The sequence below is a fragment of the Erpetoichthys calabaricus genome, chromosome 2 (genome assembly GCF_900747795.2).
Source record: "Erpetoichthys calabaricus chromosome 2, fErpCal1.3, whole genome shotgun sequence".
NCBI classification, from domain to species: domain Eukaryota; kingdom Metazoa; phylum Chordata; class Cladistia; order Polypteriformes; family Polypteridae; genus Erpetoichthys; species Erpetoichthys calabaricus.
This window is the reverse complement of record NC_041395.2, coordinates 327,745,433-327,817,521: the sequence shown is the minus strand read 5'-3', so window position 1 is coordinate 327,817,521 and position 72,089 is coordinate 327,745,433. Positions and strand designations below refer to the sequence as shown.

The 72,089-nt window shown below is 43.2% G+C and overlaps 1 protein-coding gene across 1 annotated transcript; it reads left to right on the top strand.

Moving 5' to 3' along the window:
* The first annotated feature begins 16,907 nt into the window (after positions 1–16,907).
* Positions 16,908–60,833, top strand: kcnk18 (potassium channel, subfamily K, member 18). The gene is made up of 3 exons (XM_028796016.2): positions 16,908–17,384; positions 20,762–20,908; positions 58,517–60,833. The coding sequence occupies exons 1-3, from the start codon at positions 17,159–17,161 to the stop codon at positions 59,317–59,319; spliced, it is 1,176 nt and encodes a 391-aa protein (XP_028651849.2). The 5' UTR covers positions 16,908–17,158; the 3' UTR covers positions 59,320–60,833.
* The last annotated feature ends 11,256 nt before the right edge of the window (positions 60,834–72,089 follow it).

The window sequence follows — 72,089 nt, the reverse complement described above, 5'->3', positions numbered from 1 at the left end:
GTTTATCTATTTACTTATTTTTACCAGTTTAAACTTATAATCTGCCTGGCCTTGCTCTCTTTCTCATGGGTGAAAGTTGATTTGCTTTGAACTAGGGAATCCATTCGTAATCGGGAGCCCGGGATTCCCAGACATTTTTTAATTCCCGCATTCCCGAATGCATCAGTAAAAGCTGAAATGGCGGTGTTTCAGAGCAACGGCAAGCGTGGACGTTGTTTAGAACAAGTGTATCAGTATCTGATGATTGTGCCACCTACTTCAGTGGAGGCAGAGCGTGCTTTCTCAGTGGCTGGCGTACTTCTGTACAAAGATGCGCTTTTTGCCTGGACAACCGCACGCTGAACACGTTCTGCTTTCTATGCTCTTATTACTGCGACTAAAGATACATGTACTTATATGACAGCATGAACTGCTTGTAGATATGGTTAGTCTTTTATTTGTGTCAACATATTGCAGTAGTTTTATTAAAAATAAGTGTCGGTCGTTCTAAAACCGTTCACATGTGAGATGCCCGTGCATTGTGTCATCCCCTGGAGCCCAGGATTCCCGGGAATGAAATGAGGGATTCCCGAATTCTCGGAAATGGATAAACCCGTCCGGGAATGGATTCCCTACTTTGAACCTAGTTATGTAAAATTTGACTTGCTTGTATGGAATATTATTTGATTTAATAAAATCAATAAAATACAAAAAAAAATGCACGGACTGATTAAATTGGGGGCGGGTGTTTTAGGAAGACTTCCTGTGGGTGGAGCCTTTTCAGTGTTCACTACACACTTTTTAAATGGGGCGTCCCCAGACGTGTGTTCTCGTTTGAGATTCACGTCTGTTCCATGGCAATGACCAGCCTGGCAAGATTAAACACAATGGGGTTATAGATGAGAGATGGGGCATCCTGTTCAGCTTGATGTACTAAAGTGTCTGAAAGGGAGAGAAGTGTCACTCTAGGACCCTATTATGACAAAACAGCCACAGACCCTCCACACCCCACACCTAACAACAGCACAGGAATCTGTTGACCACTTAAGTTGGAATCTGCTGTCTATGAAAGCAATTGTAACTGCATGATATTGTAAATCGTATTAAAAAACATACTTTATGTAGACTACAAACTAGTGGCTTCTGTTATAACTGTTATTTTTGAGTAAGGCTCAATGTTACAATAAAAGGCAATACACAAAATTGATGAAGTGACTTGAAAATTTTAAAATGCTCCAACTCTCCAAGTAGCTAAGCAAGTCTCCAAGCCCACCTGAATATTGTACCAGGTGGGCCTTTTTTATTTTGTCTTTAGGCTTTAAAGTTTTCACACGTGTGGTTAGCTTAAGATTGCCTTTTTATTTGTCTGTTTGTTACTTTATTTGTCTCATACTGTCATAAGTAAATTTTCTAAAAGGAAAAAAAAATGTAAATGCCTGTCAGACAGCCTTGGTGTCACAATCTCTCCTAACCCATTAACAGCGGTGTTTGGTGGGCTCTCAGATGGGCTCTCAAACTGTTGTGGGGAACAGCCCGGACACAGACAGGTAGACACGATGGTTTCACCCAACACACGTTTATTAATCATATTTACAGTGCACAGACCCAGTACCGCAGCACCAATCACCCCTCAAGGCCACATGCACAATGCCTTCTCTGTCTCTGGTCCGCCTCCACTCCTCTCTACCAAGCTTCATCCTTCTTCCTCCCGACTCTTTCCAACGACTGGAGGGAGGCGGCCCCTTTTATCCACCCCGGGTGGACTCCAGGTGTTTCCGGAGGAGCTTCTATAGCCACACCCCTGTGTGGCGGAAGCTCTGGCGGCGTATCCGGAAGTCCCCCGGGTGTCCCCAATCCTCTTCCCCCCAGCACTTCCGGGTGTGGTGGAAGTGCTGATGTCCAGGGCTCCCAAGGCATCGGGGCGCCCCCTGGCGGTGACCACGGGCCCCTACAGGGTAGAGCTTCAAAGCTCTGTACCCGTGGCCCCCAAAGCAACCAGGGTGGACGCCCCCTCATGTTCTAAAGGAGGCATGAGCCCTCCTCCGGTCCTCCTGGGCATCCCGGCCGGGCATGAACCCCAGCCGGGTGCCACACTGTAATGGTCTTTACTTCACTATTGGCGCGTAGACTTATCTTGTTCAACTGGAAGAATCCTCGCCACCTCTGTTAAGTCAGTGGGTAACTGATGTTATATAATATTTGAAAAAATCTAATTCTCTCTTAGGGGCAGCACAGTGGCGCAGTGGTAGCACTGCTGCCTCGCAGTTAGGAGACCCGGGTTCTGCGTGGGTTTCCTCCGGGTATTCTGGTTTCCTCCCACAGTCCAAAGACATGCAGGTTAGGTGCATTGGCAATCCTAAATTGTCCCTACTGTGTGAGTGTGTGTTTGTTTCCTGCCTTGCGCCCTGTGTTGGCTGGGATTGGCTCCAGCAGACCCCCCGTGACCCTGTAGTTAGGATATAGCGGGTTGGATAATGGATGGATGGATGAATAATTCTCTCTTAGAGGATCTTAAAACCTGGCAGGATCTAATTAATAACATTTTAGAATAAGCATTTATATTGGGGAGAAAGACTCCTTTCTCTCTTTACTACTCTCAAAAAGTTTTACTGTGGCTGTTGGCCTTCCTCTCTTTCTCATGGGTTGGGGTTGAATTGAATTTAGTTTTATTAAGTTTGACTTGATTTGATTGTATGGAATGTTACAGTACATGCTTTTAACAAATTCAATAAAAGATTGAAATAAAAAACAAACAAAAGGGAAAAAAAGTGAGTCCATCTGTCAATACACATCTGTTTTAGAACTGGTGTGGGCCAGCAGTAGAAAGCCCTTCGGATTTCTCTGGAGTGCAGCATTAGAGCTACATTGGAAAAAGTTCATGATAAACACTTTGGCATGTTTACGTGAGAGAGTGATGGAAAAACTCTTTCTGGAAGTGAGCCGGGGTTACTCTTAAGTATTCAGTCATGCCACCTGGTTTAAAACCTTTCATATCCTCTGGCATAGATGAACACTTTGGAAAGTCTGAATTAAAGCCCATTTTAGCTGCTGTTAAAACATCTCTTTACTATGAAACAACATACTTCATTTCAGATGCATAAAGAGTCCCTGCCAGGACTTCAATACCCATCACTTAAAGTGAATTACAGTCGCTCTCCCTTCAATGAACTCACATTCTCAGAATGTTGCTGACACATACCAGACACCATTGGAAAACCTGAGTCAGCCCTGACCCCGCCCATTCTGCAATAGGCTCCACCCACTGACTCTTATTATTAGAAATTCTTCATTTGACTTGCTTGTTATCCATCATCTCTGCAATCGGTCATTTGGAATGCACTTCATTCCTTTACAGTTTTATTTTACAGGGAGTCCTCGGGTTACGACGTCTCAACATACGACATTTTGAGTTTACGACGCTCACTCCCATTAAAATTGAGACATGTTTCGGTTTACGGCGTTAGCGTTGTACTTACAGACTACATGGGTGAACTGGTTTGGTTGCGCGTGGTGGAAATACGCGGCGCATGAGTGAGGGAGTGGGGGAACTGGTTTGGTTGCTTTGTTTGGCCCTTATCATGGCTCCTAAACAAAGTCCGAGTCTTCAGATGGTAGTGCTTTGAAGAAGAGGAAAGCCATCACAATGGAAGTGAAGTTAAACATTGTAAAGAGATTAGAAGGAATAAAGGTAAGGAATTTTTATTTACACTCTTTTTTTGTCATTTTTTCTGTTACTACAGTACAGTGTACAGTACAGTTTATTTATATCCTTTTCCTTTTTCTGTGGCTTAGTTGTGTTTTTATGTCCTAGATTATGATTTTACAAATGTCTTGGGATAGGTAAGTGACTTAGGCTAGGGTGTGTTTCGACTTACACCAAAATTCGGGTTACATCACTGTCATAGGAACGGAACTGTGTCGTAACCCGAGGACCCCCTGTATTTCATTCTGCTCTTGTCATTTGTGTGTGAATACCTTAGTAGTTTTGTGAACTGTTCATTTTCCAGATGGGGATTGCTGTGAAAGGCATTTCAAAAAGATTTGAATTACTGATATTTAGTTAAAATATGGTGTCAAAGACGAGACAAAGAGCCAAAATTAAGATTTTGTACAGCCACCCGTATCATTTTTCCTGGCTGCAAAAATGACTATTTGTGTACAGGTTTGAGTTTTAAGGGAGAGTACAGGAAGTGAGGTCTTCTGGGCCGGAACTGGAAATGATGTCATTGGCCCAGAGTCGGAAATGATGTCATTGGGCCGAGAACTGGAAATGACATCATCGGGACCAGGCAAAATGTCCCGTAATTGGTCTGCAGTGGAAAGAGAGAAAGGATCAGTACGCTCCGACTGGTCTGGCGTGGAATTAGCCTCATTCAGGACCTTTAGCTGCCTCCCATGTGCACGTGTGTGACAACGGCTACATACAGTGACTTCTAGTCAGAGGGGATGTCAGACTTGATGACTGCTGATCTCACCGCCTGAGTATATCTGAAGTACGACTTTGACAATAACACACTGTATAATGGCAAGAAAATGGCAATTAACAAATGAAATAAGACAGAGCATTATTACCCTAAGAAGTGTAGGCCTTTTACTTAGAGAAATTGCAAAAATACGCAATCCAATGGCAACTGGAAACTCAAAGAAACTCTGATAGGAGGAGATCTGGCTGAGCCAAAGTCACTAGCCATTTGTGTGTGAATACCTTAGTAGTATTGTGAACTGTTCATTTTCCAGATGGGGATTGCTGTGAAAGGCATTTCAAAAAGACTGGAATTACTGATACTTAGTTAAAATACGGTGTCAAAGACGAGACAAAGAGCCAAAATAAAGATTTTGTACAGCCACCCATATCATTTTTCCTGGCTGCAAAAATGACTATTTGTATACAGGTTTGAGTTTTAAGGGAGAGTAGAGGAAGTGAGGTCTTCAGGGCCGGAACTGGAAGTGATGTCATCGGGCCCAAAGTTGGAAATGATGTAATTGGCCCAGAGTCGGAAATGATGTCATTGGGCCGAGAACTGGAAATGACATCATCGGGACCAGGCAAAATATCCCGTAACTGGTCTGCAGTGGAAAGAGAGAAAGGATCAGTACACTCCGCCTGGTCTGCCATGGAATTAACCTCATTCAGGACCTTTAGCTGCCTCCCATGCACATGTGTGACAACAGCTACATACGGTGACTTCTAGTCAGAGGGGATGTCAGACTTGACGACTGCTGATCTCACCACTTGAGTATATCTGAAGTACGACTTTGATAATAACACACTGTATAATGGCAAGAAAATGGCAATTCCATCCATCCATTACCCAACCCGATATATCCTAACTACAGGGTCACGGGGGTCTGCTGGAGCCAATCCCAGCCAACACAGTCCACCGCAGAAAATGGCAATTAACAAATGAAATAAGACAGAGCATTATTACCCTTAGACGTGTAGGCCTTTTACTTAGAGAAATTGCAAAAAGGCAATCGAAAGGCAACTGGAAACTGGAAGAAACTCTGATAGGAGGAGATCTGGCTGAGCCAAAGTCACTAGCCATTTGTGTGTGAATACCTTAGTAGTTTTGTGAACTGTTCATTTTCCAGATGGGGATTGCTGTGAAAGGCATTTCAAAAAGATTTGAATTACTGATGCTTAGTTAAAATACCCTGTCAAAGACGAGACAAAGATCCAAAATAAAGATTTTGTACAGCCATCCATATCATTTTTCCTGGCTGCAAAAATGATTATTTGTGTACAGGTCTGAGTCCAAAACAGAACTGACTTGATCAGGCAAAGATGGTGGTTTTAAGGGCGAGTAGAGGAAGTGAGGTCATCAGGGCCAGAACCGGAAGTGAGGTCTTTGGAACCAGGCAGAATCTCCCATAATTGGTCTACAGTGGAAAGAGAGAAAGGATCAGTACACTCCGCCAGCCCCTGGTCTGGCATGTAATTACTGTCATTCAGGACCTTTAGCTGCCTCCCATGTGCACGTGTGTGACAACGGCTACACCCAGTGACTTCTAGTCAGGGGGGATGTCAGACTTGACGACTGTTATCTCACCGCCCGAGTATTTCTGATCACACAACTAGAAAGCACAGGATATGACAACTTTCATTACATCTCTGTCAACTTTCCAGCACAGTTTCCCAATTCCAAATGTCGCCATAGGTTTGAAGTGTACCACCGTGATCTGTGAGCTTTATTCCATTTTACAATATTTTACTCAAAACTGAAGCCATGAATAGACACAGCTGATGTGTTTAAGCCGTGCAAACCACCTGACAGGGAGAAAGCAAAACTAAGATGGGAAGAGACAAGTGGAGACACCTCAGCAGGCCAGGAATTGAGAGTACTGTAGGTGTACCCTGTGGTTTGATGGTCAGTTTATGGTCAACTGTGTACTATTTCAATTTAAACTGTGATAGCAAAAGATTGTTTCCCACGTTTGAAAGCTGCATGCTCTTATTTTGGTACCAAAAACTGTGAGAAAATTATAAAAGTAATTGCACTGAACATGGAAGCTCATCTGCGGTCGGATGGATGACATCGTTTCTACCTGTGCCTAGAAAAACAAAATGCCTCCTGCACTTCTGAAGTGGACAGAGCCAGGGCCGGATTTAGACTTGATAAGGCCCTAAGCTATTTGAGACATGGGGCCCTTTATAAGTCCAGATATTCTATGTAAGTGCCAAATATGATTTTCCGATACCTAGAGGTTTAAACTGAAATACAATTAAGAAGTATATAGACAGTGAAATAATAAATGCTTAACTTAAAATAATTTTTATTCATAATAAACTTAAAAATGCAAACTCTGGTAAAAAGAAACAAAAGTTCTTTTAAAAGGCACAATGTACAAAGGTTTATTATCTAATATCTTGAAACATGGTATAAGGATTAAGGAATTAATATTAAACTAAAATATTTTCTTTCTTGCCTTTGCCAGAGCAAAGTCACTGATGACATCATCAAATGATAAACTGCATAGTTTGTCACTTTCTATGCACATGAGACTGAGGGAACATAATTTATCTTGTGTCATTGTTGTTCTAAATTCATTTTTTATTCTCTTCAGCTGAGAAAAAGATCTTTCTCCAGAGCAATTTGCAACCATCATACATAGAAACAATCTCAAAATTGCTTCTACATTAGGGAATGCTGTTTGGACATGATCGTTAAATATTACCCTATACAGATCCTGATGTGTCAGACTATCATGTTCCGCTGAACCATGGGCTTGACTATGTCTAACATATTGGTGAAAATGCTTGACTTCTCCTACAAGATTCATGTCCACATCTTCAGGATATGTTTGGCATAAAGCACTAACTCCTTCACGAATCTCTTCTTCTGTAGCTTCTAATATTGTTAGGAATTAAAAAAATTTTTGCAGCATCATTGTATATTGAGGCCCTCTGTGCCAGACTTGACTCTAATGCATCCATCACAGGTATAAATGTTTTAATTCTGAACTTGTCTCTTGGCCCAAGGTTCTCTAAAGCATCATCTTCATCATTATTGATATGCCTTCTTCTATAACTGCTTTTCTTGTAATCAACATCAGGCAATTTTTACTTTGCTTTTTCTTCAAAATGATCGAACATATCCCTGGAACCTTTAACAACATCCGAAAGTGAAGCATACAATTTCCTATATACATCTAGACTAATTTGGGGGTCTTGCCGGACTGTGCGGCATTGGGACAAATAATGCTGTAGTTTATCTAAGTATATATGACAATTGCTCACTCTGACAATTTGTTTTGGGGGCCCCCAAGAAGGCGGGGGCCCTAAGCTATAGCTTGTGTAGCTTATACGTAAATCCTGCACTGGACAGAGCCAATTTCCAGGGACCCCACAGCAGTATTGTGCTTTGCCAAGAGCTTCCTTTGGGCTTTAATCAGCAGTGTAAGCCAACATTAAAAAAAGCTAAGTGTATCCTTTCTTTAGCGTTATTTTCCTTCATTTTAAAATTACTGCAGTATCAATAGGGAAGGATATAGCATTTTATTTTATATTTATACACAACCTTTCAAACGTTTTTCCAGTTTTTCTTCAAATTTAATCAGTTGAAATGCAATGAATGACCTAAAATGGTGAAAAGATAAGCAGAAAACTGCCAGAGCTTTCAATTTAAATTTTAGGTTAGCAAAAAGTATAAAAAAGGAAAATATCAGAGTATTACAAATAGGTCTTCTTCAGGAAGCAACTAATACGTTACAACCTACAGATGTTCTGCAATAATTAAAGTAACTGAAGCCTTGTAAGTTGAGGCAAACAATTTGCACAGGTGTCCCAATTTCTGTTGATTACTTAAAAACCAATCTGCCTGTCTTAAAGCAGAGCAGGAACAGACGGTGTTACTGCACCCTCCAATGTACGACTTTGACAATAACACACTGTATAATGGCAAGAAAATGGCAATTAACAAATGAAATAAGACATCAAGAGCATTATTACCCTTAGACGTGTAGGCCTTTCACTTAGAGAAATTGCAAAAAGGCAATCCAAAGGCAACTGGAAACTGGAAGAAACTCTGATAGGAGGAGATCTGGCAGAGCCAAAGTCACCAGCCAATCAGAGGTTTCTGAGGGTTACCAGCTTGCGTGATCACAGGCGCCTCACAACACAACAGCTTCAAGCACAGCTTAACAGTGCAGGTCAAAAAAAGCAAGTGGTAGTGTGGACTGTGAAGAGGAGACTTTGTGCTGCAGGTATGACAGGGCGAGTGGCAAGAAGAAAGCCATTCCTTAAAGGACAGAATAGGGCTTTGAAAACTCAGGTGTGGACTACTGAAGACTGGAAGAAAGTCTTATGGACTGAGGAATCAAAATTTGAAAACTTGGGTTCATCATCTATCTAGTGTGTGTGTGTGCCCTGCAGTGGACTAGCGCCCTGCCCGGGGTTTGTTTCCTGCCTTGCGCCCTGTGTTGGCTGGGATTGGCTCCAGCAGACCCCGTAGTTAGGATACAGCGGGTTGGATAATGGATGGATGGATGGGTTCATCATGCAGGGTGTTTGTACGCCGTCAAGTTAGTGAAAGGACGGTTCCTCAGTGTGTAACAACAACTGTCAAATATGGAGGAGGAAGTGTGACGCTCTAGGATTCTTTCTCTGTTGGTGACTTGCACAGAGTGACTGGCATTCTGAATCAAAAGGGTTACCACAAGGTTTGGCTGTCATATACCTCTGTTAAGTCAGTGGGTATCTGATGTTATATACTATTTGAAACTGGAAAAAAATCTAATTCTTTCTTAGAGGATCTGTTCAAAACAATAACATTTTAGAATAAGCATTTAAATTGAGCATTTCTATATATAAGCATCTCTCTCTTTACTACTCTTAAAGTTTCACTCTGTCTATTGGCCTTCTTCTCTTTCTCATGGGTGAAGGTTGATTTGAACTTAGTTTTGCCACATTTGACTTGTTTGTATAGAATGTTACTTGCTTTTAATAAATTTAACAAAATGTTAAAAATATAAATTAAATAGCCATGTGTGCCCAACTACGTTGCGCGTGTTAAAGTTGCCTGTGAAGGGCTCCCTGTTTAAACCCGGCTGCCAGTCATGAACTGGGCCCTTCGTCACACAGCATTATGATTTTTTATAAGGGAAACAAAATTACAAAACAAAACCCTTGGACATTGATTCGATAGGAACGGCCTACTCGGAATCACTGTCCGAATAGTAATTATGTGGTGGTGGTGGAGCATTTCTCCTTCTCTCCGTTCACAGTCCGTCTCGTTTTCACGACGCTGTCGTTTCCTCTCATTATCTCTTCTCAACCTTTCTCCAATCTCGCAGGTTGCTTTGTGGCAATCCAAAGAGTAAGGCAATATACACGGAGCAATGGATATAAAAGGGGGACACATAGGTATCCAGGCTCTTTAAAGCATAAATAGGGATCACTTCACTGATGTGTGACCAAGCCAGGGTACAACTGTGAGACGCGCAGCACTCGCCGGCTACAACGTAACAATAATAATTTCCGGAACGTGCTGTTACGTTGTCATTCATTTTACCCACTGTCTTTCTTTGATTCATATGTTACGTAGGCACGTACCTTTTATCTTCGGCAATCTCATTCTCTAACCAGGCCTCAGGAGCTAACCAGCGTAACACTGTCCACCTCCCCTTTCGTTATTCTGGCACATTGTTGACATCCGTTAGTAACAACAACGTACTAAACTGGAAGGTGGTCTACGCATTCGTGGAATCTGCGGACAAACAAAGATCAAGATCCAAATGAAAATTATATATAAAGATAAAGATTAGTTAATTTAAAGCACAACAATTTGTTTAGTTTGAATGTCTGTGTTTTGAGGAGTGACTGGAGTACTACAGTCTTCAGTAGTATAAGCCTGGAGGAGATTCTTAATGCAATGCCTATGTTTTAGCTGTCTCTCTACTGCCATCTAGTGCTTCTTCTTCTAATTCATTCGCGGACAAACAAAGATCAAGATCCAAATGAAGATTATACATAGAGATAATGAAAAGAATTAATGCAGACCATCTAGAATCACAGGTGTCGAACTCCAGGCCTGGAGGGCTGCAGTGGCTGCAGGTTTTCATTCTAACCCTTCTCCTAATCAGTGACCAGTTTTCACTGCTAATTAACTCCTTTTCCCTTCATTTTAATAGCCCTGTTTTTAAGGATTCAGTCCTCTCAACTGATTCTTTTCTTCCTTAAATGGCAGCCAAACAGAAATGTGACGTGAAACGAGCCAACAGATGACCAGCTAAACAGGGGTTTCAAACACCAACCAGTTTCTTAATGAGAAGCCAATTCTTGCTGTTAATTAAACCCGTTACTTAATTCCTCGTCTTGCTGTTGCTCTCTTTCCGCTACAGCAGACATTTCCCAAACTGTTGATTTTCTGTTTCTGATTATTGACCTGAGAGATAAACCTTACTGAGACCCTCATCTTTCTTTATGTTCTGTAAAAGGCGTTTTATAGCGCCCGACCCGGCACAGACTCAAGCAGAGGCACGCACTTAAATAAATACTCTTTATTATTTCTTCAGCCGTGGGGCACTCCTTCCCCATGTCCCACAGGCCCAACACAGTCCCAAATACACTCACAATTACTCTCTTCTCCCTTTTACAACCACTCCTCCTCAGGCTTAGTCCTCCTCCTCCCGACTCTGGCTCTCTCGAGTGGTGGTGGCTGGCCTTTTTATACCCCACCCGGACGTACTCCAGGTGCTTGGTCACCTGGGCCTAATTGCATTTCTGGGTGGGGCTGAACAATTGACCAGCCGGGCTGGAAAGTCCATGCAGCTCCCCCTGGCGGCCATCCAAGCCCCCAACCAGGCTGTGGAGGACTCCATGTCCCATGGAGCCACGTGCCAGCCTGGAGAATCATCATCCACCAGGGAAGCTGCCACCAAGCGTCCCGGGGGAGGTATTGAGCTGCCCGTGGTGACTCCCCCGGAACAGATGCAGCAGAGGCGTCCCTGCCGGGCATGGAACCTGGCTGTCCTTTACAGTTCATATTATGTGGTTAGCTGGTCACCTGTTTGCTCATTTTGTGTCTCATTATTCTTTGGCTGCTAATTAAGGAAATAGAAGGAACTAAGGGGGTCTGAGTCGAGTTAATTAAAACTAAGGCAAAAGAAGTTAATTAGCAGCAAAAACAGGTCACTAATTAAGAAGGTGGTTAGAATGAAAACCTGCAGCCATTGCGGCCCTCCAATACCGGAGTTTGACACCCCTGATCTAGATGAATTGGAAGGATTAGGCCTATTGGACTTAATGGTCTGTTCTCATCACAGTTTTTCTAATCTTCTAATCGGGATCTTCCATAACAAGTCCTAATGCTTTCTTCTGTTCTCTTGTGAGGGCTTGGATGTGACAGTTGTCAGCATGACCTCAAACAGGTGCTGCATATGTCACTTGGGCATGAATAGTAGATCTGTAAGGTAAGATTTTATTTTGATGCTCATTGTACTTCTGTTGAGGACAAGGTGGAGCTGATTGCAGGTTTTTTGTGGCTTTGGGAATGATGGACTTGGTGTGTTGTTTCTTAGACGCTTGACCATTATCACTCCACATTTTCCCAGGGTCATGGTGTCTTTATGTGCTGGAGACCGCAGTCTTTTGCTCTGTAGCTTTGATGAGAGCTTGCCTGGATTGACCTCAATGCATCAAAGTCCAGAATCAGGTATCTAAGGCATTGATGGACCGCTGCAGTCTTTTAGGGTTTTCTAGGTTTGTAATGGATTACTGTCTCAACTGTATATTAAAACGTCAAGGTTCCTCCTGCCGTGATTTGGGTAGGTCACTGACATGTGTGTTGAAGGGGAGACGAGAGATCTTTGTGGTACCCCAGCTGTGACTTTCCTTTCTGAGGAGAAGTACCTTTCCATGTTGGCTAGGAATGCTCTGCGTTGGAGGCAGCAGGAGATCAGTTGGATTCGACAGTGAGAAAAGCCTTTGAGGAACAGTTTGTGGATTACCATCTCATGCCATACTTTATCAAAAGGCTTTAGAAGCATCCAGGAAGATGACACATGCAGCCCAAGTGTTAAAACCCTCTGTGATGTATGTTATTGCTCTCAGGCGTTGGAAAGCGGAAGAGTAACTTTTCCTAAGACTAATTCTATCATTCTGAGATTTGTATTTGAGGAGGTGAACAAGGATGAACTTCTCAACACCTTCTCCTTATGGTGCTGATCAGACTTTTGGGCCTGTAGTTTTGAGGGATGTTCCTGTGTTTGCCTGGTTTTAGAAGGATAACCATGACTTCTTAGAGGAATTTTAAATATTTCCAGGACTCCTATCCTGCTCCATTAGTCACTGTATTTTAGTCCATTACTATTTTAAGTGCAGGGTAGAGAAGGTGGAAGAGAGCACTCCATTGATTTTCTGCATTTGAATCCTTCTGTCCCTATAATCCCTCATACGTGATATGGAGTAGGTCATAAGGAAGAATGTGCATTTCAACATTGTTATAGGCTACAATGAAGATCAGGAGAAAAAAAAACTGACATTTGAACATTCTTTATTTATACTACAAATTCTACAATGTTTACATGATGAAAGAATGATAAATCAAAAGGAAAAAAGTAGGCTTAGTATTTACTTAAAAAATGAGCTTTCCTTGCCTTTTTTGTGAAAATTCTCTAATGACAGCATCAAAATGAATTGCTCTGGCAGTGTTTGATTTAATACTCAGTCTGACCAAATCCAGAAGATGTTCTTGAGTTACTGTAGGATGTTAAAAAATTCTCAATCAGCTTGAATTTCCTAAATGAGATGCTACTGTTACTGGAATTGTTCAAAGTATTGTAAGCTCACATAAACATTGGGAAACAGGTCACTGAGTCACTGAGTCTGCATTCCGCTAATATGTTCAACAACGTGGACGGCATGGTGGTGCAGTAGTACCCCTGTTCCCCTTGCAGTAAGAAGACCCGGGTTCATGTCCTCCCAGTGTGGAGTCTGAATGCTCTCCCAGTGTCTGTGTGGGATTCCTCCAGGTGCTCCCACAGTATAAAGACATGCAGGTTAGGTGGATTGGCGACACTAAGTCCCGTCTGTGTGTGTTTGTTTTCTTTGCAGCTGTTCCCACCTTACACCAGTTCATCGTCCTGGAATGGTGTCGTTCGGGTAACACTGGACCTCCAAGTGGAATTTGCATGAAGATTTGGCATTACCAAATGACACCATTCCAGGACAATGGATTGGAAGAGGTGGACAACAAGATCTTGCTCATCGTCTATGGTCTCCCAGGTCTCCAGACCTTAACCCCTGCAATTTTTATCTATGGGGGTACATTAAAGAAAGAGTGTTTGTTCCACCTAAGCCTAATAATCTTCAAGATTTGCGACATTGAATTGAGGAAGCTTTGAATTAAGTAACTAGGGACCAGTTGACTCGTGTGTGGCAAGAAATGGTCCACCGTTTTGATGTTTGTCTCGCTACACATGGTGCTCAATCATGTTGAGTGTATGCAACCTCAAGGACCATAGGACCAAACTTTGAACTTTCCTCTATCCAGTGATGTGTGGAATGTGTTTCTGTCTTATATAGTTTGTTTGAAATAAATTTTTGAAATCTGCTCTTTCATTTTGAATAGCCCTGTATAATTAATTTAAGAGAGAATGAAAAAGTTTCATTGATTTTATATAAAAATATCATGATTCAGGGGACGGCACGGTGGTGCAGTGGGTAGCGCAGCTGCCTCGCAGTTAGGAGACCCGGGTTTGCTTCCCGGGTCCTCCCTGCGTGGAGTTTGCATGTTCTCCCCGTGTCTGCGTGGGTTTCCTCCCACAGTCCAAAGACATGCAGGTTAGGTGCATTGGCAATTCTAAATTGTCCCTAATGTGTGTGCTTGGTGTGTGGGGGTGTGTGCCCTGCGGTCGGCTGGCACCCTGCCCGGGGTTTGTTTCCTGCTTTGCACCCTGTGTTGGATGGGATTGGCTCCAGCAGACCCCCGTGACCCTGTAGTTAGGATATAGCGGGTTGGATAATGGATGGATCATGATTCAGGATATATTAATTTAGTGTATTATTGTTAAAAACTATTTTATTATGTGCAACCGGTGTACATATTTTTTTTATTTTAATCTGACATGCCATTTTCTTCAGTATATATCACAGATGCTTTCCTTTCAAATCATTGTCAGACGCGGTGAGATACTTTCACAAGAGATTAAACTTCAGTGTATTGAAGCTTACAGTTAATCCTGCTATAACAGTGTCTACCGAAACATTTATTTTCTGTACATAGCCAGTACGCTGCTAAACAAGAAAATCAATGCAGCGCCACGAGTGAATGAAATGTGTTAGGAATCGACTCTTCCAAATCACACGAGTGAATTAAGACTTGAATCCAGACATTCTTCTGTGTTCTCAGGGAAGAGGGCAGTTTGTGTGTAGGATTTTTTTTTCTTATTTTTTTATATCTCTTGTGCTCGCTACAAATATGAACAGTTCTTTTACAGTTAAGTCCATAAATATTTGGACAGAGACAACTTTTTTCTAATTTTGGTTCTGTACATTACCACAATGAATTTTAAATGAAACAACTCAGATGCAGTTGAAGTGCAGACTTTCAGCTTTAATTCAGTGGGGTGAACAAAACGATTGCATAAAAATGTGAGGCAACTAAAGCATTTTTTGAACACAATCCCTTCATTTCAGGGCCTCAAAAGTAATTGGACAAATTAAATAACTGGAAATAAAATGTTCATTTCTAAGACTTGGTTGAAAACCCTTTGCTGGCAATGACAGCCTGAAGTCTTGAACTCCTGGACATCACCAGATGTTGGGTTTCCTCCTTTTTAATGCTCTGCCAGGCCTTTACTGCAGCGGCTTTCAGTTGCTGTTTGTTTGTGGGCCTTTCTCTCTGAAGTTTAGTCTTCAACAAGTGAAATGCCTGCTCAATTGGGTTAAGATCAGGTGACTGACTTGGCAGGGCGCCAGCCCACCACAGCTAGGGCACACACACACCAAGCACACACTGGGTACAATTTAGGATCGCCAATGCACCTAACCTGCATGTCTTTGGACTGTGGGAGGAAACTGGAGCACCCGGAGGAAACCCATGCAGACACAGAGAGAACATGCAAACTCTACGAAGGGTGGACCCAGGAAGCGAACCCAGGTCTCCTTACTGCAAGGTAGCAGCGCTACCACTGTGCCATCGTGCCGCACAATAAATCAATAAATAAATACATAAATAGACAAATAAATAAACAACTGAGAATATCAGTCAGCTGTATGCATGGGAGAGTTATTTATCCCATACGAAACTTGTAAATGCCAGAGAAAAAAAATACAATTGGAAAGCGTGAAATCTACCACCCTGTTTTACTGCACTGAAAAATTAAATACAAGAAGAAGAAAAACTGATAACGGCACGACATTTACTTGTGTAAAGTGGTCACTAACCACAACTGTTATGCCAATCTTGACCCCATGCGTCGCAAACTGTGACAGTTCTGAGCAATGCTGGTCTAAGTCCATTTGGAGCCTTAGGTGGTGTGAACTGACGTCGCCCTTTCGTTGCCCATGGTCGGTATTATAAGACTTCGACGACCAGTGTCTCTCTGTCGATGCGCCCCTTCGCGTATCTACCGCGGACTTTAAACAGAAGCGCGCACCCCTTTCATGTACGGAGCATGCGTGCTTTTACTTGTATTAACGGCGCCCAGCGGGTAACAGAGCTCACTCACTGTCCGGAGCCCCCCAAGTGACGGTGCCCTAGACGGCCACCAATTTCGTTTAGTGGATTCATCGGCTCAGATTTTGAGCCACACCCAATTTCTCACAGATGCCATACTTAAATACAGAAATGAATCAAATTCAAAGTTATTTGAAACGTGTCGTCTGCGTGTGTTCATTTCAAACATTCCATTCCATCCGTTTTATTTATCCTTATATTTCTATTTTCACATTACTGCCTGTCAGGTCTGCACACCCTGAAAGTAAGCGTAACCTGTCAGACACGTCTGCCACATTTTGCTTATTTTGCTTCTCGCATAAACGGCAGCAAAGTATGACGAGGCAGCAAACAAATACCACCGTATACCTCTAGCCCTATTTGCAAACGTTGTATAATCATCGTAGCGCCCCCTAACCATAATTTAATTCATTTCAGTTCAGTTTTGTATCGAGTTCTTCGCAGAGCGCAGTGACAAGATCTCAGCTAAAATGCAAAATGCAACCAACAAGCGCCTCAGACTTGTGTACGGAAGCTCCAGACGTTGATGTCTAAGCGGGTTTCTTTCCTCTCCATGAAGGTGCCATAGTTTAAACCGGGACACTTGATCTTTGTCTCTGTCACCGTGTCCTTTTGTAGCACGGACCCCTTTATTAGAGTGTGCGCATCTTCAGTTAATGCCCAGTTTATACACTAAGTAATACCCAGTTGCACAAGGGCGTGTGTGCCTACGCCCAGCAATGGACTTGCGTCTCCTCGGGGGGAGGGTGGTCGGGCTCCTTCCTCGTCGGGGCGGGGACGGCTGCCGATCTCACATCTCTTTCTTTGTCACACTTCTGCAGTGAGTCAACTTCAACGAGCTGCTCGCGGTTCATTCTTCTCATGGACTCACAGGCTGTTGCTGTGTGCGTGCGCGCGCGCGCGCGCATGCGTAAGCGGAGCACCGTCTCCCCTACCCTCCACCTGTTCAGTCGCCTCCGCTCCCGGGTTATGCCTCGCTAGAGACGCCGTCCGCGCTGAAGATGTGCGCCGACGAAGAAGCAGGGCGTAACTGTCAAGTGAAACGGAGATGCTGCACCGCCGCGTGCCAGCTGCTCCCGCACTTCTGTCTCATCTTGTCCCTGGTGGGCTACGCCGTACTCGGAGCGTTGCTCTTCAGGCACATCGAGGGTGGCCAGACCTCGCCGGACCCCCTCTACGACTTGTTTGTTACAAGACTGTGGAACATCTCGAGGAACCACTCGTCGGGTGAGTGTCCCGCCTGGCTCGTCCTACTGCCTCTCTTTCTACATTAGTTTCATTCACCCTGATTTTTTTTTAGGTAATTAATGACGTTTGCTTTTTTTGCTAAGGGGCATGTATTTTTTATTTTGCCAAACATGTAAGCTTCATGAGTATGTTTTCGATCGATGTATTTCAAGACTTTTGGGCATTTACATTTATCATTTTATTGCTTCACTATATGCGTTTATTATTATTATTATTTGGAACACTGTATGTGGTGTAATTTATGCATCATTGTCTTCAGGAAACATGGAACTTTCTTTCTTCTGTGACTTCACGGCTTGCATCAAAGTCACTTTTAGCTTTAAAGTAGATAATCGGTGAGCGCTTGGAAGTTCTCGGTTAAAGAAAGGCTCCTTACTCGGGAGAGCAAAATTAGCGATGTTAGGCGTGTAGGGTCCCGGGGACGGATGGGCTTTGGGAGTCGGGCGTGAGTGGTAAAGTAAGCCCCTTTCGAGATTTTCGGATGGGAGATTGAAACAACGTGACGAGAAACAATTTTCTTAACATGTTGGTAGTGTTCATTCATTCTCGTCTGCTTTGAAGATGGAACGACGGGTTGGCTAAGAATGTGAAGGACGGCGGCACTTTGCGGCTGTTAAAATAGGGTGGCGGTTAATAAGATAGCGACATTTGCATTGTCCTGCGGCGACTGAAACCAGCGATGGTGACGGGTGGTGGTAACACAATGGCCCATGAAGGAGCCTCAGAATTCCAAGTCAAAGGCCGGGTCCAGTGTTTACTTTTCATGTTCTTCATTGTACAAGTTGGGCACCTGTTTACCAAAATTCAGAAGAAAACAATTCAGAGTGTGTGTGACTGGTTTGGCATCACATCTTCCTTTGTGTCCAAATGTGCCTGTAGACTTTCAAACTGAAAAACTGAATTAAAAAATTGTCGGGTGATATGGGAAGGGGCTTGATTTGTCTAGTCATGTTATATAGTGCCTTTCATTATCAATCTATCTGCCTGTCTCTTTCTGACCACAGCTTATTTATTATGTTGTGGACAGCTTAGATTGGCATTTTAACTCTCTTTTAAACGAAGATCAACATTTTAAGCAGATATTTATTTTTTTTGGAAAGGGTGGAAACCTTAAAAAAGGAGTTTGCTAGCCCGCAACAGTGGTGGGATTTTGGGAAGGTTCAGTTTAAATGATCATGTCAACAATACAATGAAAATGTTATCAAATTTTTGCAGAGATGAAAGAACTGGAAACTGAGATAACCGAGATTCAGTGGCTTTGATTTAGACACAAAACACACAGCTAATGGAGAACCTTGAAGTTAAAAAGAAAGGTCTGCCTCAAATGTTAGAGACCAAAGCTAAAGGAAAACTTAAATGAAATGGAGGCGCCAACGTGATTCTTTTTTTTTTTTTTGACCTTGAAAAGAAGAACTCAGTTGTTTGCGAGAATGACAGCAGCCAGCAGCGTTAAGGGAGCTGGTGGGGGTTCTGCCAAACCCTGCAGGCTTCAGAGAACGTCCATGATGGAAGTGAACATCATGCGTTTTTACTATATTATCTACAGTATCTATCTGTCTGTCTGTCTGTCTATATAGATAGATATATAGTTTATTTCATTATCTATGTCTATCTTATATAGTGCCTTTCATCTATCTAGCTATTATATAGTGCCTTTCATCTATCATCTATTATATAGTGCCTTTCATCTATTACATAGTGCCTTTCACTATCTATCTATCTATCTATCTATCTATCTATCTATCTATCTATCTATCTATCTATCTATCTATCTATCTATCTATCTATCTATGTTAAATAGTACATTTCATTATTTTGATATCCTTGTTATATAGTGCCTTTCACTATCTGTCTAACCTCCTCTCTATGTACATTATGGTATATAGTGCCTTTCATTATGTCTCTCTCTCTATCTTATATCATGCCTTACCTTTCCTATCTATCTATCTATCTATCTATCTATCTATCTATCTATCTATCTATCTATCTATCTATCTATCTATCTATCTATCTATCTATCTATCTATCTATCTATCTATGTTAAATAGTACATTTCATTATTTTGATATCCTTGTTATATAGTGCCTTTCACTATCTGTCTAACCTCCTCTCTATGTACATTATGGTATATAGTGCCTTTCATTATGTCTCTCTCTCTATCTTATATCATGCCTTACCTTTCCTATCTATCTATCTATCTATCTATCTATCTATCTATCTATCTATCTATCTATCTATCTATCTATCTATCTATTTTAATTTTTTCTTCCATTTAACTATGCATATTCTATATTTGACATGTGTAATCATCCATCCATCCATCCATTTTCCAACCCGCTGAATCCGAACACAGGGTCACGGGGGTCTGCTGGAGCCATTCCCAGCCAACACAGGGCACAAGGCAGGAACCAATCCCGGGCAGGGTGCCACCCCACCACAGGAATGTGTAATCATTTTTCAGAAATTTCTTTAAGTATCCATCTAAGTTATTCAGAATTCCAATCAAATGGGTTTACTTTCATGAAACAAAATGTTTTTTTGTGTTGCAAGTTCCTTTGCTTGTTTCTAAATCCAAGGATTAGATAGATGGAGCAATAAGATGTGTTCGTTGATTTCATTTCATACTTGCCGTCCCCTGCGGCTCTGCCTGCGTAGTAGTGAAACAGGACAAACTTTAAAAATCAATGAACAAATAGGTATTGGTGGAGTCAAGGTGCAGTCCAACACGTGACGAGAGGCAGAGAGATTCAAATGGAGGCTGGCGTGTGAGTGAGGAGGGTCCCCCCGCCCCCCCCCCAAGCTCCCTATTCCTGATGTCCTGCTTCCAATCCCCGCAGCCTCTGTCTTGGATTAGTGCGAATATATCGCTCCTGCCAGCGAACTATGATTCTTAACACGATGAGAGAAGTCACAAAATCAACCGGAATGTTCTAGCAAATTATAGAAAAAAACCCGATCTAAATCCGTTAAGTAGTTCTCTTGTGAAAAGCGGACAGACAGACAGATGTTGGATTATATATATAGAGATGTTAGTAATACTTTGTAATTCTTTACTTTCACTTTTTCGCAGTCTTTCGTAACAATTCGCTTTTGCACGATTGGTTCACTTTTATTGATCTTTCTTTGGCAGCTCCAGTTTGGTTTCTTTTGTTTCTCCCCATGTTGCCTGTGCTGCTCTTTCTTTCTCTCGGCACATCCTCTCTCCTACTCGTTGCTCTTTTTGTTGTCCCTTGCCTTGCACGTTCCCCCGTTTAAATCTCCACCTTTTGTTTGCCATTTCCTGTTCGTGCCTCTTATTTGCTGTCTTTCCTGTCCATTGATGCCATCGCGCGGCTCTCTTTGCCCTTCCCTTGCAGATGATGAAGACGCGTGGCGACAGGCGTTCATGGAAGACGCCAAGATTAGGATCTCCAAAGATTTCGATGTGCAGTGGCTTCAGAAACCGGAACAGTGGAATTTTTTCGGCTCGCTTTTCTTTTGCTGCACGGTCTTTACAACGGTTGGTAAGTAACGTGATGGTTAGATGGTGGGTGGGGGTGATGAGGGGGTTCAGTAAGTGTGTGCGTGTGTAATGCTATATAAATGTAATGAATTATTATTATTATTAATGAGGTCCACTGTGACGCCTTTACATGAAGTTAATTATGCGATAGGCTGTGTCTCAGGGTCAGAAAAGGGGTTAAAGGATGGCACATATAAAGAGGACTGCAAGCGGAGGTTTGTGTTTTTTATTTGCAGGTTGCATTCCCTTGCCATTCTCGTAGATTCCTACCAGTGTCCCCCAACAATCGCTGAACTCTTTCAAGTAGATCTTATGTAGATTTAGTTTGAGGAGAAGGACCAGCATTGCTCAGGTGATCAAATACTTACTTTCAATGATAACCGGTGTAATAAAATGAAGGCAGACACAACAATGAGCTGGGGTACCAGCCTGGTGTCCCCCGTTTTAATAAAAAATAAAGAAAAATGAAAAAGGTACAAAGTAAATTGCAAAAGAATAGCATTGATGTGATGCCCAACGCTTCTAAGAAGGAGTTTCGTTTTCTAACCTGACGCAGGTTCAAATGCCTACTTCTGGTCACCAAGGTGGTTGGAGTTTAGCTGAAGACCTCCAGAGTTCTGCTGAGGAGTCAATCAGATGGCACACTTTCTATGATGTTTAGCTTCCTTTGCTTTACACATCAATGATGTTAAATGATATGCCGATCCTCGGTGTCTTTCTCAGCACACCTGCAGCGGACACAGTACCTCTCAGATTCACACCGCTGCAGGGATGGTGATTCATTTATTTTTTCGATGACGACCCCAGGGCCACATCCAGTCTTGGCCAGACTCACACCACTCACACACAGAGACATGGAAACAAAAGGGATTAACCAATAATCAAACTGAATATGTCCATCCATCCATTATCCAACCCGCTATATCCTAACTACAGGGTCACAGGGGTCTGCTGGAGCCAATCCCAGCCAACACAGGGCGCAAAGCAGGTGACAAACCCCGGGCAGGGCGCCAGCCCACCGCAGGGCACACACACACACACACCAAGCGCACACTAGGGACAATTTAGGATTGCCAATCCACCTAACCTGCATGTCTTTGGACTGTAGGAGGAAACCCACGCAGACACGGGGAGAACATGTAAACTCCACACAGGGAGGACCCGGGAAGCAAACCCAGGTCCTCCTTACTGTGAGGCAACAGCACTACCCACTGTGCCACACCAACTGAATATATTAAACAAAAAATAGAAAGTAAAATATAACTAAAGAATAAATAAAAAAAAAAAACCACAATCCCTCTCCAGCACCCGATCGGCAATTTCAAAATACGTCAATATGACAACAGCAAAAAGCACGATAAACACTAACAACAAAGTCCAAATGCAATGGAATGAAGGAACAGCTTGTTGTAAGTAACATATAAACAGTCTTGTATTCTTGATGCGGCAAGGGGTTGGTGAGATTTGGGAGCGCTCCCTCCGACGAAGCACAACAATCACACAACAGGCAGGCACAAGACAGTCCATACATCCATACAGGCTCAATAATGCAGGAGGATAAAGATGATAATCCAAAGGTGATGGTATTGTTGACAAGGCAGACTGGTGAACTCAGACACAAACAACAGACCTCCTTACTCTATAGCCGACTTCCCTTTTCGAAGCTCCCACTGGCTGATCTTGTCCCCAGCAGTCCCTGTGCTCTCCTCAGACGTCCAATCAGGGCCACAGCAGGGTCTGCTGGGAGTTGAAGTTCTTAAGTCACGTAGCGCTGCTACAAACCCATTTTGAAGGCGTACCTTGCACTTCCCAACACTATGGTTAAGATCGGGGTTATGGGACCTGACTCATGAACAATGATGACTGTCGAGTAGGCGTGTCTTGCAGAGGCGTGTCATGTCGTACGACTGTCTCTCAGGTAGCAACACTGCCATTTAGTGTTGCAGGCTTCTTAGATTTTCCACTGTGTAACCCGCGTGACATACACATGCAATCTGATTGGCTATTATGAACTGTGGGGCTTCTGGAAGTCTGCAGCAAGACAATTCTCGATTATACGGTGGCTTCCCAGAAGGGGTGGGGCTTCTGGAACAGGTGAAGAAGTGAGGTCAGATGTCCTTCTGAACTGCCGATATAAAAGGAGAATAAAAGGAGAATGTGTGAACTACAGTACCTGCTCTTGTCTCAGAGTGGTATTACCTGCCTTGTGAGAGCCCTACAAAATGTCCCCTAAGTGTACGTGCATGACTCAGACTTTGAGGACTGTCAGTCAGTGGACCAACCCAAGCAAATCTGAACAAATTTGAACAATGTATTTGAATGTCTTTCCAGCAATTCATCCATTTAGTTAATTTGTTTAATTCATCTGCCGATTGGGGTCCATCCTGACAAGGCAGGAGCACAGGAGTGTAAACATATTCACACCAGCCCAGCTTAGAGTCACAAATAATAAGACACATGGCTCTGAGATGTGCAGTATGAGGACAAACAAAAGTTTCAGGAGAAAAATAGAAAGGGGTCAAGAGAGAACATGCACACTGCACACAGAGATGGGGCTGAGATTTAAATCCAGTGTACAGGGGTCTCATTTATAAAACTGCGTGGATTCAAGTGTGAAAATAATAATAATAATACATTTTATTTATATAGCGCCTTTCCCATGCTCAAGGCACTTACAGAATATAAGAAGAACGGCAGGGTATACAGTATATAGCGTTGTACAAACCAGATAAATAAATAAAGAAGATTACAACAGTGAAATCAGAGTATAAAAGACTAACAGAGAACATAATTGATGGTCTCGCACACACACATACAGGTTACATTAGCAACTTGACAGAGAAGTAAACTGAGAGAAAGGTAATAAAGTCAAGTAGAGCTAAAAGCCTTCCTGAACAGATGAGTTTTGAGTTGTTTTTTAAAAGAATTCATGGAGTCAGCTGACCTGATTAATTTCCGTAGGTCATTCCACAGTCTGGGCACTATACAGCTGAAGGCCCTGCTGTCACCCATGGAGTGTAGATTAGTGAGGGGCACAACAAGATTACCAGAATCAGAGGACCTTAGTGGGCGGGCAGGCACATAGTGATGGAGAAGGTCACTGATGTAGTTTGGCGCAAGGTTATTTAAGGCTTTGTAGGTTATTAGTAGGATTTTATATTCGATTCTGTAAGACACAGGGAGCCAGTGAAGATGGAGCAGGATGGTGTGATGTGTTCGCTGCTGCTGGTTTGAGTAAGGACTGAGTTTTGAATAAGCTGGAGCTGTGATAAAAGATTAGAAGGGGCACCTGCCAGTAGGGAATTACAATAACCGATGTGGGATGTGATAAAAGCATGGACAAGTTTCTCAGCATTAGAGAAGGAGAGGAAGGAGCGAACACGGGATATGTTACGGAGATGAAAGGAAGAAAGTTTCTTAATGTGATTTATGTGGGCGGAATAAGAGAGGGAGGAATCAAAAATGATACCAAGATTCTTTACAGTAGAGGCAGGTCTGATGAGATCACTGCCAAGATGGACTGGGAAGGAGCTCATTTTATTAAGTTGCATTTTAGTCCCAATTTGCAGGAGTTCAGTTTTGTTGCAATTTAATTTTAAAGAATTCTGCTCCATCCAGGTTTTAATTTCACTAAGGCAGGTTGTGAGCTGAGAAAGCTCTGATGAAGTTCCACTTTTAACATTGAAGTAGAGTTGAGTATCATCTGCATAAAAATGATAACCCAGTCCATAGCTACGTATAATATGGCCAAGGGGAAGCATGTAAATACAGAAGAGAAGAGGGCCTAGGACAGAGACCTGAGGAACTCCTCGTGTGACTGGCGCTGAGCTGGATCTGCTGTTGCCAAGACTAACAAACTCTTACCTATCAGTCAGATAGGACTTGAACCACTGGAGGGCAGTGCCAGAGATACCCAGCATATTCTCCATTCTGGACAGTAGAATGTCATGTCTGATCTGAGTGTCAAATGCTGCACTGACGTCTAATAGAATTAATATGTGCACATCAAAAAAAGAAAAAACAGGAAAATACGTATGCCAAAAAAAATAAAATTTATTACCTCTGGAGTGCGCGCATTTCTACGCAATTTCTGCTTTATAAATTACAATCACCTTTTGAATGTGCCTCGAGCATCCATATAAGGAGCATGCTAATTAACCTCATATATATGTAATCACGATGCTGCAGACAATTATTGGCTGGTAGAGCAGCCTCTCCCACCTGACACTTCAAGGCCCCGCCTCCTGCCTTCAAGAGTATTGGGCTGTGCTCCACAACTGAGAGCACAAAATCATACGCAGCATTATAGTGCCTGTCATAAGCACTCTGGGGGTCCGGGAAAGGCATAAGTTGCTAGCATCTGAGCAGGTAGCGGCTGTCAACTGGCACATGTAATGAAGTGGTTGCTGTTACAATGACTAGTGCAGGCCACACTGAGAGTGCAGCCAGTTACCTTCACAATAAACCAGCCATCACGTAGAGCACCATCATGTCTGCCAACGCTGCTCTGCTTTGAAATAAATGTAACACGGGCTGACCTGGCCACTGAGACCACTGTCAGCCATATCTTGGCATCACAGATGACTTGTGTGTTAATTGAATGTTAGTACTCACAGTTAACAAAAACAGCTTCATTCTCACTAGGTGTCCTTATTGCAATATGAGTGCACTTAAGTGTTTCGATTACATTAGGAAAACTGAACATGGCTGCAAATTGTCTTTTTACGTTGGAAATAACGTGTTACGCTTTATGTATGTGCACCTACTCCATATAAAAACTGCATTTAGTGCCTCATCAGCTGGTTGATTGCTTCCAGCACAGCAGGCATAACGTAGCTGAACTCGGCTGAGATATTCCTAACCTCTCAGGTTTCGGTAGCCAATATAAACTAACGATTAACCAAAAAAGTTCTTCAGTAAAAATACGCAGCATTGGTCATCTTAAAGGGGAACTAAAAATACAGTCTATGCATCATATTCATTGTTTTTGAGGAGTAATGTGTGTTGATTTGATAAACATATTATAATAACAGCTCAGTGATATGAATTTTTATAAGCATGACATCATATATCTGGTTTGGCTGCATTACCCTGCTTGATTAAGAGTGTCGTCATTTCTCAGTTTCTCTAAAACATTTTGTACTACTGGGTCAGAGTTGACGTAAATATTCACGTGTTCCCCTGTCAGGTTATCTTTTATAAATCCCGACATTTGCATGGGAAATTGTCCACGCACATTTGAAGCTTCTGATTGTGCATACGCCATCTTTATAAATGTGGCCCCTTGGAGCTGTTAGGTAGCAGCACTCACCACTGTACCACCCAACGGAATTGCAATCACTCCTCAATTTAATCTGAAAATTATGACCGCAGTCTTTTACACAGGGGATGTTGAGTGAATGGCTTAATGCACAATGTTGTAATAGTCAGGCAATAAATGCTTTGGCTAGGCATCTGCTGTCGGCAGTAATGGCCACAGGCAAGGCTAATAGCAGACGTGTCCACAGTACACACACACACACACACACACACCCACACACACAAAGCATTTTATAATTTACTTCTGACGAGGGCCAGGGTGATCATCCAATGCTATTCAGAATAACGACTCTTGTCCTCAAGTAATGCTCCTCCTTGGAATATAAATCATCCCTTTTTCTTGCCCAGCCCTTTGTTATGTGAATGAAGCCCCCTCACCATCTCTGCTATCTCCGCCTTCTGTAAATGTGCTGCTTTTCCTGTAATGCATCAGAGGAGACTCGACCTTTTCCAGACCGACTGTAGTAATTGTCATTTTCAAAGTGCTTTGTCTCTGAAACTCATGCCAAGATGCAAAGAAATACAATTTTTATGAACAGACTGAGGTCCATAGGGGTAAAAGCAGAGACAGGTGGGTCACTGTTGGATGTATGACATGCTGTCCAGGGGTCCTATGCAGAAAGTGGTACATCCAAGCATGTCAGGTATTTCACAGTCCTGTGCAGTGAGGAGTGTAAAAATGCAGACATGAAAGAAGCAAAAAAAAAAACAAACCAAACAAACAAACAGAGGACCCAGCATAGGAGGGCTGAATCCTCAGGTGAAGACTCGGCATTCCATTTCTACCAAATGGGCAAGGGACACACCATTGAGGATAGTAAAGGCCCTGTCACATGACGATTTTCTCACATCTTTCCAATTGCAGACTTCATTTATATAAACTTAGCTAGGCAAACCAGTCGTGTAGTCTGACATCCCCTTCAACTCAATCCATCTGGTCTGCAACCCGCCCCAACAAAATTAAAGAGGATTTATGTTAGTTAGAATGCCCAGTGGGGGCTGGGTGGTCTGTTGGCCTTGGAAGCAGGTCCCATCCTGCTTCAAAACCACCACCATAGTTCCCGTGCCAAAAAAGTCACAAATGTCCAACCTCAATGACTACCGTCCCGCTGCACTTACACCCATTATTGTGAAGTGCTTCGAGAAGCTTGTCATGAGGCACATCAAAACCCTGCTGCCCCCCTCACTGGACCCCCTGCAGTTTGCTTACTGCCGGAACAGTTCAACAGATGATGCAATAGCCACCACTCTCCATCTGGCTCTCGCTCATCTGGACAATAAGGACACATACATTTGAATGCTGTTTATCGACTTCAGCTCAGCATTCAACACGATTATACCTCAGCAGCTGATGGAAAAGCTGAGCCTGTTGGGACTGAACACCTACCTCTGTAATTGGATTCTGGACTTCCTGACTGAGAGACTTCAATCAGTCAGGATTGTAAACAACATCTCCAGAACCACCACACTGAGCACTGGAGCCCCTCAAGGCTGTGTGCTCAGTCCATTACTGTTCACACTACTGACTCATAACTGTGCAGCAACACACAGCTCTAATCACATCATAAAATTCGCAGATGACACGACTGTGGTGGGTCTCATCAGCAACAACAATGAGTCAGCATACAGAGAGGAGGTGCAGCGGCTAACGGATTGGTGTAAAGCCAATAACCTGTCTCAGAATGTAGACAAAACAAAAGAGATGACTGTTGACTTTAGGAAGACTAAGAGTGACCATCTACCACTGAACATTGGCGGCTCAACTGTGGAGGTCACCAAATTCCTGGGTGTCCACCTGGCAGAAAACCTTACCTGGTCCCACAACACCAGCTCTTTAGCCAAGAAAGCCCAGCAGCGGCTCTACTTCCTGCATAGGCTGAGGAAAGCCCATCTTCCACCAGCTACTCTAACAACATTCTACAGAGGAACCATAGAGAGCATCCTGAGCAACTGCATCACTGTCTGGTTTGGAAACTGCATGGTCAGGGATCGCAAAACCCTACAACAGATAGTGAAGACAGCTGAGAAGATCATTGGTGTCTCTCTTCCCTCCATCATGGACATTTTCCTTGGCAGTCGGATGTCGGAGCTAAGAATGATGTCACACCCAAGTTGACTGTGTTCCAGTCAAATATTCAGAAAGCCAATATAGAAGTATCAGGGAAAAAAAAATTATACAAGTTGATAACAACGCATCACGCCATATTTTACACATCCAAACACCATTCCGACATGTCCACAGATAAATGTTGGACGATGCTGTGTGTACGAGTGATTTAATGAGGCACAAATAGACAGAAGTGCTAATAAACAATATCATGCTACAGGTTTCACAAAAGTTTGCTGAGTACATTGTCATTTTTGATTGATGTCATAACCTGAAGTCGGATAAACTCTGACTTGATAGACCAGGCTGGAGTTTCCAAGTAGGAAATACAATTTGTGGGGGCATTCCGGTTGAAAATTCTGATTAAGAAATACCGTCTTCCTACTTCAAATGGAGTGTAGCATATGTCAGACTGTGGAAGTACCAGCCCTAAACAGAGGGGAGACCTCTGACACCATCTCTCAGGCAATACAATGCCATCTGAACACCTTCATTCTGGCAGTTTCATAACAGTTCACACCTCCCATCATGTAATCCACTTAACTCCTGTCTCTAATGGTTCACATGGTGAATAGATTATGGTGATGATTGGATTAAACAGAACGCTTTAAGCACTGGGTGATTTCCTCTATCTCTCCCTCAGTTCAATTTAAGAAGTCACTCAGAAGAGTGGGAAGACTTTCTTTCTTCAAGAAAGTCAACTTTCTTCTGATTTACTATGGTGTGAGCCATTATGAATGTAGTGAGAAGTCAAGTAAAATGACACCTTTTACAATAAGATTACAATATGCAAGCTTTCAAGGTAACTCAGGCGAGATGTAATCAGATGTAATTGAAGCTTGCATATTGTAATCTTTTTAGTTAGCCAATAAAAGGTGTCATTTTGCTTGACTTCTGATTTACTACTAATAGATATACTGTACCTCAAAGGTCTGAAATCATTCATAGACCAGAGCTAGAGGCGTCCCAGTACTCTGCACCCCTTATGGAGCAGGACGGCGATTTTTACATATCATGGAGGCTATGTAGGTCTGAGGCACCCTGGAGAACCATCTGTAAACAGACAACCAGAAAGAGGAAAGTAATAACATAAGAGGGCTCAGCTATTGGGGGATTGGCATGCACGTTTGCATCAGAGTCTTGAATAATCTGTTGCCTTCATTGTCCATAGATGGATGACTGCAGGTGTCTTGGTAGGCTCTCAGGGAGTGCTGGGGAGCATTAGTGATGACAAAGCAGGCAAGTTTCAATTCACCTACAGATTTGTGAAACTGACACTAATGTTCGTTTTGTAGGTCCATCCATCCATCCATCCATCCATCCATCCATCCATCCATCCATCCATCCATCCATTGTCTTCCGCTTATCCAAGGTCGGGTCGCGGGGGGCAGCAGCTTGAGCAGAGATGCCCAGACTTCCCTCTCCCCAGCCACTTCTTCTAGCTCTTCCGGGAGAATCCCAAGGCGTTCCCAGACCAGTTGAGAGACATAGTCCCTCCAGCGTGTCCTGGGTCTTCCCCGGGGCCTCCTCCCGGTTAGACGTGCCCGGAACACCTCACCAGGGAGGCGTCCAGGAGGCATCCTGATCAGATGCCCGAGCCACCTCATCTGACTCCTCTCGATGCGGAGGAGCAGCGGCTCTACTCTGAGCCCCTCCCGGATGACTGAGCTTCTCACCCTATCTTTAAGGGAGAGCCCAGACACCCTGCGGAGGAAACTCATTTCAGCCGCTTGTATTCGCGATCTCGTTCTTTCGGTCACTACCCATAGCTCATGACCATAGGTGAGGGTAGGAACATAGATCGACTGGTAAACTGAGAGCTTCGCCTTGCGGCTCAGCTCCTTTTTCACCACGACAGACCGATGCAGCGCCCGCATTACTGCGGATGCCGCACCGATCTGCCTGTCGATCTCACGCTCCATTCTTCCTCACTAGTGAACAAGACCCCGAGATACTTGAACTCCTCCACTTGGGGCAGGATCTCGCTACCAACCCTGAGAGGGCACTCCACCCTTTTCCGGCTGAGGACCATGGTCTCGGATTTGGAGGTGCTGATTGTCATCCCAGCCGCTTCACACTCGGCTGCGAACCGATCCAGAGAGAGCTGAAGATCACGGCCTGATGAAGCAAACAGGACAATATCATCTGCAAAAAGCAGTGACCCAATCCTGAGCCCACCAAACCGGACCCCCTCAACGCCCTGGCTGCGCCTAGAAATTCTGTCCATAAACGTTTTGTAGGTGATCTTGTAATATGGAACAGAAAACTAACAAGATAGTTTTTTGGGGTTTTAACTTTTTTTTTTGGTGGTGTAAAACATGGAATTCTAATCTCTAATGACTTGTTCACATTTTCATATTTTCCTGTGTTCTTTTCCGCATTAAAGTCCGGTCCTGGTGGATCACCATGGCTCCAGGTTTTCATTCTAGCCCTTTTTTGTAATGAGTGCCCTGTTTGTGCTGCTAATTAACGTCTTGTGAATTCATTTTAATTGACTTTTTAAGATTTGTTCCCCTGAATGTTACATCGTTCCTCTGAATTGCTTCAATTCTTTCCTTAAATGGCACCCGAACAGAAATGAAATGTGAAGTGAGGGAGCCAACAGAAGGCCAACGAAGTCAGGGCCTCAAACTCCAACCAATTTCACTCCAACCAGCTGCTTAATGAGGTGCCGATTCTTGTCATTAATTAAACTCGTTCTTTAATTCCAACTCTTGTTGTTGCTCTTGTGGTGCATTAGCAGACATTTCCGAAATTGTTGATTTTCTCTTTTCTAAGGGCGCTGGTTAAATGTTTTGGGGAACTGAGCAGATCGACATTCCTCAGACCTTCACCTTTCTTTATTTTCAGATATTGTATGATGGACACCAGTTGTTTTGACTCATTTTGTATCTCATTATTGTTTGGCTGCTAATTAAGGAAAAAGAAACAATTAAGGCAGGGGTGTCGAACTCCAGTCCAATTTTTGCTGCTAATTACTTCTTTTAATTAACTTGACTCAGGCCCTTTAGCTGTTTCTTTTTCCTTAATTAGCAGCCAAACAATAATGAGACACAATATCTGAAAATAAAGAAAGGTGATGGTGTCAGTAAGGTTGATCTCTCAACTCGGCAAAACACTTTGACGATGTTCTTATAAAAAATAGAAAATCAACAGTTTTGGAAATGTCTGCTGTTGCAGAACGAGAGGAGCAACAAGCCGTGGAATTAAATAACAGATTTAATTAACAGCAAGCATCGGCTTCTCATTAAGAAACCAGTTGGAGTTTGGAGCCCCAGTTTAAGCTGGTCATCTGTTGGCTCGTTTCACATCTCATTTCTGTTTGGCTGTCATTTAATGAGGAAACAAATCAATTCAGAGGACTGAATCCTTCTAACATGCCTGTTAAAATAAAGGGGAAAAAAGTGAATTAGCAGTGAAAAGTGGTCACTGATTAGGAAAAGGGTTAGAATGAAAACCTGCAGCCACTACGGCCCTCCAGGCCTGGAGCTTGACACCCGTGTTAAGGGGTCTGAGTCTTCAAGAGCAAGTCAATTAGTTCAAAAGAAGTTAATTAGCAGCAAAAACGGTTCACTCATTAAGAAAAAGATTAGAATGAAAACCTGCAGCCACGGTGGTCCTCCAGGACCAGAGCTGGCAACCCCAGGCATAAAGCATGTAATCCATACCACGCTGGTAAGATTAATTCTGTTTTAGCCTCTCATTCACATCACTGTGGAGTGTTGACATGGTGCATATTTTCTACATGAAGACTCACTAAAATGGACCACTGTGCATATTACTGTGTTTTCTTCAAAGGCTGCTGCAAATACTAAATGACAGGCAATTGCATGAAAAACGTTAATGCATGATAAAACCGTTAGACAGGAGGTAAACACCTTTCTTCTGGTGTGAATGGCAATAATGCTGCTGGAAGTAAAGCTCAATGTATTTAGCAAATTCCTTTATGAACAGAAGCACCAAGTTTTGCAGTGAACTCAGTTTTGTGTGAATTGTCAGAAAGGTCTGCAAATTAAAAAAAAAAAATCAAAAACTGAAATCTCTCATTCATCAGAGTATTCTGTCCTCTTGCTGTGGCACTCCAGAGTGTGGTCATGTGTCAAATGTAGAATACTCAGACGTATGAACAAGGCAAGAGTAATCCTCCCCACCATTAAGGAGAGGAAACCAAACTATTTTGGCTGTCTTCTTGCTGGGTTGCTGCATCTTGACTGTGGAACTTGAGAGACTGGATGGGAATGATATTGATACCCTTGTTCTGAACAACGATGAACAAAACCTTGTGGACCAGAATGGATTCCCACGTATTCAAGATGCAGCACATTAAGAAGAAGATGATACAGCAAATCTTTCCATCACGAACAGTCTGAATGATTTCCGCCCAGTGGCACTCACATCTGTCATCATGAAGTGCTTTGAGAAACTGATGCGGAGTCATATCATCGCCTGCCTGCCAGCAGACCTTGACCCATTTCAATTTGCTTACAAAGCAAAGAGATCCATGGAGGACGCTGTGGCCACAGCCCTTCATGCTGCCCTGACCCACCTGGAGCAGCAGGGGAGTTACGCCAGACTGCTCTTTGTAGACTTCAGCTCAGCGTTTAACACCATCCTCCCACACTGACTGGTGTCCAAACTGGCAGATCTGGGACTTCCATCACTCACCTGCAGTTGGATACTGGACTTCCTGTCTGGTAGCTCCCAGAGGGTCAGGCTGGGTCCCCACACCTCCACTGCTCTCAGCTTCAACACCGGGACGCCGCAGGGTTGTGTGCTCAGCCCGCTCCTCTACACATATGACTGTGTCCCCACTCACCATAGCAACAAGATTATAAAGTTTGTGGATGACACGACGGTGGTTGGACTCAAGGAGGGTGAGCTGGCATACAGGGACGAGGTGCAGTGGCTGTCAGAGTGGTGCAGAGTCAATAACCTGCTCCTCAACACCACATAAACGATGGAGCTTGTTATTGATTTTAATAAAACAAAACTGACATCCAGCCACTCATCATTGGCGGGGCCTGTGTGGAGAGGGTCCCGGTGTTCAGGTTTCTGGGCATTGAGCTGAAGGATGACCTGACCTGGAGCGACAACACCAAGGAGCTGCTGAAGAAGGCACAGCAGAGGCTGTATTTTATGAGAATCCTCAGAAAGAACCATCTCCCCAAAAATCTGCTCCTTGCCTTTTATCACTGTTCCATCGAGAGTTTGCTCACGTACGGACTGTGTGTGTGGTACGGCAGCTGCACTTCCTCAGAAAGGAAAGTGCTCCACAGGGTCGTCAGGATAGCGGAGAGAACAATTAGTTGTACCCTCCCCACTCTGGAACAAATCTACACCTCCCAAAGCCGCAAAAAAGCAATAGACATTTCACAGGATTCATCACATCCCGGTCATTGTCTCTTCCAGCTTTTGCCATCAGGCAAGAGAAACAGAGCAATGAAAACTAGGACAAGCCGCCTTAAAAACAACTTTTATCCGAAAGCAATCATGGCCCTGAACTCAGAATAAAACTGCTCCATATCATTCTACCAATGTGCAATATAGACCTTAAGTCAACCAGTGCTATCTATCTATCTATCTATCTATCTATCTATCTATCTATCTATCTATCTATCTATCTATCTATCTATCTATCTATCTATCTATCTATCTATCTATCTATCTATCTATCTATCTATCTATCTATCTATCTATCTATCTAAATCAGGGTAAGGGAATAAAACTATTTATTAAGCTTTGAGTTTTCTCAAACACAGTAGCCACAATACTTCCGTCCATCCATTATCCAACCTGCTATATCCTAACAGAGGGTCACGGGGGTCTGCTGGAGTCAATCCCAGCCAACACGGGGCACAAGGCAGGAAACAAACCCCGGGCCACTACAGGCCTCAATACTTGGGAAATAAAAAAGGTTCTGAACTAACAGGGCTTTTCTTAGAGTTGACTGTCTGGCCAAATTCAGTAACCAGGACAGAAGAGCCTTGAACCAAAAAACCAATGGTCATTCAAACAGAGAGCTTCGGAAGTCCTCAACTCAAATGGGAGAACCTGTTGGAGGGACAACTGTGTCAGCAGCACTTCATCAATCAGGCATTTATGACAGAGTAGCTAATGCCTGCTTAGAGTTTGCCAGATGACATTTAAAGGACTCTGGAGGGCATGAGGATAAAGATTCTGTGGTCTGATTAGAGAAAAATAGAACTCTTTGGGCAGAACTGCAAGACCTGTATCTGTTGAAGACCCAGCACTGCTCCTTCCTTGCCTATTAACATCCCTGTGGTAAAGCATGGTGGTGGCAGTGTGATGCCATGGGGTTGAAGGGACAGGGAGACTGGTCAGAATTGATGGAAAGATGAATGCAACCTAATACAGAGAGGTCCTTGAAGAAAACCTGCTCCAGAGTGCATGCCATCTCAGACTGGGGTGACGGGCAATGACCCAAAGCATAGAGACAAGACATTATTGGAGTGGCTTTTGGACACGTCAGTGAGTGTCCATGTATGGCCCACAGTTAAACCGCATAGAACATCTGTGCAGAGACTTGAAGAGGTCCGTTTCCAAACGCTTCCCATCCAGTGTAATGGAGCTTAGGAGGATCGGCCAACAATAATGGGATAAACTGCCCAAATCTAGGTGTGCAAACCTGTAGAGACTTAACCCACGCAGGCTTGAAGCTGTAAACACTGCCGTGCACTGTACTGCTTCTACAAAGTACTGAAATAATTGTCTGAGTACTTAATGAGAGATTTCAGTTTTTAATTTTTAATAAACGGGCAAACCTTTCTGAACATGTTTTCTATCTCATTATAGGAAACGGAGTGTAAAATGATGGGCAAAAATGGAAAATGTTCTATTCAAAATTAAGTCAATAAAGTATGCAGAAAGTAAGGGGGCTTCAATACCTCCTTTATCCACTGTATTCGATCTTGAATGTTTATTTACTTGATTTCTGATAAACGTAATTACTTTTGAAAAGCACTATGTGCAATATTCATCAATTGACTAGCCAATTAGCCAGTCTTTCTTTGGCCTGGACAGATAATAATGTCCATATACCGTATAGTGCGGTAGAAACTGGGGCTTTAGGGACCTTCAGATCTTGACTTGACGTTATAGTGGAGAAACTATCATTGACGTTCTTAGTTGGGATGAATTTTCATCAAAATTCTTCTAACATGTTGCTTGATCTTTCCTGTAGTAATTCGTTCCATTCATTTACTTGTGATGTTTGTTAAACTTAACAGTCTATAGTTACTTGAACCAGCCTGATGGAATCATATTTGCCATTCTTTTAACTGAAACTCATTGTGTCACATGTAGAACATTCTAAAATAAAAGTTTTGTGATACACCAAATTATAGCACAGAGTTATTAAATCAGTCAGTATTCAGTTACGATGTCCTATTGGGAACAAAAACTGGATCAGCTGCATGAAGACTTATATTGGTCAGGTCAGGTACATTGTGGTAGAACTTTTACCACTCGTCCTTGTTTCACAAGCAACTTTAACCCTTCCGGAGGAGACTTTATATCCTCTTCCTTATTCAGACTTTCCCAAACTTATCATTGAGCCAGCTCATTTTCTTCAATTCATTCATGAACTTACCATTAGGACGGGGTCTGTTAACAGCCTCTTGCCCTCTGAATTCATGTCTCGCATCAACACAAGACACTTTTCCCTGAATACTTTCCTTTTCTACTGGAGGCTAAAACAGGCAGGCAGTTATCCTTCCTGGAGGTAAATGTTCAGGTTTTCAGCATTCAGATCCTGGCCTCACAAGTCAGCAAATTAAATTGACAGAAAATACTGCCTTACCTTATCTGGCATTGTGGGTGAGTGGGAGAAGTGGGATGTGCTCACAGTGCCAACTGTCAAAGTCAAATTTACAAAACCAGCTCAGGATTGGAAGAATACCTTTATTTGACACACCGTATCGAGTCACCACAGTGCCATGAAAGAAATGACTGAATTTCAGCTGTTGATTGTTCTTCTTAAAATACACAGATAATAACAGAAATACTCATGTCCTTGCAAGTTACTGATAAATGGACCATTGGATTCAGGATTCTGCTACTCTCGATTGTACTGGTTCTCTTATCAGTATTTGACCTTGCACAGAGGTAGCAGCAGGACTGGGTCACAGATCAAGAGGCTTTAATTAAAATGCTTTCTAAGAGTGCTAAAGGCTAATAGTTAGCAAGGACAGAAGTCATTCAGTATAATCAATATACTGTATAATCAAATGGTCAAAATCATGTTTATGAGTAAAAATCAAGTCTTACAGCCATACCACATGCACTTCAAAACAGGTCATCCACCAGAACCTAAGCATATTTGGGCCCAGCCAGTACTTGGATAGGAGTCCAACCAGGAAAAGCTTGGGTTGCTGTTGGAAGAGGTGTTGGTGAGGCCAGCAGGGGGCGCTTACCCTGTGGTCTGGTTATGGATCCCAATGCATTGATGGGGACACTGTGCTGTACAAATGGTGCCATCCTTTGGATGAGATGTAAAACCGAGTGCCTGGTTCTCTCTGGTTATTAAAGATCCCTGGGCATCCTTCGAAAAGAGTAGGGCGTACTCCAGTGTCCTGGCTAAATTGCCCTCCATGATGTAGTCATTCTTTCCCCCTTATCATCCCCGGTCTTTAACTGGCTAACTATTTTTCACCACTTCATCACCTAATGACTAGTGTAGTGTGCAGTGAGGGTACTTGCGCAAAAATGGCTGCCGCCGCATAATCCATGTAGATGCCACACATTAGTGGTGGCTGAAGTGGCTCCCCACTTTGGGTAGTGAGAAAAATGTTACATAAATATAAAGAATTGTTATTATTTTTAATATTATTCTTATTATTATCATTATTATACAACAAAAAGAAAAATTCTAATGTTACTACTACCACTGCTTCCACTACTACTAATAAAAAAGATAATAATGTAAAATATGACTTCTACTATTACTATTACTACTACTATTACTAATATCAATAATATGTAAAATACTACTATCTATATATATATATATATATATATATATATATATAATTCCTATGTGCGTCCAGGTGTCCGTGTGTGGGTATCTTCTGATGAAGTGTGCATGCGCGGGGCACGATGCGATGTGCGATTTTACTGTCAGAGAAAGTTAGAGGCGTTTACGGAAATACAAACCAGTATTACTGCGAGAGGAAATTAAAGGTACACAATACAGTGACGTATATTACAGCCACATACAAGCCACTATTACTGTCAGAGGAGATTAAAGGCATATTACCGACGCGCACGCCTGTATTACCGCCAGAGAAAATTAAAGAAATATTACGGACGTACAAGCCGGCAGACGTACAAGACGGTATCCTTCAATAAGGGCGCGCACAAAAAGGCGAGCCTCAAAAGGGCGACCTCAATTGGGTGCAGCGAATAAAGGCACGCTCAATTGAGGTCGCCCTTTTGAAGCTCGCCTTTTTGTGCGCGCTCTTATTGAACAGAGCCGTACAAGACAGTATTACTGTCACAGAAAATTAAAGACACACAATACACGGCGGCAGCCCACGAAGAACGGTCAGCTCAGCAAGTAAACATCAACAAAAGAAAGGCTGAAAGAAAGAAAAATACGACCAACAAAAAGAATGAGGTCAAAGTCCCTTACCATTTAATATAGACTGTTCCTACTAATGTTTATGCACTACTGTTCTAGCGCCCATTATTGTAACGGGCTAAATGACTAGTTAATAATAATTAAGTAAAAACTAGTAAATATACTTCAATAAATACTAATTTTTTAACCTGAATTTTTAGATATTTAAAAAACGAATATGTGAATGTATCACCTACACTTATGAATTTATTTAAACTTCATATCGTCCTTCCGATAACAGCAGATGCCAATAAGACATTAACTCAATGTGAACTTAATGTTAGCTGCCAATAAACAGAACCAACAATTACAGTTATTCTGCACTATTTGCTCATTTTTTTTTACCTACTTTTCTTAATCTCAGAGGGTAAATTGTCTTTTTTGCATGACCTTTGGGAGGTCAGATTACCGGGTTAGCCATTGTATAGAGACCCTCACACAATTCCAAGGTTAAAATTGCTCCAGGGGTGCTGTGCAATGGCTGACCCTATGTGTTTGTATGTCAAAGTTACCTGCCTGGTGCTTTTGCTCAGTTCAGCCATTCACTATTTAGCATGCCAAAGAGACCCCTGTGTGTGGTGAAAATTACAAACATGTTCTCAATGCAACAATCCTCAGAGCACCTCATATGTTGACTAACGTTAACAACCTTTAACAAAGTGTAGAGGTTCTGAGGCTTGTATGGCGGTGATAAGTAATCTTCAAACATGTGACAGCTAGGCATCATAACATCATAAAAGCAAACACAGGGCAAGTTCAGACATTTCGGGCACCTTGCGTTCAACCCCGTATAATTCACAACAGCAAATGTAAAGAAAACGTGTGTTATAACATCAAAACAAGTTGTCCCGACTTCCGCCTCAGGTTGACTGGCTAGGATCTCAGCTCTACTGCATTTAAGGTGTTCAGGGAGGAGGAGCTGAGTCCAGGTGGACGAACTCCCGGAAATGATATCAGCTGGAATGATGTCAAGCATCCTTTCTGTAGATGGGGAAGAATAGAGATTGTTAGTACACAGTGCCACCCCTGATTTGCCAGAGAATTACCGTCACCCAAGCCTTCAAGGTGTTTCCCATGCACACGCGTGTGATGCCGTTAAACACTCTGTAGCACATAACGCTACTCCAGTGTGTGGTATAGCGGATCCACAGCTCCTGTTAAAAAGGCCAGTTTTAATAAATAATCACCGTACTCGCGGCTTAGCGAGAGGGTGTGGTGGTGTGTGGCCGAAGCGGTTCCTGAGAGACTCCGTGGTGTGGGCGTTTCTCACCTAAGTGCGCAGGTGATAGGCGGTCCACATCCGTAATTGTTCCCAGGAGCTGCTGATTTCCACGACTACCATGTTCCCTTCATAAATAGAAGCGTGAGTCGGCTAAAGTGGGAAAAAAGGAAAGAAAGAAACAGAGGTTGCAGGAGGAGGTAGAAAACAGGAAGCAGTGGAGAGAGAGAGAGAAAGCCGGTGTGATCGAGCGAGCGAGTGCAGGCTCGCGTGCAGCTGAACAGGGAGCCTGGATGTTGGGCCAACACCCAGGGAGCAGTCGTAGTGGTCGCTCCTGCTGAGTTTATTTTGAAGAGCGGGAGTGACCGGAAGGCGGATGACTCTCTGCATAAGGCCGCGGAAGGCAGCGGGAGTTGGGACTTGGAGTGTGTATGCCCCAGCGTGGTCGCCCTGGTTGCTGTGGAACCCAAGTCGCTGTCTGAAGGAGCCTACCGGAGCCAGGGGTCGGTGAAGCGATCCGATCAGCTGAAGTAGGTAGAGAGAAGGTCAGCTGCAGGTAGGGCGACTCCCCTATTGAGAAGCCCAAACGGGAGAAGCAGGGGAGTTGCCAGAGGAAAGAAGACACCGGGCTTGTTTTGGTTTTAAAAGATTGCTTCCTGCGTTATTTTAACCTTGTTGTTTTAAAGATTTTATCTAATGGATTTTAACCTCCACTTTTCACTTCTGTTTTTATGGATTATTTATTTAATGACTTTTGAATCACTGCACTATTTATTTGAACATTGTTTTTGATTGTTTTTTTAAATAAAAGCACTTGGCACTTTTGTACACCATCCCCTTGCTCCATTGTTGTGCCTCACTGCGAGCTCATCGGCGACATTACAGACGGTGTTGGGTTCAAGGGCTCCCGGACAGAATATGGGAGCATGTAGCGAACCCGCATCGTCACACAGTGTTACTCCAGTAAATCTCTAGCTTTTGTGTAGTAGCAGCTGATGTAATGTTAACGAGCTTACTGGAAGTCAGACACATTTATATTTATAAACAGACTTGCGAGTGCACCACAAGCTGCTTCTTCGTGCTTTCATTTTCTTTTCTGAGCTCTTTTTTGACCTGAAGTCAGCTCTTTGCTGGTTAAAGGGAAATGTTCACAACAGGTGGCTGCCAACGATGTGCATTTGATGATGCATGAAACAGTAATAACACAAATAGAGTCAAACTGTGGACCTCCAGAGCTCTGCTTCATTGAGGAGGTTTCACCTTTGCATTATACAGTGTAAAAGGAACAGACTCGACACACGTAAAAAAGGTTTGGGGCAGCCACCCGTATAATGTTCCTAGCTGCGAAGGTTTTCTTTTCATTCAACAGAGTTGTTGATCATACTGAGTCCAAGACAGAACTCCTGAAGGTTGGAAAAGATGGCGGTTCTAAGTGGTCAGACAGGAAGTGATGTAGGGTAACCGGAAGTGATGTTTTTCTGACATCATCCTGGGTGCCGGAACAGGAAGTGACGTTCTTCTAGGAGCCAGAACAGGAAGTGACGTTCTTCTAGGCGCCGGAACAGGAAGTGACGTTCTTGATTCAGATAGGTTTTCCCGCGGCTGGTCTGCAGAGACAACAGGAGAAGGTTTAATGCACCCCGCCCACCCCTGGTCTGGCGTGGAATTACCTTTACTTGGTCCACACAACGTCCCCCTACTTGCACATGTGTGACAACAGTACATCAGTGATGCTACGTGATGGTTAACATTAGGGATGTGGGAGGAGTTCTCTGACTCAAGTCAAGTAAAACAAGCAACAAAAACGTGCAATCTAATTGGCTGTCCAGCAGATCACTTGAATCACAGAGTTTAGGAGGTCTGTGGGCTCCTCCACATTGGTCCTCCGATCACTGGTCCTATGCACAGAGAGTGATATTCGTATAGGAAGGGGAGTCCCATCCAGAGATGATTCCTCCTATGTACCTGATGCTGCTGGGCAGGACTTCAGCATCTCATGGCTGTGTACTGGAAAAATTCATCTAAGCAAGTCTAGAAGAAGGTAGGCAAATAGATAGATAGATAGATAGATAGATAGATAGATAGATAGATAGATAGATAGATAGATAGATAGATAGATAGATAGATAGATAGATAGATAGATAGATAGATAGATAGATAGATAGATAGAGACTTTATTAATCCCAAGGGGAAATTCACATACTCCAGCAGCAGCATACTGATAAAGAACAATATTAAAGAGTGATAAAAATGCAGGTATAACAGTCAATAACTTTGTATAATGTTAACGTTTACCCCCGAGGTGGAATTGAAGAGTCGCATATTGTGGGGGAGGAACGATCTCCTCAGTCTGTCAGTGGAGCAGGACGGTGACAGCAGTCTGTCACTGAAGCTGCTCCTCTGTCTGGAGATGATCCTGTTCAGTGGATGCAGTGGATTCTCCATGATTGACAGGAGTCTGCTCAGCGCCCGTCGCTCTGCCATAGATGTCAAACTGTCCAGCTCCATGCCTACAATAGAGCCTGCCTTCATCACCAGTTTGTCCAGGCGTAAGGCGTCCCTCTTCTTTATGCTGCCTCCCCAGCACACCATCGCGTGGAAGAGTGCGCTCGCCACAACCGTCTGATAGCATAACATCTAGATAGATAGATCGATCTACAGCATCTTATTGCAAATGTTGAAGGACGCCAGCCTTCTAAGGAAGTATAGTTGGCTCTGTCCTCTCTTGCACAGAGCATCAGTATTGGCAGTCCAGTCCAGTTTATCATCCAACTGCACTCACAGGTATTTATAGGTCTGTACCCTCTTCACACAGTCACCTCTGATGATCACGGGGTCCAGGAGGGGCTTGGGCCTCTTAAAATCCACCACCAGCTCTTTGGTTTTGCTGGTGTTCAGTTGTAGGTGGTTTGAGTGGAGAATAAATGAGTGTTATGCCTGGAAGGCCTACAGCTGGCATACTCCCCTAGGAACCAGGTTATCGATAGTCATGAAACCGAGATGGACCAGTGAGAAGGAGAACACAGAAGAACAAAAGTGGTGCAAAAGTGCTTTGTGCTTTTCTTAATCATCCATCCATCCATCCATTTTCCAACCCGCTGAATCCGAACACAGGGTCACGGGGGTCTGCTGGAGCCAATCCCAGCTAACACAGGGCACAAGGCAGGAACCAATCCCGGGCAGGGTGCCAACCCACCGCAGGACACACACAAACACACCCACACACCAAGCACACACTAGGGCCAATTTAGAATCGCCAATCCACCTAACCAGCATGTCTTAATCAATAGAGTGTAAATAGACCGTGGTGTTTTTTCAGATCTCTCTCTCTCTCTCTCTCAGTATATATATAATCCAACGTTTGTCTGTCTCTCTGTCTGTCTGCTTTTCACGAGAGAAATACTTAACGGATTTAGATTGGGTTTTTTTTCTATAATTTACTTGAACATTCCAGTTGATTTTGTGACTCCTCTCATTTCGCTATGTATCATACTTTGCCTGCTCTCTCATTGTGCTAAGTAGTGCTGGGCGGTATGGCCAAAATTCTATATCACAGTATTTTTCAAATTATACCGGTTTCACAGTATTCGACAGTATAATCTCTGTCCACTGACACGTTAAAGTGACCTTTTAAACAACTTTACCATCATTAAACTGCATAATATTTAAACTAATAAATAAAAACAATACAATAAATAATAGTGTAACTCCCAGTAATAATACAATTACTTCAAGACTTCAAGCCCAGGTGGCTTGGTAAAATAAAATAAAATAAAACAAGTGCAACTTGGTGATGACATCTTTACCAACTGAACCATCATTAAGGCAAACTGCATTAATATGGACTTTGCTTCAAGCTAAGCTATATACATAAATAATAAAACTGCAACTTGCATTTATAATGCTATTTGTGGTTGTATTATTGTAGTATTTCCCTCTACTTACACTTTACCTGTTTTCTTCATATGTAAGTGTTCTCGTCCAGTTCGTTATCAGGTTAGTCTACTGTTGCACTTTAAGATGAACACACACATACATAGCGATATGCATACACACAGACCCTAATCACAACAGTGCCCCATGAATGACACACACACGCTGATTAACCTTTAGCACTTGAAACCATACAAGTGCTTTAGGAATAACTCAACTTGTCACTCAGCACTTCAAGGGACTTACTTATTATCGGCACAAGCAACATATGATGTTTTAATTATATCTCATACCTAAATATTACTTTTGGTCTACTAGAATACATTTAAACATACAACGACACCGCACTCTTGACTATAGGCCATTTATCAGCCAAGAATACCTTCTTTACGTACTGTTCCCTACTACTGAGTGGAGCTCTCACTCTCAGCCTAATAAACCTCGCAGCATAGAGGTAATGGCAAATCTCCAGCTGCATTAGGGTGCTCATAGAAATCTAACTTATTATTTCAATCACTCTATAGACATTAAGACAAAGCATAGAAAGTTAAAAGCAGCATGGTATTTATTACAAGAATAATAATAATACCACTGGAACAAAGAATAATATAAAATAGGTACTGATAAGAAAGTCTGGATATATATAGTCTTTAGAAAAAGCTCCCAAAAAAGTTACAGATGACAAGGATGAATGTCCCAGGGCGGCGTCTGATTTAGCAATCGACGTTCATGAAAATGCTGGTCACACGTGTCTTTATTGTCTTCTCTGACGTCGATCTTCCGTCGTCGCTGTTTCTCTTCTTCTTCGTTGCTTTCAAATGAAACATACTTATTATAAAGTTTCATGCCGTGGTTTCACAACACATGAATGTTCCATGCACCTAATTAGCTGGCTGTCAATATGATGGATTAATTTTGCTCAAACTCTTTAATCTATCTTTTCCCAGTTAATAAAGTTTTTTGATGTTTCCTCACGTCCTCCTGTCCTAGGCTGTAAGCGAAATTGTTGTCCCAGATGTCCATCCATAAAGTAATAAATAGCCTGAGGCATGGCTTAGTCTTCCTTTCCCAGGCTGTAATACCATTTTAGCACTATGCTGTGAAAAACTGTTATAAAAGTGAGGTGTAAGGGAAGAGGATATGCCTTTTTATTATAATGCTTCCAACATCTGAATTCATCTTGTTGGGATTGAGCAAAATATAATAATAAAATATAGAGAATAATTTGTAGATTTTATACACCATAACAGTGGTATAGCCCTACAGAAGCGTATTAGGGCCACAGTGAAGAAAAAAAAAACTATATGTCAAGAATAAAGTCGACATGTTGACCTTTCCACTTTATTCTCACAGTTTATGTCGAGATTAAAGTCGACATTTCCACTTTATTCTCATAGTTTATTTTGTCATTAAAGTAGAATGTCGTAAACTAAACTTCATCCTAAAATCAATGTTTAATTCACTAGATTTTCTCAAACTCCGTCATAAGTTAATGTAGCACATTAAATGCTTTGTGTTGTGTTCCCCGACCCAGTTGTTAATCGCTACACGCTTCTTAAACTGACTTCCTCTACACTAAGACTAGGCGCAGGCAGCGATTGCCGCACAGAATACATTCACTTCATAATATTCCTGCTCTCAAAAAATGTAGAATGCTAAGATAAATTTTCATGATGAAATGCATTAAAGCAGGTATTAAACATGCACAGTGGTGCTGCTCCCTCCCAGTAATGGGTCCCCAGGTGTAAGTTCAGTTTAGAGAACTTTATGGCAGGTGTGACGAGGCTCCAAAAAACTCGATGTATGAATAGATCTTGCACAGGCTGTAACTTAAATAGTGTGTAAATATTGGGTTTGTGATCTGGTGGTCAGAGACACGAACACAGAATTCAATGGATGTTCTTCTGAGCGGGCTTTGTTTATTGCACACAACAACAACAACAACATTTATTTATATAGCACATTTTCATACAAAAAGTAGCTCAAAGTGCTTTACATAATGAAGAAAAGAAAAATAAAAGACAAAATACAAAATTAAAATAAGATAACATTAGTTAACATAGAAAAGGAGTAAGGTCCGATGGCCAGGGTGGACAGAAAAAACAAAAAAAAAACTCCAGATGGCTGGAGAAAAAAATCAAATCTGTAGGGGTTCCAGGCCACGAGACCGCCCAGTCCCCTCTGGGCATTCTACCTAACATAAATGAAATAGTCCTCTTTGTAGTTAGGGTTCTCATGGAGTCACTTGATGCTGATGGTCATACAGACTTCTGGCTTTTACTCCATCCATCATTGTTGGAACATCATGGAGCTTTGGGTAGATGGTGCGCCACCACCAAAAGGACACCAGAAAAGGAAACAGAAGAGAGAGTAGGGGTTAGTACAGATTTTAAATGAATAGTTATTATAATGAATTGGATATACAGAGTATCAGGATTAAATTACAGTGAAGTTATGAGAAGGCCATGTTACAGTAATGTGTTTTCAGTAGTTTTTTAAAGTGCTCCACTGTATTAGCCTGGCGAATTCCTACTGGCAGGCTATTCCAGATTTTAGGTGCATAACAGCAGAAGGCCGCCTCACCACTTCTTTTAAGTTTTGCTCTTGGAATTCTAAGGAGACACTCAGTTGAGGATCTGAGGTTGCGATTTGGAATATAAGACGTCAGACATTCCGATATATAAGATGGAGCGAGATTATTTAAAGCTTTATAAACCATAAGCAGAATTTTAAAGTCAATTCTGAATGACACAGGTAACCAGTGTAGTGACATCAAAACTGGAGAAATGTGTTCGGATTTTCTTTTCCTAGTAAGGATTCTAGCAGCTGCATTCTGCACTAGTTGCAAATGATTTATGTCTTTTTTGGGTAGTCCCGAGAGGAGTGCGTTACAGTAATCTAGCCGACTGAAAACAAATGCGTGAACTAATTTCTCTGCATCTTTTGATGGTATAAGAGGTCTAACTTTTGCTATGTTTCTTAAGTGAAAAAATGCTGTCCTAGTGATCTGATTAATATGTGATTAATATGTGATTTAAAATTCAGATTAGACACGTGCTGTCTCTGTCTGACATACCAAACCCCCAATTCCTATCCTTCCTTTTTCTTTCTCCACATAACCAATTGCCACACGATAAACGTCTTTGTGAAATTAAAACTAGTTATAAACTTAGACCACGGAGTGTTCAGAACTTTAAAAAAATCTACATGTTTAATTATGCCATCAATTCAGGATTGCACCCATCCTAGCAAGCATTGTGTGCGTGGCAGGAGCAAATCCTGAACGGGGCGCGAGCACATTGCAGGGTGAATACGAGCAATACATACACTAGCAGGATCAATATAGCAGAACAAAACCCCACATCCTACATGACTTTGAAAAAAACAGCAGCACGCAGAGTAAACTCACCAGAAACACATGCAAATTCAATGCAGGGAACACCCGGGACCCCATTGCTGCGAGGCAGCAGTGCAGCCTCCACGCTGCCGTGCCCCCACATGATTAATACATGCTTTAATGCATTTCATCATGAAAATTATATCAAGTATTTATCTTAGCATTCTAAATGTTCAGAGAGCATGAATATCATGAAATTAATGGTGATCGCTGCCTGCGCTTCCTCTTAGTGCAAGAGGAAGTCAGTTTAAGAAGCACGTAGCAATTAACATGGCTCGGGGAATACTTAACACAAAGCATTTAATGTGCTACATAACTTATGACGGGGTTTGAGAAAATCTTGTAAATTAAATATTCATTTTAAGATGAAGTTTAGTTTACGATGTTCTACTTTAATGACAAATTACGAGAATAAAGTCAACATGTCAACTTTAATCTCGACATAAGCGTCGAGATTGAAGTGGAAATTTCGAGAATAAATTCAACATGTCGTCACACTATTACACAGTACCCAGGTACATTACCCAGTATTGAAAAAAAATAAAACAAGTACAACTTGGCTTGCAGTATTATCCAACAGTATAGAAACAGTATTCACACATTTGAACATAATGGTCCACATCCAAAATTTCAAAACCAAAGTATCTCCAGACAACAGACAAGATTCCTTTTTTCGGCAAAAGTTCTTCTGTGTCATCATGTTCAGCTTTATCGTCTGCTACAGCTTCAGTTTCAGAATGTTCTCTGTCCATTTTCACCATTCAATACCTCCACTAACGCATGTACGCCGTTGCATGCGTGTTTAGCGGTGCAGCAGTGAAAAAGGTCCCCCTTAAACAGTTTCCCGCTGCGCCACATTCTGAACGTTGTTTAGGCTATTTAAACCGGTGTATAAGAAAAATCCATATCATAACAAAAATAAAAAATGTTTTTTGGTATGAACCGGTATACCGCCCAGCACTAGTGCTAAGTATCATAGTTCGCTTTCGGCAGTGATATATTTGCATTAATCTGAGACAGAGGCTGCGGGATGAGGGGAGAGGGAAGCGTGACATCAGGAGTGGGGAGCCGGATGGGGCCCTCCTCACTCACACGACAGCCTCCATTCGAGTTGCTGTACCTCTCGCCACGTGTTGAAGTGTTCCTCATGGAGAGTCAATAAGGAAAACCAAAATCAATCACAATCTCACATGCAATTAACCCCAATCTCCCTTTTAAACTCCCTGGAACCTCACGCCTGCTCTCAACCGTGGAGCCTAAGCTGCCCCCCCCCCCCACTAGGTAGCAATACCTGTTTATTCATTGATTTTTATAGTTTGTCCTTTTTTACTAATTTGCGGGTAGAACTGCGGGGGTCAGCTAGTCTATACTTTACATAAAACCCAATGTCTGTCTGTCTGCATGTCTGTCTGCTTTTCACGAGAGAACTACTTAACGGATTTAGATCAAGGTTTTTTTCTCTATGATTTGCTTGAACATTTGGGTTGATTTTGCGACATCTCTCATCGTGCTAAGTATCATAGTTTGCACAGATTTATGTGGGCTGTGGGCCAAGGGGAGGGGGAAGTGGGCAGGACCCTCCTCACTCAATCACCAGCCTATGTTGGAGTCGCTCTGATGTGGCATTGATGAGAGGGTTTTAATCCCTCGCCTTCCTCTAATCACGACAGACATGCCCTTTCAATTCAAGAGATGACAGTTCCCGGTAAAACTTAGCTTTGCAATGTCAGTTAACAAGGCCCAGGGACAGACACTCAAGTTGGCAAGGTCTGATCTTAGCTCACCTTCTCAAACGGTCAGCTTTACGTTGCATTAGATCCCCAAGAAACATAGTGTGTATGTCCTCGCCCCTAATAGCAAAATCAAAAATATTGTATATCAGGTGGCCCTCGGATACGAAAGCTGTCAATATAAATTCTTGTCAGTACAAATTACATTTTAATTTTTTTTATTGATTTTTAAAGTTTGTCCTGTTTCACTACTATGTGGGCGGAGCCGCGGAGGACAGCTAGTTAATAAATAAAACACCAATGCTCTTCTGTGAGAGATAAAATCAGCGGATAAATAAATAGGTTCAAAGTCAAGAACCATGTAGATATTGGGTTGTCTTTTCATTCCTTTCCTTCCAGCCCAGCATGGGCTTCACCCTCTGACTCTCCATCTCACCTGTAGGGTCTAGCAACCGGGCTGAAACGGTGACAACTACGGTTCTCATCCCAACCACCATCCTGATTGCTCACGGCTCCTCCATAGTGCTCAACCTGCTGGGCCCGCTCCCTTTGTCCCTTTGCAGGTCCACTGGCCACCTGTCATTCTCACCAACTCGCGGAGGGCTCACACTCCCGATTGTGCTCTTCTAGACTTTTGATTTGTTTCACCCTCCTCCTTTATACTCCCGTGTGGGCGGTGCATGGAGAGTCGATGAGGAAAACCAGAACCAACCGCAGACCCACAATCAAGTGCGATTATCCCTGATCTGCTCTTTAAACACCCTGGAGGTTCATGACTGCACCCAGCCACAGAGCCAGAGCTGTACCATTTTTATTTAAAACGTAGCACACAGCCACAGACGCCTTACTCACTTTACCACAATGAATGAATAAAGGACTGTAATTGACGGATTAAACAAACAAAACCTGAACTTCAGGCTGGGAAAACAAAGACCTAAAAATAGTTACTAAACACAGAAGAAGAAGTTCATTTTGGGATGGAGAGCACGGCGGCAGCTGTTCCAGCATAAAGCCGTTTACCCCACATGAGGTGCGACACAGCTGTGTGACAAGGGGAAGCTAAGAATAGGCAAGAATTCTACCAATGTTTGGGTGGGATGTTTGATGGCAGGGGGATGAAAAATAACGAGCATGCTTCTTGATTGTAGGTTGAATTCCAGACACCCAACAATCTGATCTAGGTGGTGTTACGGGTTTCGTAGGCAAAATGTATGTTCATTTATATTTGTAGGGTAATTTTGGGTTCTGACGAATTTACCATCACGTGTGCATTATAAGTTGCAAGGCTTGGTGCCACAATGGCCCAGGCTGCTGCCTCATGAATCCGAATTTCTGGACTTGAATCCTTCACCAAGTTTGTGAAGACTTTACATCTTCTTCTTATGTCCATGGGTTTTTCTTCTAGCATTGACTCTGTATATGTAGGGATTGTGTAGGTGTACAAGACTTTTACTGGGATCAGCTGGTGCCCGGTCAGGGTTTGTTTCCAGCTTGAACCTGATGCTGCTAAGACACACTCCCGCTACCCATAACTCTATTGGATTAAGTGTGATTAACAATTACGATAGATGACTGCAACTAATTCCCAAATTAATTCATTTGCATCCTTGTAAGCTGATGGGTCACTGACGCTTATCTCAGCAGCAGGAACCGCTTTAAGATGGGATGACAGTCCATCCCAGGGCTCACTAATGTCACACAAGTCAATTTAGTTGCATCAACCAGGATATTAAAAGGATGAGTAAACTAGGGTTCAAGCACAGCCAAGCAGTTCCATTCACAGGACCACCAATTTTTAGTCATTGCCTTGTTTGGATATAAACACTGTAGCCATGCTGGAGAGAGCACTCTTGATACAGAAGAGCCACCTCATTCATTGGTCAAGAATCCTCAAAAGTGTGACCTTGTGTGCAGAGGCTCCTCTTTGTGGACTGCTGTCATTTTGTGGAGTTATTTATTACACAATATGTTAGCAAAAATTATAGGTGTTTGGCCTATTGTGAGCACACAACTGGATGACTTGATGTGTGGATTATGCAACATGGGTAATGTGAGATATTTTCATGGATGTTTTTGATATTGTATGTTGTTGTCCGGGCGGCATGGTGGCGCAGTGGGTAGCGCTGCTGCCTCGCAGTTAGGAGACCCAGGTTCGCTTGCTGGGTCCTCCCTGCGTGGAGTTTGCATGTTCTCCCCGTGTCTGTGTGGGTTTCCTCCGGGTACTCCGATTTCCTTCCACAGTCCAAAGACATGCAGGTTAGGTGCATTGGCGATTCTAGTGATTGTCCCTAGTGTTTGTTTGTGTGTGCACACGCCCTGCAATGGGCTGGCGCCCTGCCCGGGGTTTGTTTCCTGCCTTGCACCCTGTGTTGGCTGGGATTGGCTCCAGCAGACCCCTGTGACCCTGTAGTTAGGATATAGTCCATAAAGGCTAACATGGTACAACGCCCCACTGCTACAAAAGCAAATTAGAAATTCAAGTCACACCATCCATCCATCCATCTATCTATCTACCTTCATAACCAGCTTCTCCAGGGCAGATGGAGTTTATCCCAGAAATCCAAGAGTGCAAGGTGCTCAAAATAAAAATAAAAATTCTTGTGCTTCTCTGTGATAAAGGCCTGGGTTAAAACAACAAGCAGAAGGCACGCGTTACGTTATGACCAAGACACAGCTGTTAGTCAGTAGAGTTCTAAATATAATTGAGGCTGAAGCCTCATCCTTTTTGCAGTTCATTTTTATCTGATCTCATTATAAATAGCTCATTTGTGCCCCGAGTGCTGACTAGGACTTTGCTGTCTATCAGCTTTCTTCATATTCAGCTTTATATTCAGATCTACAGGCTGGCCATGTGGATGTGACCAAATGTCTCTGCTTTTCTTCTGACACAGTTAGCTTTGCTCAGACGACTCTCTTCTTTGCTTTCTCTGGTCCATGTTCAGTGTGGGACACACGATGACAGCAAAAGGCAGAGTGACGGCTTTTCTCCATTTAAATAGGCTGAATGACTGATGGCACATTTGGAGACGTGTGGGATACGAATTCAAGAAAACAGCTATTTTGAAAAAATCACTCAAGTCCAATTATTTGTGCTCTTCTCTAGGGGTCCCAACACATGTGTCCAGGCCATTTTAGAGTCTTTTTGTAGAATAAGTCACACTTGCTCTGCTTTACTCAGTGACACATCAAAGGCATTCAAATACACAGGGGACAATGGCTTTTCATTTCTTTACTTTTTCTGGGGGCATACGGCACTTTTATAATGAGATGTAAGGGGACCAACAAATTTGTCCACTTCTGTACATACTGGGTTTGTCCCATAGAAGAAATTAGCCCTAGAACACGTGTTACAAAGATGGCAGGGCTTTTGATTTAGCGCAGGCGCACTACAACATGATGTACAGTATTTTCCAGTTTGGTTGGTTTCATGCCCAGTTAGGTTATTTTTAAATCCTTTATCTGTGATAAATTGGTTTGGATGTGACCCTTCATTTTGGGCTATTTTTAATGAAATTGTGATTTTCGTCTTCTTTTTCCTCTTCATCTTTTCCCACTTCTGTGTGCTTGATCGTCCTACTCCATAGAGCTCGGTCCTGCGCCTCCTCGCCTGTTTCCTTCAGATCATGTTTTACTCTGTCCATCCACCCTCGATTTCTCTTCCCCTGGACTTCCATTCCCATCACTCTTTGGCCCACATATTCATTGCCTCTCCTCATCACATGTCCATATCACATCAGCCTACTTTCCTGTACTTTGTGAGGGACGGCCGGCAGCCCAACCCGCCTGGGACGCCCAAGAAGCGGAAGGATGGGGGAAGGCAGCTTCTTTAGGGCACTGCCTCCCCAAGAATGCTCGAGAGCAGCTTCCCTGGGTTTCAGCTTTATTCCGGATTCTCACAGGGCATCATGGGACTTGGAGTTCTTTACCTCAGCCCTGTTGGGTACCATGGGTGCCGCCAAAGTGCGCGTCAAGGATTGAGGAGCCATATGGCATGGGATTTCTGCCTTACCTGGAAGTGCTTACAGACTATGTGGGCGGAAGAGCAGAAGTACTTCCAAGTTGGCCAACATAAAAGAAGTTGCCGGCCTCACAGAGACGAGCCAGAGTCGGGTGGAAGGTGGATGAAACTTGCTGGGAGGAGCAGAGGAGGCAAAGACCAAGAGACAGAGAGAGAAGAAGAAAGAAGAATAACTGTATGCTATGCCATTCACATACTTGTGGCCATGGTGGAGGTGGCAAACACTGTTGTGAAGAGTTTTCCACACAATAAAAAGACTCTTTGTGCTCTAAAATTGTGCCCTGTGTCTGTTGTGTTGGGTTTGTGGAGCTGGAGCGCCCCCCAACTGTTCACACCATCCATCCAATCTTATTTCTGCCCCATCTAAATTCTTCTCCTGCATTTGTTTTACTGCCAATGTCTCAGCTCCATGCATCATTGATGGTCTTCCCACCTTCTTAAAAATCTGACTTTAGCCTTCACCCTAATTCTCCGACCACACAATACTCTTGATACCTTCTTCCAATTGTTCCATCCACACTGCAGTCAATGGGTTATCTCTGTGTCTCATTCTCCATCTTTGGCCACCACTGATCCTACATATTTAAATGTATCCACTCTTTTCAATAGCTCCCCCTGCAGGCTAACTTCTGAATCTTGCTCATCATTAAACCTTCTTCTTCTTCCTATTTATTATCAGTTCTCTATCTACCAAAGACCTTTCAAGTTCCTCTCCACTTCCTCCTTTCTGATGTTACACAACACGATATAATCAGCACAAAGCCTGCACCAGGAGGATGGAGAACACATCCATAACCAGATCAAAGAGGTAAAGACTTCAAGAAAACCCCTGGTGCAGACCTCCTGTAACTGAGATCTTGCCTGTTACCCCAAAACCACTTTGATCTTGAGTCCTCACTCCCTCATACATATGCTGGACAATCCTCACACATTTCTCTGGTCCTCCTTTCTCTCTCATGCACCTCCAGACCTCTTGATGTGGCCCTCTTATCATAAGCCTTCTCCAAATCAATAAACACAACATGCAAAATAGATTGGCTTGAGGGGTGATGGAGGGCATTTGGGTGGCAATCTACTTGCTTGAAATGAACTTACCAGTGTTGGGCCAGCTTTTGTAGGGTTAGGGGAGATTTTGACTGTGATTGGCCGTCCTACTCTGTGCGTCGCTTTGCTTTTTAAATTGAACACATGCCTTCTGCCAAATGCCATCCCGCCCTTCAGTAACTTCACCACGTGGCTGCCTATTTTTCTTTTCCTCCCATAGAGCACCGTCATTAAGTCTGTGTGTTGTATGGCTGCAGGTGGTTTATGTGTTAGTGTTGTTTTAGTGGGGTGCTCTGTATGCCACTTTTCAGTTTTATCTTCAACTATTTTGGCTTGTGTGCTATAGGTTGTTACCAATATTTTTTGTATTTGTTACCTGGAGTATGTGAATTTCCCCTTGGGATTAATAAAGTATCTATCTATCTATCTATCTATCTATCTATCTATCTATCTATCTATCTATCTATCTATCTATCTATCTATCTATCTATCTATCTATCTATCTATCTATCTATCTATCTATCTATCTATCTATCTATCTAATACATTTCTTAATGATAGCACATTAACCAAGAAATATGGAAAATATGATTTCATATATTCTACACTGGGCTAGTAACATCACTTTAAGAGAGGCCCACTGAATCAACAAGCTAACTTAAAGGGCAGGCTCAGTTATGGGGCACACTCTGGACCCCCTGGAGGTTGTGGCAAAAGAGAGAATTTAAACAAAACTGAGTGCCGTTATGATCAATGCTGCACATCCTCTCTGTGACATGCCAACACTGAGCACTTTCAGCCAATGTATCCCATGTTTTCATGTAGAATGGAGATAACAACGTTTATGATGTAATAAGAGCCAACTGTGCTGTCCAATGGGAAACAGTACACTTAGGGTCAATTTAGAGTCTCCAGTGAGTCTAACCTGCATGGGGTCCATTCACTCACACCCACAACCACACATACGGTTTTCCATTTAGAGCTGCCAGTTAACCTAACCTGGATGGGACCCAGGGGTCCACTGATGCACACACCCCCAGTCACTTAGTTACATGAGTTCAATACAGAGTTGCCAGTTAACTCAACAAAGGTGAATGCCAGTACACTGAAGGGTCCATTCATTCCCACCTACACCCATGGGTTTCCATTTAGAGCTGCTATACACTCACTCTCACTTAACAGATAATGTCAATGTAGAGGCGCTATATAACTCAACCTGGAGGGTGCGCCTGTCCAATGAATGGTCCACTCACTCTCACAAGCACTCATGCACTTGGGGGCAGTTTAGAGTTATCAGTTAACCTAACTCGGGTAGCATGCCAGTCCGTCACAGGGTGCACTCACTCACAACATGTGAAAGAATGAGTCTCAACACACTGGAAAGGTTTGGGGAAGCCATCCATATATTGTCCCTGGCTGCAAAAGGTTTAAAAAAAACAAGAGGATGCTCTTTGGTTGAGTTCCCAGATTGAACTGAACTGGTTTTGAAAGATGGAGGTTTTATATGCTGTGAACCGGAAGTGATGTCATTTGAACGGAACAGGAAGGGACGTCAGTCTGGGCGCCAGAACAGGAAGTGACATTAAATTAGGCAGGTTTTCCCGTATTTGGTCTGCAGAGATAACAGAAATAGGTTTAGAGCACCCCACCACCCCCTGGCCTGGCGGGTAATTACCTCCACTTGGTCCACTCAACTCGCTCCAAGTTCCACGTGTGTGACAACCTATACCTGCACATATGGGGTCGGTTTAGAGTTGCCAGTTAAGCTAACCTGATCAGAGTCGGGGCCCACCACATACACACACACCAACATTTACTTAAATAAGGCCAGTGTAGTGTTTTTTTTTTTAGTTTAGAGCTGCCAGTTTACCTAACTGGAATAGGATGCAAGTCCAACAAAGGATCCATTCCCTCACAAACACATTCATGTACTTAAGGTCAGTTTAGAGCAGGGGTCCTCAATGACGGTCCTGGAGGGCCACAGTGGCTGCAGGTTTTTGCTCCAACCCAATTACTTAATAAGAAGCCCTTATTGCTCAAGTAACACTTCTGCTTCACTTTATTTGTCCCGCTTATTTAGATTTTGATCCCTTATTGCTCATTTTAGTCTTAAACAGCTATATTCTTGGTTTTTAATTGCTCCTAATTAGCAATAACATGCAAATGACAAAAGAGAGCAGCATTTCTCCATTTAACTTGCTACCATTTCCACCTGTGTGTATTTATCATGCACTATTGGGTTTAATTAAATACTTGGAAGGAAAGTGAAGAGAAAAAAGTGAAGGACTGAGAATTACTCCTCCATTTTTAGACTTCAAATCATTTGTATGATATCCTTAGAAAGGGGAATAAAATCTAAGATATGAGAATTACCTGACATATCAGAGTTAAAGCACTAGCAAGCCATGAAATTAAATTATTGGCAAGAATTGCTTTCCAATTAAGCAACCGGGTTAGAACAAAAACCTGCAGCCCTCCAGGACTGTGATTGAGGACCCCTGGTTTACAGCAGTGGTCTCCAACTCTGGTCCTGGAGGGCCCCAGTGGCTGCGGGTTTTCATTCTAACCCTTTTCTTAATTAGTGACCTATTTCTGCTTCTAATTCACTTTAATTAATTAATTAATTAATTTAATGCTGTTGAAGACTCAGATCTCTTAATTGTTTTTTTTTCCTTAATTACAAACCAAATAATAATGAGCTACAAAATGAACCAAAACATGACCAGCAAACTGTGTCCATCATACAATATCTGAAAATAAAGAAGGATGAAGGTCTCGGGAATGTTGATCTGCTCAGGTCCTCAAAACATTTTAACAGTTCGCTTAGAAAAGAGAAAATCAATAATTTCAGAAATGTCTGCTAATGCACAATGAGAGCAGCAACAAGCCATGGAATTAAAGAACGGGTTTAATTAACGACAAGAATCAGAGCCTAATGAAGCAACTGGTTGGAGTTTGGGGCCCTGACTTAGTTGGTCTTTTGTTGGCTCACTCACTTCACATTTCATTTCTGTTTGGGTGCCCTTAAAGAAAGAAATGAAGATATTCAAGGGAACAAATTATTAAAAAACAAGTCAATTCAAATTATTGCAAAAGAAGTTAATTAGCTGCAAAAACAGGTCACCAATTAAGTAAAGGGTTAGAATGAAAACCTGCTGCCACTGGGGCCCTCCAGGACCAGTGTTTGAGACCCCTGGTTTAGAGTCACCATTTAGCCTAACTGGTGGGGTTCCAATCCACTGAAGGGTCCGCTCACTCAGACCCCCACACATATACACAATTTTTAATTTTGAACCTAGATGGGGTACCAGTCCATCACCATGACCTGTAACACCCACACCTATGGGCTCATTTAGATCGTCAGTTAACCTGATGTTGATTGGGTGCCAGTCTACCACAGAGCCTTGTCACACATGCACCCACACTCACTCACACAAACAGGACCAGCAACAGGACAGGAGATGTCTTAAAGGATATGCCAAATTTATAGTTTGGTAGCATAAAATCTCTGGGAGGGTTATAAAGTGAGTTTTAAAGAATTCACCTCAAGTGGATGGAAACTTCTGACTTCAATTGTAGAGGTGGCAGTTGACCTAACCTGAATGGGGTGCCAGCCTGTCATAGGGTCAGTCCATGCACACACCCAAACTGACCCATAAGAAACCATTTTGGGAGTGCATAGAGAAATCCACAGAGTTACAAGGAGACTCTACACAGTGTGGTGTAGCAGGTCCGTGGCTACAAAGGAATGGTGGCTTTTTAAATAATCCAATTGGCCGTGTCAGTCTCCATGGGCACGCTCGTGTAGCCGTGGGGAGTTGTTGAGATAATCGGGGCGAGTCACACCTACACGTGACGGTGCGATCGTTCTCAACTGCTTAATCGGTTCCCTGCGGTGCGTGATTGACACGCTGTGCCCATGGAGCCATATAAGAACGGGCCGGCACAAGAGAACAGAAGAGGTAAAAAAGAGGAGTAAATGAAAGAAAGAAAGGCTTCGAGAACGAGAGAAAGGCATTGGGGCAATAAATGTGAGTGGACGAGCCAGCTAGTTGTTGAAAGAGGTCAGCATGGTCAGGGGTCCCATGTCGAGCGAAGGGTCAGCGCTCCAGGGATGGATCGTGCCCATTGATTATGGAAGAGTGGGTTAGATCGTGGAGGAGTCTGCCCTAGGGATCCGAGGGACAATTATGAGTGCGAGAAGGAAGACGGGAGGACAACCGACCCCCGAACAGTCTGGCAGACTCCGGCGAAGGCAGCCAAGATGGGGGTCGGTAGTGTGAGGACCGCGGCAGCTGAAGTTTCTCCCGCTGAGCAAACCTTGGGTGATCTGGAGAGACTGAGAAGGAGCTGTGCTTGGCTGGTGTGACCCCAAATATCTACTGTAGGTTTTAGTCTCCGTTTAGCTTTGTTTTAAACGTCTGGATTTTATCTGATTTTTATGGATTATTTATAATAAAAGCACTTTTACACTTTATACCTTCCTCTTGCTCCATTTGGTGTCCTCATTGTCCAGCTCATCCGGTTACATTACAGACGGTGTTGGCTTCAAAAGGCTCCCAAAAATGAGATGGGAGCATGGAACCAGACCCGCATCCTCACACACAGGCAGTGCACAGGTCATGATTTGATCCCAGAACAACAGTATCAGTACCCGTTGTGCCCGTCTGAGAAACACAGACAACACAGAAAATGAAAGGACCCCGAGGAATGACTTGAAGACAACCAACAATATCTTGGACTCCAAACGAGGTTCAGATCAGCTGGTGCTGTGACTGTGTTGTGGTAGCTGTTGAAAGCTTTGGGCCTGGCAGGTGAAGGATACGGCGAGATTTTGAAATGCACACCGTCCTGTGTGGTCTGACCACGTGGCTTAGTGCCTAAGTACCGGACTTCAGGCCACAAGGCTCCCAGTTCAGTCTCCACCTCAGGGTTATGGGGTGGCCTACTAAACCTGATAATTGTACAAAGGCTATTGTAGTAGGCCTGTGTTCTTGGGATGGTGAAAAGGCGCCATATAAAATAAGGCTTATTTGTTTGCTCAAGAGATCAGAGGTCGTAACGAGAATTCTAAATCGGTTTATCAGATTAGTCAAGGTGGAACCAATGCTGGTTATCATTCACCATGATGGCCCTCAGTCGCTGTCTTTTATTGTATCTGTGCCACATGTCCGATAACTAATGCTTTTGTATTTTTCTCACCAGGTTACGGCCATATCTACCCAATCACTGGAGCTGGGAAAGTGGCCTGCATGGTGTACGCCATGATCGGCATCCCACTCATGCTCTTTGTCATCGCAGACGTCGGAGATGTACTGGCGGTCATCTTCTCCCGATCCTACAACCGCCTCAGGAAGCTTTACTCGAAGAACAAGCCTTTACTCCCAAAGCTGTGTCCATCCCAACGGAAGCCTCGGGAGAACATGCCACTCCATGCATACTCCTTCACCAGGGACATGGTGGCCATCAAAGAGCCAATGAGCATCACACAGGTCCTGAGCACACAGTCTACCATCAAGAGGAAGTCGCTGCAGCTGAAGAATGCTGAGATCTTTGACAAGATCATCGCCAGGGAGAACATTCCAGTGGGCAAGCTGATGAGGAGCACCTCCTGCCCTGAGCTGGACCGCCTGCATAAGCCTTCTCCCTTTTCCATGTGGGATTTTACAGGAATAGGAGAGGAGCTGGACAAGTTGGACGTGCCGGTGACCCTCATCGTGGTGGTCATCCTCACGTACATTTTTCTGGAGGCGAGTATTCTCCGTCTCTGGGAAGATCAGTGGACTTTCTTTAGTGCCTTTTACTTTTGTTTCATCACATTGACCACAATTGGTTTTGGAGACATTGTGCCCAACCATCCCAAATATTTCATGGTCACCTCCTTTTTCATCATTGTTGGCATGGCCATCATGTCCATGGCGTTCAAACTGGGCCAGTCCAGAATAATCAGCTGCTACAGGAAGCTGATTCAACTCATCAGCGGTGGAAAGGTGAAGAACCCTGAGTGACGTCAATGCAGCGGGCGAGTTTTGTGTTTTCTCAGCTTCTGCACATCGACTTCCATGGATGACTGTGTTCACTGCTTGCTGTACGGTCAGCTGTTTGTAGAGTGACGCAGCGCATGTGGCCAAGCGAGTGACAAAAATGACCTCAGGGATATGAATGAAGCAAGCATGGCATACAGACGCATATGAATGGGGCGTCCTATTAGTCTTGCGCCAGCATCCTGAGATGGCAGGATGAGTTTTCTTGAGCTGCTGTTTATTGAGTGTATGACATTGTGATACTGAATCTGGCCTTTAGGGGGCGACAGATGCATATCTCAGTTCTATCCTGAACATGGTCTTTCATTACTAGAGGGGACAGGAGCACGGCAGGACACCAGCCACAGACAGGATGCCAGTCACTCACAGGGCACACTCACACATTTACTCACAGTTTACCAGCTTGTCTTTTGGATGGAGGGTTGAAAACAGAGAAGAAGGAGGAAACCCACATATGATTTGAGGAGTCTGTAAAGATTCAAGGTCTGAAGAGTTATGAGCTTAACTACCATGCCACCCTCTCCATACTGTGAGTGGGCCAGAATCAGAATTCAGATGTCTGGAATTAGGGAGGCAGGAGTGCTACCTGCTGTGCCACCATGGCACACATCCCCATACAAAGAGTGAGTAGGCCATGAATTGAACTCAAGTCTCTAGCTTTAGGAGGCACAGGGGAGAACCACTATACCATCCTACCATTACTGACAATGAGTGGGACAGGAATAGAGCCCAGTTCTCTGGTGTTACCTGCTGGTGGTGTTAACCACTATACCTTACATCACAAATACAAAGCTTCAGTAGGCCATGAATTGAACCCACATCTCAGGATTTGGGAATCGGGGGCAACTGCCACTTTGCCACCCTTCCTCAAACAGTCATTAAGTGGGCTATAAATTGAACCAAGATCACTGGAATTAGCAGACAGCCGTGCTAACCGGGGTACACTTCTCCAGAGTAGGCTATAACTCAGGTCTCTAGAAGTGCTCGCCATTATGCCACACTACCCAATACAAACTCTGAGTAGGCTCTGAATTGAATCCATGTCTCTACTGTTAAAGGGCTGAAGCACACACCACTGTGCCATTCTTTCCAATACTGATAATAAATGGGCCATGAGTTGAGCCCAGAGCCCTTGGGTTAGGAGTGCCAGTTACTAGGTCACCTTGCCCATCTGTATCTGCGAGTGGCACCTTCAGGACAAAAGTAAGAAGTTAAATTAGCACCAGTGGAGACAATGCTAGAACATGCCTACATACCCACAGGAGAACACAAAGTGCCATAATGGGAACTGATGTTGGTAAATTTATAGAGCACATTGCCTTTTACCATTCAGACCTACTCACCTCCATAATGGTTTACTCACCTTAACTTTGATCACCCTTGCAACACGTGGCTTCTGTGCCAGCGCCTATCCCTTCTGTGTCAACGTCACACGTTCTCCCCATGTCAACCTGGTCTTCCACTGCTGCCCGACATTACCCTAACTCTCTGGGGGTGGGTGAGTGTGGGTGCCCTGTGATGGGCTTGGTACCACCTTCTGGATGAGTTCCTGACTTGCTCCTGCACCCTGGCTCCCTGACTGAAACAGGTTGTAAAAAAATCAATGGATTGTTAGCTTAACAAAGTGTCAAAAATTAAAGGAGCTATATAATTAAAACATTACTATGATTGTTTAAGGTGCCTCACAAATTCAGCGTCCTGGATTGAAATTCTATGTCCAGATGTTGTCTGTATGGAAGACGCACGTTCTAACTGTATCTGTGTGCATTTTCTAAGGGTACTACAGTTCCCCTCAATCCCCTCACCCCCCAACCCAAGGATCTGCAGGTTAAGGTAACTGGAGACTGAAAACTGGCCCTGTTTGATTGTGTGTTGCATGAGAAGACCCTCCAGTGGACTGGCATCCATGTTTACTACCTGATGATGTTGTCAGGATAATCCACAGCGACTAGGGGGGTCTGCAGATAGATGGCTGGGTGGATGTCTTTATGATTCAAGTAGGTTTTTGTGTGGAGTTTGCATGCCCCCCCATATCTTCATGTCCTTTTCTCTCAGAGCTCTGTGCCCCCTGACTGCTGCATACGAGTCCAGTGATGGTCCCTATGATGCCAGTTCTCATATTGGTTCCTGCTTTGCACCACATGCTGCAGTTGCAGGCTCCAGTCCCACTAGTGTGAGATTTCTGTGTTAATATTTTAAATTCCCTTTTATCCATATATTTTTTTTTAAATTAAAATAAATTCATTTTCAGAGTTTGCACTTTTTAAGGGTCACAGAAGGCCTAATTGTGAACTAGCAGGAATAGGCATAAAGCAGGGGGCCGTCAAAATGGGGTGGCAGTCTACCATTTATTTGATCAGAGCAGTGCAAATAAAGACGGTCACAGGTCTATTAGTTCAGTAGTAATTTGTTTAAAGGGTGCACTCAGAAATGGCATTGTGACGTTATATAGCGCCTTTCATGGTAACCACCATACCAACATGGTTTACATTTGCATTTTCCATACCTGGACCACAGCAGATGGAAGATGACATACAAATTAAGTACTAGGGAGTGAACTGGCAATTTTGTGATTTTCATATAGTGCCTTTCATGACGTTTCACAGACATAGACTCAGGTGATGTGTCACACTCACGGACATTCAGGAGTTCAGTAAAAGAGACTGATAACGTAACGTTTTTATTTTATAGGCACAGGACATTTGTTAACAGGGGCGGAGCCAGCAGGAGAGCAGGGAGGGCGTTAACCTTTGGCCACACCCACATTATACCATCAGTATTGCGTCCTTCCTCTCAACAACCTTCTGCCATGCTGTCTCCCAGCTCGAGTCTTAATGGGGTCCTACAGACATGAGAAAAAAGAACTGTTTTAACAACATTCTGGTGCACCCTAATAGAAAACCTTGTATAAATAACATATAAATAATAATATTAAAATATATAATAAATAATGCAGCTGTAAAGTTTTAAAAGGGCACATGTTAATCGCCACAAAATTATCGCCATACATGCTGCCTGTTGAAAAAATGGCTAAACACGCGTCCTATTGAGGAATATTTCAGACATAATTTAATAAATATGCAAATAAATAAAAACCCTGAACTCGCTAGAGCCCGCCTACTCAACTTTGATGAGTGAAAGTGACAGTTTTCATTTCACTGTGTATTTCAGGTTGCGTGCAGTGTCATTGAAATAAAAAAATGAAGGAACAACTAAATAAGTACGTAGTAACAAAAAAAATTATTTCATGACACATTTAATTATTTATGCTCACATATCACCGGGTTTTTATTTATTAACTGGCACATTTTCCAATACTGTAATGACCTGGGTATGCTGGGGAGAGAGGAACGGATTTAGCACTTTGTTGAAAGATTGTGGTAGTTCTGAAAACTAGTTTTTAGAGCAGCGGGACCCGCTACCACCTTCCTCGTTTGCTCCTCCCCACCACTGAGGTCTTTGGTGGCTCCATGTGTGCTTAAACCTGTGCCCACACATTATGCCAACAGCATTACATCATTCCACTCTGCCAGGGTGAGAGACAAACCTTCTGCCACACAGTCTCCCAACTCACCTAAGGCTTGCAGGTGGCCATGCATTGAGAAAACGAGGTAAATCCCACTGCTGCCACCAGTGTAACAGTGCAGGAGACAAAGGAATGGAATTCACTTCTAATGAGTGGCTATGAAAAGGACTGCTGGCGCCTTCCGCACCGCTTCCACCATGCCAGTCAGATCTTTGGTGGTGACAAGTGCTTCCAGGTGCTTCATCTCTTCGTCTGGTTATACATGCCACACGGCTCTGTCTTACTTCTCTGGGGTTCAGAGGCAACCCGTATGCCATACTGTTCACTCTCTCCGTGAACCAACACAAGCCCAGGGTCCACATTCTGGCTGGTGGGCTTAACATCCTGGGGATGTGTAAGAAGTACTCTCTAAGCACACACACCCCTCATCCACCTGTTACTCATGGGACTGTTTTATAGCCGGCTTAGGTATTCACAACCCCTCGGATAGTCCGAGGCCACATGAGGAGTGTGCCCCTTTCAAGTCAGGACTCAGGAGCGCTACAACATTATACCTTTTTTTTATCTTTGTTCTCCATGAAAATATGAGATTAGAAAATATTTATGGACGTCACAGCAAAAAAACAAGTGGTAAGTAACATAAAATAGTGTCATTGTATTGGAGAGAGTAAGTGCTGCGTCAGCGCCACGGCAACAGAAACCCTGCCTTGCTCCCTAAAGCTGCTTTAATTGGTCGGCTTCTCCAGGTATCCCCGCCCACTAGGATGGCCCACAGCCACCTGAGGAGCGTATCTCTGTCGGGTCTGCAGTGGTAGCGCTGCTGCCTCACAGTTAGGAGACCCGGGTTCGCTTCCTGGGTCCTCCCTGCGTGGAGTTTGCATGTTCTCCCCGTGTCTGCGTGGGTTTCCTCCGGGCGCTCCAGTTTCCTCCCACAGTCCACAGACATGCAGGTTAGGTGGATTGGCGATTCTAAATTGGCCCTAGTGTGTGCTTGGTGTGTGTGTGTGTGTTTGTGTGTGTCCTGTGGTGGGTTGGCACCCTGCCCTGGATTGTTTCCTGCCTTGTGCCCTGTGTTGGCTGGGATTGGCTCCAGCAGACCCCTGTGTTCGGATTCAGCGGGTTGGAAAATGGATGGATGTATGTATGTTTGTATGTATGTATGTATTTATTTACGTCAGGATTATTGCTCCACGCATGTCAGGCACAGAGGAATACACAAAACAGCGAGACGGAGCTCCCTTTACTTCAAGTGCAAGTTTTTACTAAAAAAAAAAAAAGAACACCAAGGTGACAAGGGATGAAGAAAGCGACTACAAAAGTAACATGGAAAGCTGTGAGGTAGATGGAAATAAAAACTTGAATATTGAGTGACAGATGACGACGTAAAAGTGATGACTTCTCAGTGGCCTTTCACAATTTGCAACGTTCAGGCTTAACATTCAAGAAAACAACCTATCTGCGTAAGTCCTAACATCAGACGCCCACCTTTTCAATCAGATGTTAAATCCTTGGGATTTTTTTTTTTCTGTGAGTTGTGTAGTGGGTCTGCATTTAAATGAGGGGGTCAGGTCTCTTAAGAATTACTCACTAATGAACTTAATGCCCATCCAGGTAAAAAGCACTTGCTTCACCACCACTTTTGTTTTCGGATATCTTAGGTGATGAGACGCAATGGCATTCATACAGGGGTCTTTCTACTCACCATTAGTTGAAGCTACTTCACTTGTAATATTTAAAAAATTCTACAGTCTGAGCACTGGAAGGTTGAAGGTGTCATTCAGGTTCAAACCGAGGTAGAGGCCATCTTTTTCTAAGTTCCGTATCGTCACCACTAGGTGGCCACACTGCACTAAATGTAAGCGGCCCATCACGGGGAGTCCATTCATAAAAGTGTTTCAAAATGGATGAATTCTTGAATGTCCAAGGATGCTCATTTATGATATTTCCGTTAACATTGATATTATTCTACCTTTTCTTTATTTTTATTGCATTATTCAATTGTAACTTTGATCCTGACTTTAAATAAAATGGGCGGATGTTCAGCTGCTATATTTGACACTGTATTGTAATCCTATTAGCCGAGTAGTGGTGCATGCTCTTAATAGCGGTATATGAAATTAAGATTGATTAATTTATTTGATGGTTTGATCAGAGGGCACATTATGGAAAGCCACTTAGCTTCAAACAAGATTTCACAGGAGAATAAAGAGCATCAGAAATACTGGAAAACCAAAGTAAGCTACCAATGTACCATATAGAGGTTACGTTAATACAAGGAAGCATTTAAAAACAGGACCAAAAAAAAAAAGCCGAATCGAACATTGCTGATAAATCAGACAAAGGGCTGACTGTAATGAAGAGGCTCATATCTGGAATGGCAAAGCAAGTTCATCGTCATTGTGAAAGGTGCTATATTCCTGTACGTTTTTAACACGCGTGTTTGCCGTGTTCTGTTTATTTGATTAGTCATTCACCTTGAGCTCTGTGATGAGCTGGCATCCCGTCCATGGTTGGTCTCCACTTCGAGCTAAGTGCTGCAGTCACCCATGTGTCTGAATTGGATTAAACGGGTTTGGGATTTTTATTGTGTTATACATTTTGAAATGACTACAGAACTTTGCCAATTGTGACCACTGATCAGTAGAAATTTGAACAGAAGACATTCAACGATATGAGAATACTATCACCTTAAGGGGCTCACTGATGTCTTAAAGGGAAAAAAAGAACTTAATCAAAAACAAATCTGTAAGAAACTTTCACTGTACATTTACAGTAAATTACTGGCTACTTGTTGCATTACTTTCGAAGTATGTTATTGTATCATATTACTTTATATTACAATAAAACCAGTAGCGTTCGGTGACTTCCCTGTAAACTGTGCCACAAAATTAACTTGATATAGCAGCATGCTCCTGTCAAATTACATTTATTACCCATTTGCAAATTAATTTACATTCATTTCGTGATTTTTTTACATGTCAGCTGTAGTAATCTATGGGAGATCTGTGAACGACTCACTCTTTTTGAACGACTCTTTTCAGTGAATCACATGAATCAGTTCGTGAGCACGAACGCATCGATTTAGTGGAGCTCAACAGGTCTACAGGCGTTAAAGCGCATGCGTGTCCTGCGTGATGGCGTCATCATCTTCGTTTCACTGACGCTGTCTGCTGTCAAAAGTGTAAAACGCATGCGCACGAACCGCGTCATTCACGAGTCTCGACTCGTTTGATTTGTGAACGAGTCATTACCCGAGAGTTTGTCTAACGATTCCATAATTTGATTCATGAACAAATCATTACGATTTGAACATTTCTCATTCACTTGTGATTCTGTAATATAACGTCTTATTTTAATTATGCATCTAAAAAGTGTTATCATGGTTTATCTATGGAAACACTTTACTTTTTACTTTGTTAAATATATAATACTAGCCAACCCACTGCGTAGCATACGCCGCATAATTATGTATTGATGGCTGAACACTTCCTGAACGACACAGTTGTCCAAATGGGGTGGGTTTGAGGATACGACTGTGAGTGAATGAAAAGATGGAACTCTGGAGAGAGCAACATACAATTGTCCGTGACTGAAAACTGGGTTTGGCAGATACAGGCATATCGTTTTGAAAGTGTGTCCCTCTGCCTTATTAATTGTCATTGCAAAAGCCAATCTAACAGAAATTGCCTGCGTGTAAAAGTAAAAGGCAAATTTTAATCTGATGGGGTCAGGGATTCTCTCTCTTGCACGCGCCTGTGTGTGTGTGTGTCTCTCTCTCTCGCGCGCGCGCGCTCGCCTGTGTGCTGTAAGTGAATGAAGAGATGGAACTCTGGAGAGAGCAACATATGTTCGTGACTGAAAACTGGTTTTGGCAAATACAGGCATATCGTTTAGAAAGTTTGTCCCTGTGCCTTATTAATTGTCATTGCAAAGGCCAATCTAACAGGAAATTGTCTGCGTGTAAAAGTAAAAGGCAAATTTGAATCTGATGGGGTCTGGGAAATCCGGGGAATAAGGACAGTTTGTGAGGTAGGAGCTGCGATTGTTCTACACTCCAGTACATTGCGGTGAATGCTGAGAACAGTCAGTCTAGTGCCATTACAGAGACTTCTTGCTGGCATGAGGTTTCTGAGAAGCATGACGACTGAACCAATTTTAAGTTTGACTTTATGCGGAGGCATGCCAGTGGGAGTAATGGCTGCCCGGCGGTTCATGGGAATAACGCTGCTGGATCGCCAGTCGGCATCGTTTATGGTCGGAACTACGACGGTATGTGATCTTCTTCGAACCTCTGACTTTCGTTCTTGATTAATGAAAACATTCTTGGCAAATGCTTTCGCTCTTGCGCGAATTGTTGGCTCTGTAGTGCGTGTGCCATGGTCGGCTGCTTAGTGAATTGTTGGTGGGCGGGGCTCGGTCTTGCTTGCCATAGACTTAGTGAATTATATATATCCATCCATCCATTTTCCAACCCGCTGAATCCGAACACAGGGTCACGGGGGTCTGCTGGAGCCAATCCCAACCAACACAGGGCACAAGGCAGGAACCAATCCTGGGCAGGGTGCCAACCCACTGCAGGACACACACAAACACACCCACACACCAAGCACACACTAGGGCCAATTTAGAATTGCCAATCCACCTAACCTGCATGTCTTTGGACTGTGGGAGGAAACCGGAGCGCCCGGAGGAAACCCACGCAGACACGGGGAGAACATGCAAACTCCACGCAGGGAGGGACCCGGGAAGCAAACCCAGGTCCCCAGATCTCCCAACTGCGAGGGCAGCAGCGCTACCCACTGCGCCACCGTGCCGCCCAATTATATATATATAGAAGTTATATATTTCTATGTAATTAATCATATTTATAGATAATGAATTAAATATAAATTAACAAGCCATAACATTAATTATATATTTATGTACACACTTACGCACATATACATGAAACTAATGAAATAATTAGAAAATTATTTGTGATGCGACCAGAGGGAACCCCCTACCCCACCTCACCCTCAGTACAGTATAAGCTCTCCTTAAAAATGAATCAAACGAAACACAAAAGTCGATTCACTTTAAACAGGTAGGTCGAAAGAATCGGTTCAGTAAATGCAATCAAAATGTCCGTCGCTAAATAGAACCGAAACTCCGTAGCCAGTACTTAACTGTAACTTTACTAAAACGTCCTTAATGAAAATGTTCTTCAGCCTAGTAGTGTATGTTCATGGAAGCTCCACTCTAAAAAATAAACTTGTCTGTATGCTAATATGCAGTTAAATGTCTAGTAATTCACTTGCCAATCATTTAACCATCAGAAATTATTAAAAACACAGACTAACCGATTTTTACACTTTTTTATATTAATCTCATTTCTGTGTTTAGTAAAGTTGTGTTATGTTCTGCGATGAAGAAGGTAAGGTTGCTTTTGTACTGTAGGGTGTGCTGCAGGTTCACCAGTTTATCAAATAAATAAATAAATCAGCTTCCATAACCACAAAACACCTTCAGCAAACAAAGAAAACATTTTTATTTTGCCTTCTATACGTTTTTGTTGCCCCAAAGCCACGGGGGCCATAAGGAGCGATTTAAGGCATCGTTGCAAAGTGGGCGTTCCTTATGCAAATATACTCACTTTATGCAAATTCAGAATTCTGTTCTATGGTGACTGTACAGCAATACATTTATTCATTAAAAAGTTTTGTGCATTGAAAAAATTGATATTGACAGCTAAACCACTACTTAAACAGGAGTGTAGGTGTATCTGACTATTTAAAAATAATTGTTTTAACTGTTTATTGTATTACAGTGTTTTGACAGTGAAAATATACAATTATAGTTATCCATTGCGATACACTTACCCTGCGCCCCCTAACCCCTAATGTGGAAATCCTTGAATAAGTGGGCCTCCCCAACTCATCTCCTAATACTGTACTGTTGACCATATGCCTTATTAACACATTCCGGACATTACAGTGCAGTCTATATATACTGTAGTACAGTATATACAGCATATCTATAAGACACTAAAGTAAAATGATCATTAATTACTGTACTGTAAAGCCACATACTGAGTCCTTGCCACTGCTGGTGCAGCTGCAGAAAAGGCTTCATGGATTTCCTGTTCTTTTTTTTTAATAAATGTTGACTCATTAAAGGAATACCCCACCCAGAAACAATATATATATACTAGCCAAGTGCGCCCAACTACGTTGTGCGTGTTAAAGTTGTCTGTAAAGGGCTCCCTGTTTAAACGTGGCTGCCAGTCGTGAACTGGGCCCTTCGGCACACAGCATTATGATTTTTTATAAGGGAAACAAAATTACAAAACAAAACCCTTGGACATTGATTCGATAGGAACGGCCTACTCGGAGTCACTGTCCGAATAGTAATTATGTGGTGGTGGAGGAGCATTTCTGCTTCTCTCCGTTCACAGTCCGTCTCGTTTTCACGATGCTGTCGTTTCCTCTCATGATCTCTTCTCAACCTTTCTCCAGTCTCACAGGTTGCTTTGTGGCAATCCAATGAGTAAGGCAATATACACGGAGCAATGGATATAAAAGGGGGACACATAGGTATCCAGGCTCTTTAAAGCATAAATAGGGATCACTTCACTGACATGTGAGCAAGCCAGGGTACAACTGTGAGACGCACAGCACTCACCGGCTACAAAGTAACAGTAATAATTTCCAGAACGTGCTGTTACGTTGTCATTCATTCTACCCACTGTCTTTCTTTCATTCATATGTTACGTAGGCACGTACCTTTTATCTTCGGCAATCTCATTCTCTAACCAGGCCTCAGGAGCTAACCAGCGTAACACTGTCCACCACCCCTTTCATTATTCCGGCACATTGTTGACATCCGTGAGTAACAACAACGTACTAAACTGGAAGGTGGTCTACGCATCCAAATGAAGATTATATATAGAGAATAGTTAATTTAAAGCACAACAATTTGTTTAGTTTGAATGTCTGTGTTTTGAGGAGTGACTGGAGTACTACAGTCTTCAGTACTATAAGCCTGGAGGAGATTCTTAATGCAATGCCTATGTTTTAGCTGTCTCTCTACTGCCATCTAGTGCTTCTTCTTTTAATTCATTTGCGGACAAACAAAGATCAAGATCCAAATGAAGATTATATATAGAGATTTAATGTTAGGGCGGCACGGTGGCGCAGTGGTAGCGCTGCTGCCTCGCAGTTAGGAGACCCGGGTTCGCTTCCTGGGTCCGCCCTGCGTGGAGTTTGCATGTTCTCCCCGTGTCTGCGTGGGTTTCCTCCCACAGTCCAAAGACATGCAGGTTAGGTGGATTGGTGATTCTAAATTGCCCCTAGTGTGTGTTTGGTGTGTTTGTGTGTCCTGCGGTGGGTTGGCACCCTGCCCGGGATTGGTTCCCTGCCTTGTGCTCTGTGTTGGCTGGGATTGGTTCCAGCAGACCCCCGTGACCCTGTGTTCGGATTCAGCGGGATGGATGGATGGATGGATTTAATGTTACTTACCCATGTAGTTTGTTGTGATGGTTGAGAAAGATTTTTAATGTGATGTTTTTGTTGTTTCACAGAGGCCCACTGGTAGGGCTGCTGCCTCACTGTAAGGAGACCAGAGGCTCACATCTTGGGTCCTCCTTGTGTGGAGTTTGCATGTTCTCCCCGTGTCTGTGTAGTTTTCCTTTGGGGGCTCCAGTTTCCTCTCACAGTTCAAAGACATGCAGGTTAGGTGGAACGGTGATACTAAATTGGCCCATGTGTGTGTGTGTGTGTGTGTGTGTGCCCTGTGATGAACTGGCGTCCTGGCCAGGGATTGTTCCTGTCTTGTGCCCTATGCTGGCTGAGAAAGGCTCCAGCACCCCCCTGTGACCCTGTTCAGGACAAGTTAGATTAAAAAATCACTGTTATTTTAGGAAAGTACATCTTGAAAATTCAAACTCAGTGGCACCCAGCAGTGACCAATGCTGAACAACAGCAAATGATATGATAAACATCCATGGAACAAAAGAAAAATAAAACTCACGTAACATGTTTGGCATAATCCACATGATCTCCGATATCCATTCATCTGGTCAAAACGTACAACAAAGTGTGCATTTTTGAGTACAATATTAACAGCTACTTCCTGGAAAGAGGCATTTAAAGTAAACAGGAAAAATGTCATTTCCACTGTACAGTAATATTATTAAGGAGGACTGTGAAGGGCTGTCACTAGGGGGCAGTCAAGTGTAGGTGTATTAGCAGATCCTTTTCTATGTATGCTCTTTATAATTTGGGGGGGTTGTCATTTTTGGTTTTCTGGGTGCCACTTCCTAGAAAGTTGGTTTAACGTTTATAAAAATAAAGTCATTTTACTGGAAGGCTACTGGCGTCCCTTCATCATTTGGCCTTCTGGAGGGTTTTACACCCGTAATGCTTTTCGTTTGACTTGACAATCTGCCTCTCCCCCTCGTTCATCGGTCGAGTGGACGTCACATGTATGTCTGCACGGCAATTACGTCTTTCCTGTTTACTACTTGCAAAATAATTTCCATTATCCTCAAATAGACAGATCTGTGAATTGCAAGGGACCATGGCAATGTCACGTGTTTTTGCGGGAATTTTTCTTACGGTGTATTCATCTAATTTCCCCAAAATTTACATCAAGTTGAGTTTTGAAAGTCCCTACAGTCCTCCTCCTGTCCACCTCACTTCTTGGTCTCTTTTTCCTTCTGTCTTTGTGTGAATGGAAACTTTCTAATGGTTGCATGGTGTGAAAGTGCCTCGACACAGACAGATACCGACTCATAAGTCCTTTTAATTTCTTCTTTAAGGCTTTACAGCGCCACACAAATCACTACAACTTCTCACAGTCCTTTCTTTTTCTCACTCTCTCTCTCTCTCTCTCTCTCTTCTTTTTCTCTATTCTTCTGCTGCCTCCACTCCTCTCCTCACAAGCTCTGTCCTCCACCTCCCAACTCCGGCTCCCCGAATGGTGTGAGGCGGCCCCTTTTATGTTACACCCAGATGTGCTCCAGATGCTCCAAGATGATCTTCCTGTAGCACTTCCTGGTGTGGTGGAAGTGCTGCAGTCCATGGCTCCGGAGTCGTCCAGGCACCCACTGGCTGTGGCCACGGGTCCCAACAGGGTTGAGCTTCCAAGCTCCATTGCAAACCCGGGGGGCTGCTGTCTCATGTCCCGGGGTAGTATTGCCTCTCTCCTGGTCCTACCAGCCTCTAGGTGT

Bases quoted from the DNA above. Each gene is read 5' to 3' on its own strand.
- kcnk18 (XM_028796016.2), top strand. From the start codon at position 17,159: ATGTGCGCCGACGAAGAAGCAGGGCGTAACTGTCAAGTGAAACGGAGA. The intron at 17,385-20,761 runs GTGAGTGTCCCG...CTTCCCTTGCAG, and splicing joins CTCGAGGAACCACTCGTCGG to ATGATGAAGACGCGTGGCGA. The intron at 20,909-58,516 runs GTAAGTAACGTG...TTTTCTCACCAG, and splicing joins CACGGTCTTTACAACGGTTG to GTTACGGCCATATCTACCCA.